The sequence below is a fragment of the Bos indicus x Bos taurus genome, chromosome 19, assembly GCF_003369695.1.
Source record: "Bos indicus x Bos taurus breed Angus x Brahman F1 hybrid chromosome 19, Bos_hybrid_MaternalHap_v2.0, whole genome shotgun sequence".
NCBI classification, from domain to species: Eukaryota; Metazoa; Chordata; class Mammalia; order Artiodactyla; family Bovidae; genus Bos; species Bos indicus x Bos taurus.
The window spans coordinates 36,162,283-36,230,374 of NC_040094.1; the positions used below are offsets into that span (position 1 = coordinate 36,162,283).

The following is a 68,092-nucleotide window of genomic DNA, read 5'->3' on the forward strand; positions in this document are numbered from 1 at the left end:
ATTTCTCTGCTCACTGCCCAGGGGAGGGGAAACAAAGCTCGAGCCATTTTCTCCCCTCTTGGAGTGTTGGGCAGGTGGAAGGGGCCATGTGGAGGGAAAGGTTTGGGGCTGGAGGCAGCACTTACCAGTTCTGTGACCTTAGGCAGGTGGGTGCACCTCTCTGACCCTCTGTGTCCTCTTCAGCAAAACAGAATAATAAATACAAGCATTTCCAAGTGGATCAAATAAGGTCTGACTAGGTGAAGTGCCTGATGCATGGTGAGCCAGTCATGGGTGGCAAGTGCTATTATTAATAGAAAAGTGAGAGCCTTAGGAGCTGATAATAATAAGGATAATAAGCACACTACCTCCACAGGCCCACCTAACGGTGGCTCCAAGGGCTCCCCTGGTCACTAACACAGCATCTGCTCTGGCCTCAGGGGCCCAGGTGCACTCCCCAGGCCCCCTCCTTCCCCCTGAGTGACCACAGGCCTTGTCTCAATGGCCACTGAGCATGTGTGCATAGCCTCACCGGCAGTCGGGAAATTAAAGCCACAACATACACTTCTCACATGTGAGGTTGCCAAAAAATCTAAACAACCCTGTCCTGCACAGAAAGAGACACAGAGGAATGAGGAAGGTTGCCCATCACCACAGGGAGTGAGTAGGATGGTGATAGTCACCGAAATCGGCGTGTGCAGACCTCAAGGTCTGAGGTCCTGCTGGACAACACCCACCCCCCAGAGAGATGCTTGTGTGTTGGCACAAAGAGACTACACAGGTATCCCTGGGATACCGCTGCTCGTAACACCAAGGGATGAGAGACACCTAGGTGTTCCTCCTCTGGGGACGGACGGGGAGTGGGTGTGGGGTGGTGAAAATGACCACAGGAGGTCCACACCAGCAACACACCAGGTCCACACCAGGAACACACCAGCAATACACCAAGACTACACCAGGAACACACCAGCAACACACCGGGAACACAACAGGACCACACCAGGAACACACCAGGACCATACCAGGAACACAACAGGACCACACCAGGACCACACCAGGCACACATCAGGACCACAGCAGGAACACACCAGGTCCACACCAAGAATACACCAGGAACACATCAGGTCCACACCAGGACCATACCAGGAACACAGCAGGACCACACCAGGAACACACCAGCAACACACCAGGAACACATCAGGACCACACCAGGCACACATCAGGACCACACCAGGAACACACCAGGTCCACACCAAGAATACACCAGGAACACATCAGGTCCACACCAGGACCACACCAGGAACACACCAGGACCATACCAAGAACATACCAGGATCACACCAGGCACACATCAGGACCACACCAGGCACACACCAGGACAACACCAGGAACACACCAGGTCCACACCAGGAACACACCAGGCATGCATCAGGCACATACCAGGCCCACACCAGGAACACTCTAGGTCCACACCAGGAACACATCAGGAAAACACCAAGAATGCACCAACCATGTGTGCACTAATTCGAGTTGATTGCAATAATGGGTAAAAACATGATGATATATACAGAGTTCTATTTATACAAAACATTTAAAAACGACATGCAAATAGTGTTCTGTACTGTTCGTTCAGAGATAAACACCTTCTTTTGAAGGTATAAAAATAAGCCTGGAGGACAGAGCCGTGTTGATGAGGGTGGTTCCTCCTGGTGAGGGGAGGAGTCAGGTGGGGGCAGGCAGCTTCAGAGCTTTCACTGTAATCTTTTCTTTTTTAAAAGAAAAACTTGAAGGCGAATATGCCAACCTCATAACATGATTCTGGGTGGTGAAAATACAGGTTTTGTCATATTATTCATTGTTATTTTCTGTATATTTTTTTCATCAAAGGAAACAAAAATAAAGCTCTCCTTCACAGAGAACACAGTCTAGGAAACGTGGGAGCAATGACAGCTTTGGAAAGGCATCAGTGAAAGCTGCAGCCATCACCCGCAGTGGCTGGGGACCAGGACGCACGGGGCGCCAAAGCATCAGCCACAGGTGACTGGTTGGGTGTGCCGGAGCCTTTACATGGGGACATCTGGTCCTGCCAGTGTCATGCGAGGCGGGTGAGCTGACACGGGGCTCCACTTGATGAGATGCAATAGGAAGGACACTCCTCACCTGGGGGTCTTCTCAAAACGTGTGGCCCGACCCAGGGGAGCCCACAGAGACACTGTTCAGTGTTCAGGACTCACAGAAGGAAGAGGAGGACAGAGTTACACCAGACAGGGCGGGGCAAGCAGAGAGGAGGCTGCAGGGCACTCCACAGGACATGCGACAGAAGACGGGAAAGGAAGAGAGCAAAGAAGGAGAAAGAGCAAAAGGGAGGGAATGATGCTAGAAGAAAAAGGACCTGAGACAAACCAACGGCAGGCGTGACCCTCGCTGGATCCTGAATCACAGGAAGCAGGCACGGGACTTCCCTGGTAGTCCAGCGGTTAGCAATCTATCTGCCAATGCAAGGGACATGGATTTGATCCCTGGTCTGGAAAGGTCCCACGTGCTGCAGGGCAACTAAGCCAGTGAGCCACGACTACTGAACCTGCGCTCTGCAACAAGAGTCGCCACTGGAGTGAGAAGCCAGCACACCACAGCTGGAGAGTAGCCCCCACTTGCTGCAACTAGAGAAAGCCCGCACAGCAACAAAGACCCAGAGCAGCCGAAAACACAATAAGCAAATAAAAATAAAAAAAAAAGGAAGCAGCCATGAAAACTTCTTAGGGCTGGGAACTGGGAACCTTAAATACGAACGAGGTATTAGATGATGCCTTTGAATTATCACTGATTTTCTTAGCTATGGACATGACCGTCTGTGTGCAAGAAGGTCCGCTTCTCTGGAGACACCTGCGAGGTGTCTAAAAGCGCCGTCCTAAGGTCAGCAGAAGGTACCAGTCGAGACCGACTGCGGATGGCAGACCCTGCCCTGAACAGGGCTCAGCCCCTGCAGGTCCCAGGGGTATTCATCTCAGCCCACGTTTAACCTTTCTCTGACGTTTGAAGTTCTCATATTAAAAAAGTTTTGAGGGGAAATTTTTTTTAATGGAAAATAAGTATTTACCACAAAAAGCTGGAATTCACTATAAAGAAACCACTATTTGCTTCTTCGAAGTGGGTTTTGCTAAAATGCCGGCCTCCGACATTTCTGAGAAATTAGCACAAACTGTAGCAAAGAGGAAATTCAGCACCTCTGAGTCGGGTATGTAAATCGAATCATGAAAATCAGGGCTTTCGCTGCATTTCTAAGAAATGTCCTTTTTTGGATACTCTTGCTTTTGTCTTGCCCCTGGGACTCTCTTAGAGCGGGTTGGGCCTCCAGGCGTGGGGCGGGGGGCAGCGTGGGGACAGCAGACAGTGCTGGGGAAGTGGTAGCCACCAGGCCCCAGGGGGCTGACACCACTCTAGGGGCTGGGACCTCAGGGCCCAAACCTCACACGCACATGCGGACAGTGGAACCATCTCGCTGGAACATTCCGTCTGGCTGAGTAATTCCACCTAAGGAACTCAAGCCTTAGCATGAGACACAGAAAAGGTAAAACACGCGTGCAATGAAGGCGGGGACATTTAGAACAGAGCCTGCAGAGCTGTTTTATTTTTCCGGATGAGCACAGAAGAGCTTATCTAAAAAGACAAGGACTTGACTGATAAGATGTATTAGGTGGGGAAAGGACCCTGTTAACAGTGTTTAACCTGCAAGAAAAAAATGTGTGGGGGGTGATGAGGCAAAATCCATCAGCAGGTGAAACGTGCATCCAGGTTCTGCCGGAGGCCAAGGGGCCGGATCAGCTCACTGGCTGTGGCAGAGCCTCCTGTCCTGCCTGGCAGGAGAGGCCCCTCCTGCACAGGTTTGTTTCTCTTTACCATGTCCTGTTTAACTGTTTAAGGACACAGTGGAGTGGAACCAGCTCCAAACCCTGAGGTTACCCTGTCTTTGCTCTAGTTTTAGAACTCTCACATCCCCTTGATGATGGAGCTTAAAATTAGAATCCAGAGTCTCCTCTGAGACACTGAGAAAGGGCTGCTTTGAGAATGAGGAGCAGAAATCAGCACCTGCTCTGAGGGCTCCTGGCACAGGGAGAGTCACACAGGGGTGCAGTTCCTGCTTGGGGGGTGACAGTCCCTGCTGGGGGGAGCCACTCAGGGGGGCAGTTCCTGGTGGGGGGAAGTCACACAGCAGGGCAGTTCCTGCTGGGGGTATAGTTCCTACTGAGGGGAAGTCACACAAGGGGCAGTACCTGCTGGGGGTGTAGTTCCTACTGAGGGGAAGTCACACAAGGGGCAGTTCCTACTGGGGGGAATCACACAGGGGGCAGTTCCTACTGGGGGGAATCACACAGGGGGCAGTTCCTACTGGGGGGAATCACACAGGGGGCAGTTCCTGCTGGGGGAGCAGTTCTTGCTGGGGGGAGTCACACAGGGGGCAGTTCCTGCTGGGGAGGAGTCACACAGGGGGCAGTTCCTGCTGTGGGGGGCAGTTCCTGCAGCGGGGAGTCACACAGAGGACAGTTCCTGCTGAGGGGGCAGTTCCTGCTTGGGGGGAGTCACACAGGGGGCAGTTCCTCCTGGGGGGGTACTTTCTGCTGGGGAGGAGTCACACAGGGGGCAGTTCCTGCTGGGGGTTAGTTCCTACTGAGGGGAAGTCACACACGGGGCAGTTCCTGCTGGGGGGGGGGCAGTTCCTGCTGGAGGGGCAGTTTCTGCTGGGGAGGAGTCACACAGGGGGCAGTTCCTGCTGAGGGGGCAGTTCCTGCTGGGGGGGAGTCACACAGGGGGCAATTCCTGCTGGGGGGGTAGTTCCTGCTGGGGAGGAGTCACACAGGGGGCAGTTCCTGCTGGGGGGGTAGTTTCTGCTGAGGAGGAGTCACACAGGGGGTAGTTCCTGCTGCGGGGGAGTCACACAGGGGGCAGTTCCTGCTGGGGGGGTAGTTTCTGCTGGGGAGGAGTCACACAGGGGGTAGTTCCTGCTGCGGGGGAGTCACACAGGGGGCAGTTCCTGCTGGGGGGAATCACACCAAGGGCAGTTCCTGCTGGGGGTTAGTTCCTACTGAAGGGAAGTCACACAAAGGGCAGTTCCTGCTGGGGGTGGAGTCACACAGGGGGCAGTTCCTGCTGGGGAGGAGTCACACAGGGGGCAGTTCCTGCTGGGGGGGGTAGTTTCTGCTGGGGAGGAGTCACACAAGGGGCAGTTCCTCCTGGGGGGTTAGTTTCTGCTGGGGGAATCACACCAAGGGCAGTTCCTGCTGGGGGTTAGTTCCTACTGAGGGCAAGTCACACAAGGGGCAGTTCCTGCTGGGGGTGGAGTCACACAGGGGGCAGTTCCTGCTGAGGGGGCAGTTCCTGCTCGGGGGGAGTCACACAGGGGGCAATTCCTGCTGGGGGGGTAGTTCCTGCTGGGGAGGAGTCACACAGGGGGCAGTTCCTGCTGGGGGGGTAGTTTCTGCTGGGGAGGAGTCACACAGGGGGTAGTTCCTGCTAGCGGGGAGTCACACAGGGGGCAGTTCCTGCTAGGGGGGAGTCACACAGGGGGCAGTTCCTGCTGGGGGGGGGTAGTTTCTGCTGGGGAGGAGTCACACAAGGGGCAGTTCCTCCTGGGGGAGTAGTTTCTGCTGGGGGAATCACACCGAGGGCAGTTCCTGCTGGGGGTTAGTTCCTACTGAGGGGAAGTCACACAAGGGGCAGTTCCTGCTGGGGGTGGAGTCACACAGGGGGCAGTTCCTGCTGGAGGGGCAGTTTCTGCTGGGGTGGAGTCACACAGGGGGCTAATCCCTGCTAGGGGGTGACAGTCTCTCCTGGGGGCAGAGTCACACAGTGGGGTAGTTTCTGCTGCAGGGGGCTGTGGCGGGGGAGGGGTCCCACGGGCTGCCGTCCTATATGAGCTTCATGTTCACTGTTTGGACAGAAGGAAATGAGGCTCCCTGAGATTCCCAAAGGCCCGCAGCTTGTTCTGTCTGGTGTAATAAAATCTAACCTTGAGCAAAGAGGCTGGAAGAAAGAAGTGGCGATCCTATTTGTAGGTTCCCTGCCCAGGAGCAGACATGATTAGTCTGTGGTAGCATCAGAATGCTGGCTATTCTGGGTGAGGGGGGTGCTGCCTGTGAGGGGGAGGGAGGCCTTCTGGGGGCTGCAAATGTTTCAGGTCTGGATCTGGGGAGCATTCCCTGGGTTTGCCCCTCATAAGTAGTTGCTGGCCTGCCTGCTGAGAATACTGTATTTTACTGCATGTAAATGACACCTCCAATTAAAGAAAAGAGAGTCAACAAAACCCATTGCTTGTAAACAGTGTTTGAACAAAAGCATTAACAAGCTGTGATCAGTAGTGATACTGGTGGTTGGGGACCTGAGACTTCAGCTCTCATTGCCCAGAACCAGGGTGGATCTTGTTTTTCATTTCATGCATAACTTTGCTGATGTTAGAACTCCAAAGGATGAGACCGTGTGTGGCCATAGAGACAGCAGTCGGTGCAATGGGTCTGTTCCTGGAGACACCATCTGCTCACTCCTGGGAGCCAGTTTCTCTGTGAGGTGGTGAGAGCCCCAGCCCTGGGGGTGTGCAAGTGGGTGAGGAGGCCTGCTTGTCTTTGTTTCACTGCAAGGTCTCTTACTGCAAGAATCATGCTGCAAACTACTTTTTTTTTATTCGACCATCAGTCTTAACAATCTCTCCACATCCCCGGGTACAGACTTGTCTCACTGTTCATGATGGCTGTCTTGTGTTCCAGGCTGTGCCTGTGAGCCTTGTGTGCTTGGCCATTGCTGCCTCATGGGTACTGGCACCGTTTCCACAACAACCGTGCTCTGCTGGGCATGCTCCGTGGGTGCCTGTGGCCCCTGGAGAAGAGCTCCTGGCTCATGGGTCAGGCGTAGGTTCTCCATGTTACCTGATGTGGACATCCACATCAGAGGTACCAACTGAGTTGCCATCCACACAGAGGTACCAACACACTCTCTCCCACGGGCCAGGGCTCGTGCCTCCCCAGATTTCCTCCACTCTCCAGGTCAGCACATTTAAGACTTTGTCATCCGGGGGGATGAAAAGTGACGCTGACAGGGGCCGCAGTGCTCGTCCCAGACGTTGAGCCCTGAGAACCACCCTGAGGCCTGACGGTGCACTCAGCCCCTTCTCATCACCACCTGTGACCTGTGAACCAGAGGCTGCCTTTACACACACTTCACAGAAGGGGAAATGGAGGCACAGATAAGTTAAGTACTAAATTGCCACCAAGGCTTCCTGCTGGGATGTGGCTGAGCCAAGACCCCAGCCCAGTCTGTCCACCTCTAGTTCAGCCTCACGACTGCTCTGCTGGGAGTCAGGTCAGGGGTCGGGAAGCACAGAGAATCATAATTCACCTGGCCTGGGGGCAGTCAGGGATGACTTCCTGAAGGAGGTGGGCCTGAAGAAGGAAGAGGAGGAGATGACTGAGCAATGAAAGAGAACAAGGTTGCTGAGAAAGAGGGCTGGGCCACCTGCTGCAGCCTGGCATGTGCAGTGCACCCAGGGGCTCGGTAGAGAGCACTCAGGGCTCCTGGAGCGTCAGGCAAGTCCACCCCCTTGGCCTAGACAGACGGCGCAGGTGCGGCAGGAGGGAGCCGCTGATTTACATCCTATAGGTGGGGGGAAAACCCAGGAAGTGCAGCCGGGCACTAACCAAATCTGGGCTAAGAATAAACGTCCTGAGTAATGAGTGGCCTGGGCCGGAGAGGGCAAGGTGGCCGCGGCCTGGCGGGCCAGGAGGAGCCGAGTAAGTAGCCGGGAAGGCGGTGCGGGGAGGGGAGGGGCACGAGGGGGTTTGGCTGGGGGCTCCGTGTGGCCTTGGGGGTGCAGAGGGAATGGCACCTATGGAAGATGGATGAGCTCGGGGCCCCCTGGGGCTTCCTACACCCCTGCACGTGGAGTGCCCAGAGACTGGGGGCCCAGGGTGGGGGCTGGTCTTGCTTTCCAGGGGAGCAGCCACGAGGCCGGAGGGTCAGCCACATGGGCAGGAAGTCCCTCTACTGCCCAGGACCCAGAGCCGGGTGGGCCAGGACATTTTTAAGATATTCTATTGACATAGAATTCTATTCTGTTGAAGTCGACACATGCAAAAGTAGGAGAGCTTAAGGAGCCTCCCACAGACATGGCCCAGCATGTGCTTTCCAGGACCGCTGGGCCCTGCCGGGGCCTTCAAAGATCATCACAGTTTTGATCTGTAAATACCTCCGGATCTCTCTCTTAAAAACAAAACCCCAAAGGCCCTCATGCCAGGACGACTTCTGCAAAGAATGGTTCCTCAGTGTCACCGAGTGCCTGCGTTCACACTTCCTGGCTGTCTTGTGTCTTTTCCAGCTGGTTTGTTCAAGTCAGGACCCAGTCGCCATCCTTTTGGTTACATGTTATAATCTAGAACATTCCCATCATGCCTCATGTTTTCCCTTGCTGCTTTTCTTTAATCGAAGAAACCAGATCATTTATCCTGTAGAATTTTTATCAGGGGAGGTTTTGAAGCTTTGTTCAAAGGCCAAAGCAGAAGGCAGCACCCAGGTCCCTCGCTGTGCAGGGCCAGGCTGTTCCATCCTCACATGCCAGGCAAGGAGCACAGCCCTTCTGTGATTCTCTTTGTGGGGGGCAGCCACATCCCAAGACGTGTCCCCAGCTACAGGCTCGAATATACGAGACTTCTGAGAGAGCTGGACCAGGCGGGGACCAGGGGTCGCTTCGACACAGGGTGGACCCCTCAGGTCCACAAGTCAGGAGCCTGCCAGACCTGGGCCTGGCACTGCCAGAGCCCGCAGGAGCAGCAGAGTCGGGCCTGGCTTCTGTAGTGCACTGACTCGCTGTGTTGCTAATTATGACTCCTTAGGAAAGCCTGTGTATTTGCCTGGGAAAAAAACATTTTAAATGATCTAACCCACCTGTTTAAGAAGTGGTAAAACCCCAAAGGACATTAAAGAAAGTAGAGATATTCTACAAGAGTAAGGGGTGGGACTTCCCAGGTGGTCCGGTGGTTAAGTCTTCCCCTCCCAATGCAGGGGATCGGGTTTGATGCCTGGCCGGGGGTTAAGATTCTCACCCTGGAGGAGCCCCTTCAGCTCTCTGGGCTCCTCTCCCTCGGTTGTAAAACAAAGGTCTGCCTCTGCCCTACCAGATATCCCTGAGAAAACGCAGCCAGGCCCTGAACCCGCCAGAGCCCCATCTGAAGGGCCATAGGCGAAGGCTCTGAGAAGGACTGCAGTTGGAAACAACAAAACTAAACTCTGACTTTCCTTAGCCCAGCATTTTTCAAACTAACTTGACCACAGGGGCCTTTCTCCGTCCAATGCCTACAAGGCCAGGCGAGTGAGGGAGACGGCAGACGGCTGGGGCGCAGGGGAGCCCAGGCCTGCAAGAGCCCTCCCTCTTTCCCTATCCCGCCGGCCAGGATCAATCTCGGGTGTCTCCTGCCCTTCTTTGGGGCTGAGGATGGTTCTGGAACCTTACGTAGGTCCCGGGGGTGGAGGAGGGGTGGGCAGGGACAACGCCCTTTGGTCAGCCGGGCGGCTGTCATCTGGCCCAGTGGCTCAGTGCCTCTCGACCATGAGTGGGTCTAGGTGGCTCCCATCTACCTCTGTCCACCAGCCATCACCTCCCAGAGGGCTGGGGGGTGGCTGGTGTCCCCTCCCTTCTCCCCAAACGAAGGAAGGACCATCAGGAGTCTGCCTTCAATTCTGTTTGGCCCTTTGGCTTTTTTTTTTTTTTAACTAATGTATAATTGATTTACAATGTTTGTGTTAATTACTGCTGTATAGCAAAACGACCATGGATATTACAGGATACTGAATATAGTTCCCTGTGCTATAGAGTAGGATCTTGTTGTTTATCTATTTTATACATAGTAGTGTGTATCTTGGGTTTTTTGCTGTCTCATTAGTTGTATCTGAAGTAGTGTTTTGGAGAAGGAAATGGAAACCCACTCCGGTGTTCTTGCCTGGAGAATCCTAGGGACGGGGGAGCCTGGTGGGCTGCCGTCTATGGGGTCGCACAGAGTCGGACACGACTGAAGTGACTTAGCAGCAGCAGCAGCAGTGTGTATCTTGGGTTTTTTTGCTGTCTCGTTAGTTGTATCTGAAGTAGTGTGTTGGAGAAGGAAATGGAAACCCACTCCAGTGTTCTTGCCTGGAGAATCCCAGGGACGGGGAGCCTGGTGGGCTGCCGTCTATGGGGTCGCACAGAGTCGGACACGACTGAGGTGACTTAGCAGCAGCAGCAGCAGTGTGTATCTGCTAACCCCAAACCCCTAATTTAGGTCCTTTGCTTCATGAATAGATGCCAGTCCCAGGTTGGGAGCCCAGAAAGTATAAAAGGTACAGAACACAGCCTTCCTCTCCTTCAGGTCCTCCATCTGCCCAGTTTTCCTGTCTCTTCTGCAATATATAGCTTTGTTAAGAGAATTTACGTGACATAAAGTTCACCAGTTTAAAATCTACAACTCAGTGTTTTCAGTATATTTACAGAGTTGTGCAACATCTCTGCAATCTAACTTTAGAGCATTTTCATCGCGCCTGAGTCCTCCCCACCCCCAGCCCCAGGCTGCCACTGTCTCTAGATTCGCCTATTTTGGACATTTTCTAAAAATGGAATGTGCTGTTTGATGACTGGCTTCTTCCACAAGCACAATGACTTTGAGGTTCATCCATGTGGCAGGGTGTCAGTACTTCACACCTTTTCATGGCCAAGTCACATCCCGTTGTATGGATGGAGCGCATCTCTTATGGCTCCTGGTGGCACTAGTGGTAAAGAATCTGCCTGCAACGCAGGAGATGCAATGGACACAGGGTCGATCCCTGGGTCAGGAAGATCCCCTGGAGGAGGAATGGCAACCCACGTCAGTATTCTTGCCTGGAAAACTCCATGGACAGAGGAGCCCCGTGGGCTACAGTCCATGGGGTCGTAAAGTGTCTGACACGACAGAGCACACACTCCTACATTACTATGGACGTTCTGTGTTTAACATTCTGAGGAACTGCCAGACTGTCTTCCAAAGTGGCTGTACTGTTTTCGAGATCCTGATGAACACACAAGGGTTCCATTCTTCCCTACCTTCCCTAACACTTGTCCGTGCATTCATTTCTGCCGTCCCCGCAGGTGGCTCAGTTCGGTTTTGATTGTTTCCCTGACGACAAATGCTGTTCAGCATCTTCCCATGTGCTTATTAGTCATTCACACAGCTTTTTGGAAAAGTCTCGTTAACTCCCAAACCCATTTTCAAACTGGGTTATTTGTCTTTTCATTATTCAGTTGCAAAAGTTTTTGCCTATCATCTGGATACAAATCCCTTATCAGATACTCAATTTGCAAATATTTCCTCCAAGTCCATGAACTATTTTTTATTTTCTTGATGGTGTTCTGTGAAACACAAAAGTTTAAAATTTTTATTAAGCCCTATCTCTCAATCTTCTCTTTAATCATTTGTGCATCTGGTCTCACTGCCTAGCCCCAAAGCATGAAGACTTACTCCTGTTTTCTTCTAAAAGTTGTCTAGTTACATTTAGGTCTATGAGCCACTGTGAGTTACTTTCTGCTGTGAGCCAGAGGTCCACATTCACTCTTATGAAAGTGGCTATCCAGCTGTCTCAGCACTGTTGAAAACTACTTTTTCCTGTTGAATCTTCTTGGTACCCTTGTTGAAAACCAACTGACTGTAAATGCTAGGCTTTAGTTTTGGACTCTAAATTCTATTTAATTGACCCACATCTGTCCTTATGCCAGCACCACATCGTGTGAGTTTGTAGTACATTTTGAAATTGGGAAGTGTGAGTCCTCCCAATTTGCTCTCTTTGAAGAGTGTTTCAGCTCTTCTGAGTCTCCTGCATTTCCATATGATTTTAGGGGATCAGCTTGTCATGTTTTGCAGAAAAGCTATCTGGGAATTCGATTGGGATTGCATTGAATCTGTAGAATAATTTCAAGAATATTGCTATCTTACCACTATTAAGTCTTTCCATCTATGAATGTGGGATATCTTTCCATTTATCTAGGTCTTCAGGAATGTTTTGTAGTTTTTCAATGTACAAATTTTGTACTTCTTTCATTCAATGTATTCTTAAGTATTTTATTTAAAACACTGTTTTTGGTTTTCTATGTTTCCTTACAGTGTTTCTTTATGTATGTACCCGTAAGTGTAGATTAGAACTTTCTCCCTTTTTGCAAAAAGAGAGAGAAGAAGGGACTCTATAAGCCATGCTGTTATGGAACTTGGTTTTTGTTTGTTTTTCCGCTTAATATATCTTAGAATTCTTTCCAGAGCAATAGAGGGAGAGCATCCTCACTCCTCTTCTTCAGCAGCATCACAATCAGTGTATCAGTGGACGCACAGTGCAGGAACGAGGACTGCTTCCCACTCCACCCGTCCTCCCTGAGGATGGCTCTGTGAGCACTTGCTCAGGACCTGCTTGGGCCCGGTACTATGGATGCCCACTAGAGTGGGCTCAGAGACAGATGAGAAGGTGTAAGGAGGCAGATGGCCACACCCCCAAATATCCAATTCAAAATAAGAAACATCAGCAGGTTGAGACATCCCTGGTGGTCCAGTGGCTAAGACTCTGCACTCCCAGTGCAGGGGGCCCAGGCTCCATCCCTCCTTAGGGAACTTGATCCCACACTCCACAACTAACAGTCTGCAGATTCCAAGTGCCACAATGACCGGGCGCAGCCAAATAAATAAATATTAAAAAGAAAGAAATGCCACCAGGTAGAGGGTGCTCAGACTACATGGCCATCCAGGAAGGCATACCTGAGACATCTCAGAGGCCTCAGGCGACATGGCAGCTGCAGGGACAAATGTCTTTGGGAAATTACAGTGTTTCGGCCACAAGTTGAGGTTCTGGGGGCAGTTCTCAGGTCCGGAGCACGAGTTTGGTGATTATGAAATGATTATAATTAATCCATTATGTTTTTAAAGCACTTTATCCAAATAATAACTACTACCTGGCAGCTGTGTCTTGGGTCAACTCTATGCATGTCACATGCATGTCCTTAAGGAAACCTCCTCTGCAAAGGAGCGCACACAGTCCAATTTACAGAGTAGGAGAACCAGGGCGATGCTGACCAGCTTTCCCAGGCTGACTGTGGTGACTCAGCTGCATTGCCCCCAAGCCCCCACACACATTCTGTCGCTGAAACGCGGCAAATCAGGTTTCAGAATGAGCCAACAGGAGGCCAAAACTAACAACAGGAGGAACAGGGAGGAACAGTCATCCTCACCTTTCTCTCTTCCTTCTTATCCTCCCCCTCTCCTCTTCCTCCTTCTTCCTGATTCATAAAAGAGAGACTATAAACACTGCCATTCTCCCACGTGTCGCCCCAAATGATGAAACTGCTCAAATTCTCTCGGACCCCCCAGCCCACCAGATGCTCAGGGATAGACTGCCCACTTTGCTGCCAGCTAAGCCATTTGCCCAAGATGCAAAACCCTCTGCAGTTTTTCTCCCTCCTTCCTTCCTGTCACTTAAGTCCTGTCATTGCCCTGTTTACAACAGTGGTCAAAGGGTGTCCCCGGTCACGGGTGAGTGACTGTTCTACAGTAGACACAATTCAAAGTCTGAGTTATTCCCTGACTGGTGTTCAATCGTTATGATGATGTAAACTGTGTTCATAGCTAAGCCATGTGCAGCTCACCCCAGTAACTCACCCCCAGATCCGTGGTAGATCCAGCCTCTCAACTGGGCAACCAGACTCCCTTATCTGCAGTTGAGTTTCCACTGGAGATGTTCCTCACGCTTCCCACCTATTTTAGCTGAGCTACAGCTCCCGCTCAGCCTCCTGCCAAGTCCCAGGACGTTCTCCACCACCACTCTCAGAATTTCTACCTGCACCTCTTGGCTGCAATGGACCTGCTTTCCCCTCTCATCCATTTGTTGAAAATCAATTGACTGTACGCAGACGGAGAGCTTACTTCCAGGTTCTGTTCTATTCACTGGGGTTCCCAGCTGGCACTAGTGGTAAAGAACCCGTCTACCAATGCAGGAGACATAAGATGGGTTCGATCCCTGGGTTGGGAAGATTCCCTGGAGGAGGACATGGCAACCCACTCCAGTATTCTTGCCTGGACAAACCTATGGACAGCGGAGAATGTCAGGCTACAGTTCATGGAGTTGCAAAGAGTCGGACATGACTGAAGCAACTTAGCATGCGTGCATGCATTCTATTCACAGGTCTGACCATCTGTCTTTATTTCATCAACACAGTGCTTAGTTTAGCTTTGTAGTAAGTTTTGAAATCAGGGCATATGAGTCCTCCAACTTTGTTCTCCTTCAAGGTGTTTTTTTAATTTTTTTTCTCTTTTTTGTATTGTGTTGGTTTTGCCATACATTGACATGAATCCGCCACGGGTGTACATATTGAAACATGTATATTATCATATGTGAAATGAATCGCCAGTCCAGGTTCAATGCATGAGATAGGGTGCTCGGGGCTGGTGCACTGGGATGACCCAGAGGGATGGAATGGGGAGGGAGGTGGGAGGGGGGTTCAGGATGGGGAACACATGTACACCCGTGGCGGAGTCAAAGTGGTTTTGACTATTCAGGGTCAAATGCAATTTTTAGGAGGAGAGTTTTTTAATTTGTGTAAAAAAGTCATTGGGATTTTCTTAGAGATTATATTGCATCTGTGATCACTTTGGGTGGTACTGACATTTTAACATTAACTCTTCTAACCCATGAACATGGGATGTCTTTTTTTGGATCGTCTCTAATTTCAGCAGTGTTTTCGGGTTCTCAGGGTATACTTCTTTTGTCACCTTGGTTAAATTCACTCCTAAGTATTTTTCACTTGTTTATTTATATATGTATTTGGCTGTGCCAGGTCTTAGCTGCAGCATCTGGGATCTAGTTCCCTGACCAAGGATCAAACCTGGGTCCCCTGCATTGGGAGCACGGAGTCTTAGCCACTGGACCACTAGGGAAGTCCTTCCTACTTCTAAGTATTTAACTCATTCTTATGCCTCTGTATATAGATTTGTTTTCTTAATTTCCTTTTAGGATCATTCACTGCAAATATATGTATATGCAACTGATTTTTGTGTGTTGATTTTGTATTTGCAACCTTGCTGAGCTTTCATCTTTAACAGTTTTCAGTGTTTGAAATTATTAGAGATTTTATATATAAGATCATGTCATCTATGAACAGATAATTTTACTTTCTCTTCTCCAATTTGAATACATTTATTTCTTTTTCTTGCCTAATTGCTCTAGCTGAAACTTCCAGTACTATGTTGAATTGATGTAATAAGAGTCGGCATTCTTATTTTGTTAACAGTCATAGGAGAGAAGCTTTCAATCTTTCATCATTGAGTGTGATGTCAACTATGGGTTTGTCATATATGGCTGTTATCATGTAGAGGAGGTTCTCATCTATTCACACTCTAATGAATGCTTTCATCATGAAAAGGTGCTGAATTTTGTTAAATGGTTTTTCTGCATTGAGATGTCCCTGTAGTTTTTTCCTTCATTCTTGTAATGTAGTAATATACATCAATTGATTTTCATATTTGAACATAGCACTGCATTCTGGGAAGGAATGAATCCTACTTGTTAATAATGTATAATTTTTTTAACATGCTGTTGGATTTGACTGGCTAATATTTTGTTGAGAATTTTTACATCTATATTCATAAGGCATATTGGTCTGCAATTTTCTTTTCTGACAATGTCTTTATTAGACTTTGTCATCAGTATAACGCTGGCCTATTCACTGGTCACTCATTCTCGGGAAGTGCTCTCTCTTCAACTTTTTTGCAACAGTACGGGAAGGATTAGTTTTAACTCTTCTTTAAACGTTTGGTAGAATTCTCCAGGGAAGCCGTTGAGTCCTGGGCTTTTTGCCAGAAGGTTTCTGATCACTGATTCACCCTGCTTACTTGTTTTAGGTCTATTCAGATCTATACATCTATACATTCAGATCTAAACATGCATGTTTCTAGGAATTGTCTACTTATTTAGATTACCCAATCGGTTGGTGCACAACAGTTAATGGTACTCTCTTAAAATCTAGAAAATGTATACCAATGTCCCACTTTCATTTCTGATTTTGGTAATTTGGGTTTCCTCTATTTCTTTCTTAGTCAATCCAGCTAAGGTTTCCTTAAATGTCTGACTCCTCGAATAAGGGAGGAGGAGTTAGTTTCTTTGCTGTTGTTTTCATAGTTCACAATTCTCTCCTTGTCTTTGGATCTCCACGATTTCATTACAGTGTGTCTAAATGGGTCTCTAAGTTTATCCTGTTTGGAGTCCACTGAGATTCTCAAACATGTATATACGTGTCTTTGCTAAGTTTTGGGAAGTCTCAAGCCATTATTTCTTCCCTCTGGGGTTTGGAATTCCAAATGATTCCATACAGTGGTGTATTTGATGGACCCCACTGGCGACCCACTCCAGTACTCTTGCCTGGAAACTCCCATGGACGGAGGAGCCTGGTAGGCTGCAGTCCATGGGGTCACTAAGAGTCGGACACGACTGAGCGACTTCCCTTTCACTTTCCACTTTCATGCATTGGAGAAGGACATGGCAACCCACTCCAGTGTTCTTGCCTGGAGAATCCCAGGGTCGGAGAAGGCTGGTGGGCTGCCGTCTATGGGGTCGCACAGAGTCAGACACGACCGAAGTGACTTAGCAGCAGCATCATGAGTCCCTCAGGTTCTGTTTACTTTTCATCATTCTTTGTTTCTGCTTCTCATTCTAAATAGTTCAATAGTCTTATCTCTAGGCTCACTGATCCTTTCTTTTGGCTACTGATCTGCTACTGAACCTCTCTGGGGAGTCTTTACATTTCAGGTATTGGACTTCCCAATTCCAGAATTCATTTCCATCTTTTAATGGAATGTTGAGAATGGTTTGGGGTTCACAGGAAAGTTGAGTGGAAATTACAGAGAAGTCCCATATACTCCTTACCCCCACACAAGCACAGCCTCCCTCACTACCAGCATCCTGCACTAAAGTGGCACATCGCTACATTAACACATCGTTTTCACCCAGACTCCACAGTTTACATCAGAGTTCACTCTCGGTACTGCTGACAAACGTATAAGGAAGGACTTGCACCCACCATGACAGTATCACCCAGAAGAGTCTCATGGCTCTGTATAGACCCTCTGCTCCAACTTTCTCCCTCCCTCAACCCCTGACAACCACTGATTTGTCTTCTGTTTCCAGGATGTAACATGGCTGAATCACAGTGTGTAGACTTTTTAGCTTGGCTTTTCTCACTTAGTCATATTCATTTAAGGTTCCTCCGTGTCTTTTCATAGCTTGAGAGCTCACTTCTTACTAGTGCTGAATAAATTCCATTGTTTGGATGAGCCACAGTTTATCTATCAGGTCATCTACTGAAGGGTATTTTGGTTCCTTTTTTACAATTGCTCTGTTTATTCATATCCTCATTTTGTTCATACATCCTTTTGCTGATTTCCTTAAGTTTTCTGTCCATGGTTTCCTTTAGCTCATGGAACACATTTAAGACAGTAGATCTAAGATCTTTGAATAGTATTTACAATGTCTAGGTTTCCCCAGGGATGGTTTCTGTCAAATTCTTTTTTTTTCTCTCCTCTGTGAATGTGCCATATTTTCCGGTTTCTTTGCATGTTCTGTACTTTTTTGGAGAACTGAATATTTTGAGCGTTATGTTGTGGTAACTCTGGAAATTTAATTCCCTCATTCCTCAGGGATTGCTGATTTTGCTGTTGTTGTTGAGAGCTGGAGTCTGTGACTTTTCCAAACTATTTTTGTAAAGTATGTATTCCTTGTGTGTGGTCACCAAAGTTTCTGTTCATCTCTGCAGTCAGCCAGTGACCCGACAAAGATTTTCCCCAAGTCTCTGTTGCTTCTGAATTTCACGATGATGGGTATCGGTTTGAGAGAACTTATTGTGCAGGAGACCTGATTGGTTCTTTGAATCTGGAGGCTAATGTCTTTCAAACATGTCTTTGAAACTGCCATTGGTCAACATTTATATCTCCTGAAATAATTCCATATTTTCATATCTTTTCTCTATTTTCTGGGATGTTTCTTTAATTACATCTTATAACCCTTCTATAGATGTTTTGATTCTAGCTATTATATTTTTAAACTTCTAGTCATTCTTATTTGTTCTATGCATATTATTCTTTAAAAGTAGCACATTATTGAGAACTCCTTGGCATCCGTAGTTAGGAGTCCGTGTTTTCACTCCCAAGGGCCTGGGTTTGATTCCTGGTTGGGGAACTAAGATCCTAACTAAAATAAAAGTAGCACATTATCTTTTTCATGGATGCATAAGTTCTCTTTCTGAGGATGTCTGCTGATTGTCTCTTAGTTTTCCTCTGTTCCCTGCATTGTCTCTGTTGGCTTGGGGTGGGTTTCCTGTGCTTGCTTTGTCCCAGGGTCAGTTTTTCCAGAGCCAAGTCTGCTGGTTTTCTGCCACTTGCAGAATGGGGAAGGATGCATTTTTACAGGCCTAGCCATGACACTTCTGAGGTATGGGCTAGGGGAACAGTGGACCTCAAAGCTACCCTCAGTTGTGTCTGAGGTGACCCCCAACCTCCTGCTTGGGTGGGTGAGGGGCCATCACCTGCCTGGGGTCAAGCCCTCTTTGTGTAAATTTCCCCCAACCCTATTCCATGGTTCTGCACTCCATCCCGGCTGTCAGAGGCACCAGAGCCTCCAGCTCTAGGAGTGTCCTAAGGTTCGGTGACCCAGTTCTGCTTCTTCCCCTGTGAACTTCAAAAGAGAGAGACATCACCTGAAGCCAGTCACCCCAGGCCACCTGCTTTCCGTCTTCCAAGATGTTGCTGTCATTTATCCCCTGCTGCAGCTACTTCTTCATTCTACTCTTGAGGATGACTATATTTTAAAAAAATTATTTATTTATTCTTTTATTTGGCTATGCTGGGTCTTCGTTGCTGTATAGGCTTTTCTCTAGTTGCGCTGAGCGGGGGCTACTTCCTAGTTGCGCTGCTTGGGATTCTCATCGTGGAGAATGAGCTCGAGTGGAGCACAGGCTCAAAGACACTCGGGCTTCGGCAGTTGTGGCTCCCGGACTCTACAGCGCAGGCTCAATAGTTGTGGTGCACGGGCTTAGCTACTCCGCAGCATGTAGGACCCTCCTGGATCAGGGATCGAACCTCTGTTGCGTTGGCAAGTGGATTCTTTACCAGAGTCACCAGGGAAGACCCCGAGAACAACTCTCTTTCCCTGTCCTTTCAGTTTGGTTTCAGGAGGGAAGGAAGATAAGCCCCCGTGCTTAAGCTGCCAAGTCAAGTGGGAGCCATTGGTCTTTTCTTGGTGGTTTTTCATGAAAGAATAAGCAAAAACCTCACGATATGTTTAAGAGAAGTTGTTGCGGATGCAAATGCCATGAAATCAGACAGAAATTTAGAAAAGACTCAGCAACACAGGACCAGCTGGGATAAGTCCCAGGCGCCTTGTGGAGCCAAAGAACCATACACAGAAGTTCAAGACTGGGCGGTGCCAGCATCCTGCGGGCCTGTAGTTCTCAAGCTCAGACCAGGAGTCACCACTGGGAGCAGGTGTTGGGTGGGGGGCCCACGAGAGTCACCAGGGGGCAAGAAACATTCACCACCTTGACACGGTGGCTGTGGCATAGGTGTGCACACATGGACAGGTTTGTCAGGCTGTGCTTTTGAGATGTGTCACCGTGTGTCTCAGCAGAAGGGACACAAAAGGACATTTATTGAGTGCCTGCTGTTTGCTAGGCACTGGCTCGGTCTGCTTTTCTTTCTAATTCATTCATTTAATGAGCACCTAGTGATGTCCGAGGCACCACTGAGATCCTGGGGACCCAGCAGCAAACAAGTAGCGCCTGTGCCTGCCAGGCACTGCTGGTTACCCGGAAGACATCAGGGAGGTGAGGTCAGTGACGGGAGTACATGCAGAGGTGGGGCGAGGACAGGGTGTCAGAAAGGCTTCCCCGTGGGAACGAAGTTGAAACAGATCCGACGGGTCAGGAGGAAGTGAGCAGCCGCGGAGCAGGAAGAGCATCTTACGCGGAGGGACCAGCGCACGCAAGGACCCCGTGAAGGCGCGCGCCCGCAAGGGCAGAGAACAGGGCCGAGCAAGGCGCGCTGTCTCGGGAGGGGCCTCCGAACCAGCGAGTCCTGGCTGGGAAACCGAGGCTCAGTGTGGCGGGTCCCGGCTGCCCAGCGAGCGTTGCTGGGGAGGAGGCCAGCTTTGTCTGTTCCCCTCCACTCACAGAGTGGGAGGCCGCCTGGGCTCCGGCCTCCAGCTGCCCTCACGCTTCCGCCTCTCAGCCCCACAGGGCCCGCGGCGGGGGGTGGCCATGGAGCCCTGCCCCGAAGAGCAGTACTGGGACTCGCTGCTGAACACCTGCGTCTCCTGCAAACCCATCTGCAGCAGCCAGATTCCGCGCACCTGTGCGGCCTTCTGCAGTGAGTTCTGGGGCCCAGGCCCTCGCTGCAGGCGAGCAGCCTCTACTCCTCACACATGGGGCCTGAGGGGGGTGGAGGAGGACAGACAGTGTGGGACCCTCTGCCTCTCGACCCTCCTGCCAGCTTGCAGCTTCCCCGGGGTGCCCTGTTCCTTCCTGCCTCAGGGCCTTTGCACAGGGATATTTAACCAGGGCTCCCTCCTGCCTGACCTTGAGGTCTCAGCACCAAGTCAGAGCTCTTCTCTGACTGCCGGATGGAGAGTGGGCCCTCCTTCTACGTTCTCTGCTTGCACTTCTTTCTGAGTCTTTTTACTATAGAAGTTATCAAACTGAGAGAGAACAGCGTGACAAACCCGTCTACCCATCAGCAGCTTTAGAAATACTGCTTTTTCGGTCCCCAATCATTGTTTTAACTTGTGTATTTTAAAGTAAATCCAAGAACTTTATCGTTTTACCTGTGAATAGTGGATCATGAATCCTTAATACATAGGCCTTCAAAATACAAACTCAACATTTTATCACTCCCAGAAGTAATTCTTTAACATCGTCTACACTCATGCCATATTCTGATTGTCTTGACAAATGTATTTTGCTTGCCTGATGGAACTCATCATGACTTGTATCATGTTCTTTCCTGTGGGTTTGTTTTACGTGTGTCTCAAGCACTAGACTGTGGGCTCAATTCCTTTCTTAAGCCTAGCACAGTGCCTGACACACAGGGCTTCATAAAATACTGGCAGAGTAGGGATCAGAGAGGCTAAGTGACTTGCCCAAGAACACACAGCGTAATAGTGGAAGAGATAGGATTTGAAAAATGACTCTCTGACACCAACACCATGACTCTGGGCCACTATCCTTTAGTGAGGTGGTCATTCATTATGTCGACCGACAAACCGTGGAAAGAGGAATGGAAATGACTACATTTCATGGTTAAAAGATGAACCATAAAGCACCGTGGCTGATGGGCTGAGGAGCGTGGAGGTTTCCTTGCAGGACGCACCACCTGAGATTGATCACTGAAGGCTGAGGATGTGGAGGCCGGATGAGGGGCAAGGGCGCCCCCTGAGAAGGGACCAGTGTGGACTAAGGCACGAGACCCGGAAAACACAGCAGAAACGCTGAGGCCCAGTGGGGAGTCTGTGAGGTCTGGCAGTGAGGGCGGTACCTGCGGAGCTGTCACCTACACAGGCATATGGGGGACCCGAGGAGGCTAGGAGGTCATGGCAACCCTGAGACAAGGCCACCACTAGGCTAACTCCCCCTGTGCTGGGGTTGGGGGGCCAGGGCCAGGGCAGGGCAAGGGGAGGTCCCAGATCTATGCCTCCCTGGTCTTGTTCTCTACTTTGAAAAGGACACAAGGGCTGGCATGTCTGCATTGCAAAGAGGCGTGGTGAATATTCTACTTAAACCTTTAGCATTATTCACTATGTGTCAGGGACTTCAGATCCTCATAGCAACTGTAAGAAATGACGATATTATATTGTGACTATCCCTCTCCTGGAAAACAGGAGACTGAGTCACAGAGAGGCCCAGGTGCCACGTGAAGTGGGGATGAGGGTGCCCCAAGCCTGAGTAGCTTCAAGGTCTGGCTTCTGGTACTGCCTGCAAACTTGCCTCCAGGTCACAGTTCCATAGGAACAGAATCCTCCTTAGAGACAAAGGAGACCCGCCCTGCAAAAAGGCAGGTCTGTAATGCACTCAGCACTGCTCTCTGAGCAAGTGTGGATGGCCTTCGTTTTGCTTCGCTTCTGCCCCTGGTAGTGATACATGTTTGAGCTCCTGTGACTCTCATTTATTATTAGGACAGGAAGAACACTGTCGTTCAAGCTTTCCCACCTCCTGTCCAGGCCCCTCCCCAACTCACCAAAGGGTATGCTGGCTTCCTTCTCCATTCCTTGTATTTATAAGAGATATGCTTCTCCTTTATGAGATTTGAAAAATCCAACCAAGAACTCCTGTGACAATGTAATAACTTAGATATCAATGGTAAAATATAACTAGAAAATCCTTATATGGTTAGTACTAGGAAATGTACTTTTAAATAATATGTAGAGCAAACAACAAATACTAATGAAAAATAACATTTTAAACTAGATATAGAAAAAAATACTACACATCAAAACACATGCAGTGCAGCTTAACAGTACACAGTGGACAAGGTACCATCTAGTGTTTGCATCATGGAAAAGGACTGGGATTACTCTGGAATTGCTTTTGGGGAAGTGGACTAGGATTTTTTTTCACTGGGATGCCCTTTGAGGCCAGACCGGCAGGTCCTGTGTGTGTCCGTCCCCCAGTAACATCACTGATCTCTGTCTCCCAGAGTCACTCAGTTGCCGCCAAGAGCAAGGCAGGTATTATGACCTGCTCCTGAGGGACTGCGTCAGCTGTGCCTCCATCTGCGGACGTCACCCCAAGCAGTGCACACACTACTGTGAGAAGACGCTGAGGAGCCAAGTGAGCCTCCTACCAGAGGTCAGGAGACAGCGGGCTGGAGAGGCCCCGACCCGAGCAGACACCCTGGGGAGGCACCAGGTGCCAGAGCACAGAGGCTTGGATGCAGGTCCAGGTAAGCTACCTGCTGTGTTTGGCCTGCGCTTTGTTCACAGTCCAAGTGGGTGGAAGGCAGGCACCAGGCCTCAATAAGGAGGGGCTGCGAAGCAGGAGTCCAGTCCATGCAAATAACCAGAAGCCAGACTGTGGGGTGGTCATCACAGGAAGAAAAACTAGGCAAAGTTTACAGAAGGCTGTGGGCAAGAAGAAAGAAGCAGAAGAAAAAAAGACCAGACAGTTGGGAGTCTCCTGACAACCCTGAATGAGCTCTCAGAACACAGGGCCACGAGTGACCAACACAGCCAGCTTGTGAGCAAGACCCCCAGTTCCATTCAGAGAAACGGAGACTCATCAGGGCCTACAGCCCATGTCTGCCCTACACCGTGTCCCTCTGGAGGTCTGGGACTTACATGTGTCCCACTGTGTCCCAACACGTGTGTGTGCAGGTGAGGCCAGAGCTGGGCTGCAAGGACTGTAAACAGAAGGTGCTGAGTCCAGGCCCTGGGTCCTGAGGGGGGGGTGGGGTGGGGCGTGGAGGATGGTCACACAGCAGAGCTGACCTCTTTCCATCCCCTCCTGCTCCCCACATCCTGCCCCCCAACTCACTCCGCACCCTGCCAACCCCCACCTCGGCCCACTCTACGTCTCTGGGAAAGGCCATTCCTTTGTTTGATGGCAACAGTGCAAGCTTAGCTGGGCTGGGGCTCCAGGCGTCCACACCTGTGGCCACTTCCCTCCTGTCTCTGTCTTCACGGGGCTTCTCTGTGGGTCTGTCTTCCTCTTTCTAAGGATACTTGTCACTGAATTCAGGGCCACCCTCATCCAAGGTGGCCTCACCTCCAGATCCTTACATTTTTTAAAAGAAGTTTTGTTTTGGTTGCATCGGATCTCCGTTGTGGCACACAGGATCTTCCCTGCCTCATGCAGGCTCTTTCAGGGCTCAGTAGCTGCAGCTCTCAGGCTTAACAGCTCTGTGGCACGTGGGATCTTAGTTCCTCAAACAGGGACTGAACCCCCGCCCCCTGCATTGTAAGATGGATTCTTTTTTCCCCAACTTTATTTATTTATTTTCAGCTGCACTAGGTCTCTGCTGCTGCCAGCAGGTTTTCTCTCGTGGTGACTTGTGGGCTGCTGTCTAGCTGTGGTGCACGGGCTTCAGTAGTTGTGGCACATGGGCTTAGGTGCTCCATGGCATGTGAGAACTTCCCGGCCCAGGGATTGAACCCCTGTCCCCTGCACTGCAAAGCAGATTCTTAACCACTGGACCAGCAGGGAAGTTCCCCAGACCCTTAACTTGGTCACATCCACAAAGGCTCCTTTCTCACAAATCAGGTCACGTGTGTGGGGGGTGCCCACCTAGGGGGCTCCTTAGGGGCACAGTGGCATGGTAGCCTGGTGGTCAGTCTCGTCCCTGGCTTTTTGCTTATCTTGGGGCATGGAGTGTTTTCTTTTCCCATCCCCGCCACTGCCACATGTGACGTCACCACTGCGAGGGCTGCCCCCAGGCCTGAAGCCAGGGAAGAGGTGCAGACAGCCTTGTGCACCTACCTCACTCCTCCCCAGCCTGCCCGCTTGCTGGGCCAGGGCTGCAGGGATGCTGGCCAAACATTCCACTGGGTCCGGCAGCAGCCAATAGCATGGAGGCGAAGTGTCTGCCCCATTCCCCCAGAAGGCAGACCTGATCATGAGCACCAGTGGCCGTGGGCCCAGGCTCAAATCCTGTCCTCCCTTGGCCACCAGCTGAACCAAAGCCACTAGGGCCCTCAGGATGGTCACAGCGCTGCCAGTCTAGCCGGCCAGAGTTCCAGCCCAGCAGCAGCAGTTTCCAGGCGAGACTGGTTCTGAAAAAAGTGTAAAGGGTTGAACAAATCAAATGAAAAGTTCAGTTGCTGAGTTGTGTTCGACTCTTGGCAGTCCCATGGACTGCGGCACGCCAGGCTTCCCTGTCCATCACCGACTCCTGGAACCTACAGAAACTCATGTCCATTGCGTCGGTGATGCCATCCAACCGTCTTATCCTCTGTCGTCCCCTTCTCCTCCTGGCTTCAGTCTTTCTCAGCATCAGGGTCTTTTCCAATGAGTCGGTTCTTTGCATCAGGTGGCCAAAGTATTGGAGTTTCAGCTTCAGCATCAGTCCTTCCAATGAATATCCAGGACTGATTTCCTTTACGACGGACTGGTTTGATCTCCTTGCAGTCCAAGGGACTCTCAAGAGTCTTCTCCAATACCACAGTTCAAAAGCATCAATTCTTTGCTCAGCTTTCCTTATAGTCCAAATCTCACATCTAAATATGACTACTGGAAAAACCATAGCTTTGACTAGATGGACCTTTGTTGGTAAAGTAATGTCTCTGCTTTTTAATATGCTGTCTAGGTTGGTCATAGCTTTTCTTCCAAGGAGCAAGCATCTTTTAATTCCATGGCTGCAGTCACCATCTGCAGTGATTTTAGAGCCCCAAAAATAAAGTCTCTCACGGTTTCCATTGTTTCCCCATCTATTTGCCATGAAGTGATGGGACTGGATGCCATGATCTTAGTTTCCTGAATGTTGAGTTTTAAGCCAACTTTTTCACCTCTTTCACTTTCATCAAGATGTTCTTTAGTTCTTCTTTGCTTTCTGCCATAAGAGTGGTGTCACCCGCATATCTGAGGTTATTGATATTTCTCCCAACAATCTTGATTCTAGCTTGTGCTTCATCCAACCTGGTAATTTGCATGAGGTACTCTGCATATAAGTTAAATAAGCAGGGTGACTATGCAGCCTTGATGTACTCCTTTCCCGATTTGGAACCAGTCCATTTCTATTTCTAACTGTTGCTTCTTGACTTGCATACATATTTCTCAGGAGATAGGTCAAGTGGTCTGGTATTCCCACCTCTTTAAGAATTTTCCACAGTTTGTTGTAATCCATACAGTGAAAGGCTTTGGCGTAGTCAATAAAGCAGATGTTTTTCTGAAATTCTCTTGCCTTTTCGATGATCTAACGGATGTTGGCAATTTTATCTCTGGTTCCTCTGCCTTTTCTAAATCCAGATTGAACATCTGAAATTTCTTGGTTCATGTGCTGTTGAAGCCTAGCTTGGAGCATTTTGAGCATTACTTTGCTACCGTGTGAGATGAGTGCAATTGTGTGGTAGTTTGAACATTCTTTGGCATTGCTTTTCTTTGGGATTGGAATGAAAACTGACCTATTCCAGTACTGTGGCGACTGCTGAGTTTTCCAAATTTGCTGGCATATTGAGTGCAGCACTTTCACAGCATCATATTTTAGGATCTGAAATTGCTCAGCTGGAATTTCATCACCTCCACTAACTTTGTTCATAGTGATGCTTCCTAAGGCCCACTTGACTTCACACTCCAGGATGTCTGGCTCTAGGTGAGTGATCACACCATCATGGTTATCTGGGTCATTAAGATTTTTTTGTATAGTTCTGTGTATTCTTGCCACCTCTTCTTAATATCTTTTGCTTCTGTTACGTCTATACTGTTTCTGTCCTTTATTGTGCCCATCTTTGTATGAAATATTCCTGTGGTATCTCTAATTTTCTTGAAGAGATCTCTAGTCTTTCCCATTTTATTGTTTTCCTCTATTTCTTTGCATTGATTCCTGGAAAACCTGCTTGGAAATGAACCCAGCACTGCCCCTGGTGGCAGTGCTCAGAACTGCGCCTGCCAGCCTGGTTCTCAGGCAAGCACGGAGGTCAAGTCCTTTTCAGACAGAAGTCCCTGGGCCTGGGGTCAGCAGACAGAGGCACCGGGCCAGACCGCTCCATCCCAGGGCCAGGTCACTAGGGCCGAGACAGGGCAGTAACCAAGCTGCAGACCTGAATGGCTTGGTGACTGAGCACAGGAAGCAGAGCAGAGGTGGGGACCCTGTCCTCCCATCTGCAGCCAGCAGGCTCCCCGCTCTTTCCTGTCTGGAAGGGGTGACATGCATGAGTTGTGATGGGAGAGAAAAGGCATTAAGACCGAGGTTTGGGGCACTCTCCCCAGAAGCAACGCCTGCTGGAGGCGGGGTTGTCAATTCCCAGGTGTTCCCATCGAAGCACATCTCATCCCAGGCTGTACCCCAAGTGCCCGCCTTCCCCTCCCTCCTCACTGCCTGCCCCTGAGGTCCGGCCCATCTCAGTATCCATCATGCAGCTGGTCCTCAGTCAAGGACTGCATCCACGTCACCGGAAGTGATAGTGCAGAGTCTGGGAGACTCTGAAAGCATGCCCGCGTCTCCAGCCTGGGTGCAGCTGGAAGGTGACATGTTCTGTGGTTTTAACTGCACTTCTTCTTCGGGCCAGGGCCTCTGTGAGGCATGGGCAGGGGCCAGGGGGGTCAGGCAGGAACTAGTTCCATTTCCCTGGGAAGCCCCAGATCTCGGTCTGGGCCAAGGGACAGAAAGAAGGCAGAACCTGCCCTTCAGAAGCAGGGTCCCTGCTCAGGTTGTCTAGTGTGGCATCTGAAAGCAGCTGAACTCTCAGATAGCAGGAGACCACCCCTGTTCTCACTTCTGGTTCTGGGGGTCTGGGCAGGGAGAGGAAGGGGCTCGGGGGGCTTGGAGGGCAGGTCCCTGCTGATGGCGCCGAGGGTCACCATGGCAAGTGGATGGTGCTGTGGATGGAGTCACCTAGAGGCTTGGCCCTGATGCTGCGGTGACTGAACCATGCTTCTCCTCGTTCTAGTTCAAGGGGGACACCCTCTATGGGGCTTCTTCAGCCGGCTTCTCACATGGAGGCTCAGGGCACACAAGAAAGCAGAGCAGCAGCTGACAGGCCTCCTCGGGGCACAAGCCAGGCCCTGTGTCACCCTGGCTACGTTCTGCTGGGCACAACGGGGGGCCCAGCCCAGCCTGACCTGAGGGCGGAAATCAGGAACCATCTCCGAATGCCAGCAGCCAGTCTCCAGTCAGTCTGAGCGTTGGAATTCACGCTGAAAACACCTGAAATATGCAGACGTGTGGTTGTGAATTGACCTGGCGGTCCTGTGTACTGAGCAGCGTCAGAGAATAGACGCTGGTGGCTGGTAATTCTGCCTCTGACGGGAAGGCTTGTCCAGCCAGCCTGATGGTTTCCCTTTATCCTGGGGTGTGTAGGAGCAGACGGGGACACCTGGGAGCTGGGAAACATGGTGTCACCTGGTTCTGCACACCCTGTGACCTCTCCCTAGATCCTCTCACCTCTCAGGATCTCGGCCTCCAGATCTGTAGCCTCACTCAGGGTCTTTGCTTTCCCTCCCCCACCCACGGCCTCTCTGAGCTCTGGTCAGCACTGCTGCCCTGAGGTGGTGACACCAGCCCACTCAGAGCTCTGTAAACATCAAGGCAGCACAGGCCAGCAGTCATTTTATACAGCTCTCTCTCGGGAGTGTGTGTAAGGAAGAGGACCAGTGTCCACGCTCATCATGTATGTGTGTGGCTGGCCCGGCCCTGGCCTGGCGTCCATCAGGCCTGCCACTGATTGCAGCTCTGCAATTGGGATTCTGAGGCTCAGTTTTGTTTCCTGCAAGATGGACCATAAGACGGTGCAACCACTGTCGAAAACCGTCAGGCTCGTCAAACAGCTCAACACAGAGCTGCCATCTGCCCCGCACTCCACCCCCGGGATGCGTCCATGAGAGTGAACACAAGGTCCACGTGGAAACCTGCAAGCTTGACACCACATCAGTGTTCCCTGTGGACAGACAAATGACACACGTGACCACAGGCCTGAGCTTCGGAAACACACTAAGGGGCTGACACAAAGGCCCCGTGCTGCAAGGGTCTGTCGGTGGCCAGAACTGGTGCAGAGACAGCCTAGTGGAGCCTGGGAGAGGGGGCTCACCACGATGGGTGCGGCGCTGGGCCCGCCCCCAGGCACACAGGCAGCGGCTGCACAACCCTGCGAACACACTGAACCCCTGCCTCCTCCGCTTTACAGCTATGTAGCCATGGACTACCCCTGAGTCTCCCGGCTCAGGGAGGGCCCCTGGCTTTACCCCTGCCCCCCGAACTCAGAAGCAATTGCACTGTCTCTCTCTCGAAGCTTGTGCCCCCAGGTCAGACAGACACACACCCTCCCTGGATAGCTATCTCCCTGTTCACCCAGCCACCTCTGGTACTGCCGCAAGTCACACGCCAAAGGAGACGAGACAACAAAAACGGTGTCCAGCTCCACCATCTCAGAGGCTGCTCCAGGCCGGGGTGGGAGCAGGCTGAGCCTGACCCTCCAAGGGGGTGAAGGGTAACCACAGAGCTTGCGTTGGGCTGACAGGGCAAGAGCGAGCATGGAGGAGGAGGGGCTGCTCCCTGAGGAGAGCTGCCTCAGGGAGGCCCTTCTCATTCTCACCCCGGCCTTGTCCGGCAGCGCCTGCAGGGCTGAAGCTGAGCGCTGACCAGCTGGCCCTGGTCTACAGCACGCTGGGCCTATGTCTCTGTGCCATCGTCTGTTGCTTCCTACTGGCCGTGGCCTGCTTCCTCAAGAGGAGGGGGGTCCAGGTCTCCTTCCCGACCCGCCCACGGCCGTGTCCCACGCAGGCCAAGACTTCCAAGGGTGAGTGTTCACTGGGGTCCCAGGCATCTCTCTGTTCTGGCCCTGCCCCGTTTCTAAGTGGACAGCGCCAGGCAGCTCCTCCTGGGGAGGCCTGGGGCTGGTAGGTGCAGCACCCACTCAGACTAGATGAACCAGGTCAAACATCAAGGCGAGAAGAGCAGGGGCTTGAGGAAGGGTGGGTGGACGTATGGGGTGGGGTGGGGGTGCGGGGCCCACAGCGCTAAAACTGGAGGTGGTGGGTCCCCTGGCGCTTTGGGACTATAAGGCCCGCACCTGCACATCCGCCCCTGCAAAAGGGGAGGGCGTGGCCGGGCTGCCTGGGGGAGAGGGTGAAGGAGGAGGGGTCCGCGCCGAGGCCAACGCCCTCTCCTCCCTGCACAGATCACTGGATGGAAGCCGGCTGCGTGGCAGGGACGCCGCCTGAGCCGGTGGAGACATGTAGCTTCTGCTTCCCGGAGTGCAGGGCGCCCACCCAGGAGAGCGCAGGCGCGCCCCCGACACCTGGGTCCGAGCGCACAGGGAGGAGGGCTCGCCAGGGCCAGAGCACAGCCGGGCAACCCTGCGTGCGCGCTGCGAACGGCGGGATCGAGGTGGTGTACACACCAGCGCAGGAAGGAGGCCTGGCCACGTGAACCTGGGGGAATGGTGAGGGAGGAGAGGGAGAGAAGTGGGGGACGGGGGTGGGCAGAAGGGGAGGAAGAGGTGATGGGGGCGGAGGGGAGAAGAGCTGGGGAAAAGGGCCAGGGACCCCGTTCTTGACCCCAGGTCTCCACTGTAGGTCACCGTCACCTCAACGCACCTTCGGTAAAGGCACCGCCCCTGCTGGACTCAGCCCCGGGGCCCCTTCGCGGAAATAAAACCTCCCACACTGCCCGTTCCTCACTGTCCTGGTTTGGGTCGTGTCTCCCTGTGGTGACCACCCAGTTTCACGGCTCCTGCTGCCCCTGGGTTCCAAGCCTGGTCTCCGCGGATCTGAGATCACATGTGGACAGAGGTGGCGGGCTCTGCATGTGGCCAACACATGGGGCACTAGGGCTGTGCCAGCTTGCATCAATCTCACAAAACCCATTCCCTTCCGTGTCTCCTCGGGAAGGCATGAAGCAGTGTGCCTGTGTGTGCCCTGTACGTGTCTATGTGCAGCGCTGCCTCCACCAGTCAGGGGCGTGGGGTGGACAGAAGCTTCAGCCCAGGCATCAAGCTGCTTGGAGAGCCTGGGACCATGCCATGAGTTCACAGGCAGGAGTGTGCTCATTTAGACACCAACCTGCACTACTGTTCAGCATTTTTCTTTACATCAACTTTTCTTTCAGACCTACTTGGTAAATTTTATGGATTTTGACTGGTAACACTGTATCTGAGCATTCACAAATTTTTGATGTTACATATATTTTACGTGTGTGCGTAGTCGCTCAGTCATGTCCGACTCTGTGAGTCCGTGGACTGTAGCCCACCAGGCTCCTCTGTCCATGGGGATTCTCCAGGCAAGAATACTGGGGTGGGTAGCCTTTCCTTTCTCCAGGAGATCATTCCAACCCAGGGATCGAACCCAGGTCTCCTGCACTGCAGGCTGATTCTTTACCCTCTGAACCACTGGGGAAGCCCATATGTTTATACCAATATCTATATGATATATATATTCTCTGTATATTTATATATATTATACATATATTTTATATCAATATGAGCAACGAAACCTATATTTTAGTAGCATTTAAACCTGAGAATACAAAACTATTCTATGCAGCTACATAGATAAACACAAGATTATGCAAACCATTCATCCTGTATCTCCCCAAACTGCCTGGCACACTTACATGCACCAAAGGTTCACACACACATTCCTGGAGGTGCAGACAGGCAAGACACTCCCTCTTTCCCCATCCCGTTAACAAGCCCTGTCTGCTTCCCAGACTGGGCAGTTTCAGCTCTGGACCCTCCTGCCTCCCCACCTAGGTGTTGCAGGGCTGTTCCTGCCACAGCAGTGACGGGAAGGGCTGCCCCGCCCTCATCCTGGGGTGCAAACAGCCAATGTGTGTCTCTGTCCAAAGTTCCCTTTATAAGGCCACCAGGGCCCTCATGACCTCACTTGAACTTGATCATGTCTGTCAGCCTGCAAACAGTGTCGCGCTTAGAGGTTCTCAGGGTTGGACCTCAACCCTTGAGAATGGGGGATCGATACATCCTGCCCAAAACATGGTTCTTCCAGAGCCTGGCTCTGCTTCAGCTGTCTGAAGGCAGAGCTCTGACCTGCTGTTCAGGGGGCCCCCTGTGGCAATGGGGACGGCCTGGTGCAGCGTCTCCGGGCAGCCCTGCTGGATGCCGGCAGAGTCCTGGCACAGCTCTGAGCTGCACCAATGTGCTTGTGACATGAAAGTAGGCTTGTTCCAAAGGTGTGCAGACTCTCCTTCCCTCTGCAGCTCTCTGAACCCCGTCTGAAGCGGGGGGTAGGGGGGGAGTGGGAGCTGCTGAAAACACAGGGAAATGCATGCCTGACCTGACTATATAGCTTTCCACAGACAAAAATAATCTTTTGGTCATTTTTTCCACTGGTCTTTTGTGTAAGTTTACGTGGGGTTTTTTGGCATCCTCTCCCCCTTGCCTTTTTAAGACCGAGTTTCCTTGCTGGAAAGAAAATCTGAAACTTTAAGTACCATTTTATCCATGTTTTCTGTTTGATGGATCTGATTCCTGCTGCTTGCTGCAGCTCCAGCCCAGTTCCCGGGATACCAGTCCCCACTGGCCTCCCTGAGGCCACCCTGTCTCCCAGGCCCAGAGCTCAGCAAGCTCTTCTGAAAAGGTAGGGATGACAGAGTCCGCAGCGACTACTCAGCACTCACCCACTGTGGCCATACTTACTGTGGCTATAACCAGCAGGCCAGGATGAGGCAGTGGGTCAGCCTGGGCTCCAGGGATCCAGCTCTGACTGCCTGCCCCATTTCACTGTCTTTAGGTCCACCGTCTTTTTACTGAGATGTAACTGACAGGTAACACTGTGCAAGTTGATACATGACACATTTATACATTGGGATATGCTCTACATGGCGTCAGGAACACCTGGACCCCCGACCACAACCCTCCCAACCCCTGAGATAATCTCTCATGTGATACAGCGTCACAGCGTGTCAGTCTCACCCGAGAGTTCATGCCTTTAGCCAGCATCTCCCCCTTCCCCAATTCCAGCCCCAGGTGACCACCACTCTGCACTTTCTCTAAACACTGGTCTCTATGCTTACCCCTCTCTACATTTTTGAAAGAGCTATTTGCAGCACACACCTTTACTTGATGTCAGTTAACCCACAAACAGACTCACTTCATTTGGCTGCCCCGTCTTCGTGTTGCTGTCCTGAAGCCCATGATACATCAGTATTATTTTTGCTTTAGAAACTCAGTACCTTAACAGTGATTAAAAATAAGAAAAACGACACCATGTATATTTACCTTCAAGTCTAGAAATCATTTTGTGTGTGCAGACCCAGGTCTGTCAGAAGAGCTTCCTTCAGCACTTCTTGTGCGAGTCTGCAGGTGATGAGTTTATTCAGTTTGAAAGTCTCTTTCATTTCTGAGATTTCTTCTGGGTAGATTCTGGGAAGCCAGTTTCTTCCTTTGAGCACCTCAGAGACATTGCTCCACTCTCTCTGGTTCCGTTTCTGATGAGACAGCTGCTAGAATTCCCACTTTTGTTTCTTTGCAATGTGTGCCTATAAATTCTTCTGTTTTTTTAGCAGTTTGAAAATGTGTTCTGGAGTTTTCTGCTGTGGGCAGGTTTGTTACTTACCCTGCTTGGGGTTCTCTGAGAAAGCTTGCATCTGCATTTTTTTTGTTTTTCATTATACTGTCATCCCTTCAAACTGCTGGGTGCTGCCCCACACCGCAGGTACCCTGTTCTTTGGGGTTTTGCCCCATTCCTCTCTTTGGGTGGTCCCAGCGCCGCCTCCCTCGGCTGAGGCCCTTGTCACGCAGTGCCGTCATGTTTGTCAAGAGTGTCCTTCTTGTCACCATGATTGGGTCTCCTAGACGGTCCTTCCAAGCAGCTCCCCCCACTCCACTGAGGGCCCATCTGTTCCACACGGTTTCCGAGGGCCTTCAACAAATTAACCCTAATGACTCAGAATCTCCGCCTGACAGTTTCAACATTCAGGTCATCGGACTCTGGCTCTGCTGCTCTGTCTCTTGGCAGGAAGCTGTTTTTACTTGCTCTTTTGTGAGTCCTGTGCTTTTCTTACCGAACACCAGGTCTGTATACAACGCCAGAGACTGAGATATGAAGTTTCCATGCCTGGAACTGGCCAGCCTTTCTCTGCCCGGCCCTCAGTGAGGGGCCGAGTCGCTGCGTCACTGGCTGAGTTGGCTGGGTGGTTGTTCCTGTGTTCACCCTGGGGCCCCTGGCTTCACCCGCCCTCGGGGTCATGCTCTCGGGGGGAGCGGCTCCCCAGGTGCTGTGTGCCTTCCTGCCTCCCTCAACAGCGCACACTGTGTCACTCAGCGCTTCCTCCCATGGGGTCCTGTCTCAGCTGCTCACCACCCCACACCCGCCAGAGCAGGAGCCCTCCGCGTCCCGCCTGCTGGAGCCTCAGGGCCACACTGACCCCCAAGCTGACAACGTTCTGCAGACTGGTTTTGACTAGTTGCTACTTTAGTAACAGTGAACTAAATAAAGCGCGATGTTGGAAAAAATGTACAAGTGAACTTATTTACAAAACAGAAATAAGAGTCACGGATGTAGAAAAAAGGATAAACTAGGAGATTGGGACGGACATATACACACTCCTAGACAACTGATAACGACCTACTGTGAAGCACAGGGAACTCTACTCAATACTCTGCAGTGGCCTACATGGAAAGGTAATCTAAGGAGAGTGGGTATGTTTATGTATAACTGATTCACTTTGCTGTGCAGCAGAAACCAGCATGACACTGTAAATCAGCCATACTCCAATAAAACAGCGAATAAGAATTTAAACAACTATAAACACATGAGAAACCCCCATACTCATGGGCCCCCAATTTGGTGGCATTTCCAGGGTGTCCACGGTCTGAAGCAGAAGACAAGGTGCCACACCCCCACACCTCCTGTGTGAACCGGCAGCCCTGCTGACACGTTCGGGCGTTAAGTCCACCTGTCCACACTGGCAGCACATGGCTCCCAGTGAAAGCAGGACCTGCAGAAGCACAAGCGTGAGGCACCACCACTGAGCCTGAGGACGCATCAGGAGTCCAGCAGGAACCCCGGGGCACCAGGACAGGTGCCGCGAGCACACTGACCTCATCCCCCCGAGGGTCCATCCTCCGCCACAGGAAGAGCCGCTGCTTGGGCCAAGCACCTGACGTGGACACAGAACCTCCGTCCCGGGAGGGATGAGTGCCCTGCACACACAAGGGTGAGTGTGCGGCAGTGGACACGCACGGGCAGCGGGCATGGCGGCTCCAGCATCCACACACACCCTGTGACCAGGGACCGAGGGGCATCCCGAAAGACCGCAACAAAGGGAAGTCCTCCCTCCAAGCAGAACTCTGAGTACTGTACCTGGTTACCCACCTTGTCAGGAACCAGACTGGCCCCAAGTACTGACCTATGTGGACTCCTGGGGCAGCGCCAACAGCTCGCTGGACAGTTAAAGACTCAGAAGGAACAGGATTAGAAGGCCAGCGACAGAAGATGTGAGTGGGGACAGACCTCAGGTCAGGAACAGATTGTGCTCACCAAGAAGCCTGACCAAGGACGCTCACCAGGTGGACAAAGCCACCTGTTCTGGGTGCCGATGGCTCACTGCCCCCACGCCATTGCTCCAAGGGCCCACAGACAAAGGGGCCATCAAAATGGGGTAGCGGGGGCATACTGGAACAGGCTCCACGGCAGGCCCCGGGCCCAGCTCACCAGTCACTCCTGTGGGATGCCTGCCCAGCCCAGCCCCTAAACCAGCTCTGAAGCCTGGAGGTCACTTCCCGTATCACAGCAGCAGGTGGCCACCTGCTGGCTGGGCGACTACACGGGGGGGTCAGCATCTGTCTTTGTGGGATGGACCCATCTTCTGGACTCAGCTCCGCTTGCCCTGCCTGTCCACACTCCGCAGGTCACGATGCTCCACGAGTCCGACTGCTGAAGGCACAACTTCCAGGACAACTTAACACTTTTAACCAGACCATGGTCAGAGCACACAGGTCCCGGGATGGAGGGCAACAGCTGGGCAGGACTGGAACACTACAGCTTTGTACCAACAACCCCACTGTAGGTCTTCATTCCCGGCCTGGACGACGCTGGATTGAAGGTCTAAGACCCTGGGGGCAGTTTGGGGTCGGGGGGGCCTTTCTGCAGGGATACAGCAGTGGTCCTGGTTAACGTGGAGAGACTGTGGGTAAGGCACGGACGGCTACTCTGGAGGCCCAGGGACTTGCTGGCGCTTCCTGCTATTTCCATGTGAGGGAACTCAAGAAGACTGCACCTCAGGCATCTTGAAAGGGATGCTTCGGAAATGAAGGGTCCACGGGCTGGAGGGGCCAGAGCCCATGACAAGCGCAGAGTCAAACAGCACTCACCAGGCCAGGGACCTTCTCTGCTGACTCACACCTGCCACCTGCTCAACCGCAGGGTGGCCTTCCCCACATCCCAGGTCCTGTGCTCAAAGTCTCCAAGGATTCCTGCATTTAAAGCCCCTCAGGTGACATTAAATTCAAAATCTGATGGACCACAAGGCCCTGAGCCCCAGGCTCCTCAAGTCGCCATCATGGCCAGGATGAGGAGATGCAAACATGGGCTTCCTGGCCCAAAGCAGGTTGGGGCTGAACAAATAAAGGGGCTCAGGAGGGCCTCGGCCGCAGAAATGGGAGACCACCAGCTTTCAGAATAAAATGTAGCTTTATTACGACACATGAAAGACTACAAGCCATTAGGGAGGAGAGGAGCCTAACAGTCCCTCAGAACGGCAAGGAAAGGGACATGGAGACATCCCCATGATAAAATCCACAGCACAATCACTGGCATCTTGTTCTTATGATTTTGTTGTCAAAGTTATAGTAAATCAGTTACCTGAACTGTCAAAAGAATGGCAATTTGATACAATGGGAGCATCTACACTGAGCAAGCTACGACAGCACGAGTGTACACACTGCAGAAGGGCGAGTCCCAGGCGCGCTGGTGCAGGCAGGAGGGCCCCACTCCCCACCTCAGGACACCCCAGAGAGCGAGCCGCCGCCTCCCCGCGACGTGTCGACACAGCAGCCGACGTCTCAGAGACACAGTCACTTTGATACACGAGTGCAGGGGGAGGGGTCGCCCAGGAGTCCTCCGTGGTCCAGACGTCAATGCAAGTGGTTTTAAGAAACGGGAAACTGTTTCCAGCAGCTGCATTGGGAGCTGAGAGAAAGGACTCCCAAACGCAGCCTCTGTTCCTGACATCACGGCAGGACCTCGGCACAGCCGAAGCGTCACGCCCACCCCGCCTCCACCCCACGTGGCTCTAACAGTCAGGGGGCGATCTCGTCAGCAGACACAGAGCTAAGTGCTCAGAACAGCAGGCCCGAGGGAGTAAAGAGCATTAATCCGGATATAAAAATTCAAAAATAACATTTAGAAAAGAGAAACCTGGCTTCACTGTCTCCCCATCCAGGAGCTATGGACGTGAATGCAGGGCCCAGAAGGGGTGCAGGGAGGGACAGAGTGAGCCAACAGAAACCCAAAGCAGAACATCCACTCTGCCCCGACTTAACATGGAGGCCCCGGGCCCAGAGCTCCACAGTCACCTCCAGCCCAGGGCCTGGCCCGCGAGGCCTCTGTCCAGAGCCCTCAGAGCAGGCATAGTGCACGGGCCACGCAGGGTAGTTTCTGAGAACGGGCGCCCACCTGCATGTCTGATGATGCTCACGGCTGTTTCAAAATAAGCTTAACAACTTGTGTTCCTGAAATACAGAAACACAACTGAGTGACCCTGGCAGGCACTTGGGCCGTATCCGCCGGGTATGATGACCCGGCCTAGGAACCCCAGCCAGCACCTTCCACCCTGCACAGCAACCACGCCGCTCCTGGACCTAAGCAGCTGATGAGCTGGACCCAGTCCACTGCCCGTTGGCTGAGAACTATGTGCACACCTTTACAGAGTGAAAAAACTTAACACCCTGTAACATGGGAAAAGTATGTGATACTCATATTTCCACGCTCCTATAAAGTTCTCCAGAACACAGCTACATCTGTCTATGTGTCAGCTATGAAAGAAACCACAGGGCCCACAAGCCGGGAGCACCCACCACCTGGCCCTCTGCAGAAAGCCCGCGGACCTAGCTGCAGGGGGATGTGTTCCTCTCCAGGAAGTAGCCCTCACAGTTCAGGACAGATGGGCTTGTCCCCGTCTCCAGGTTGGACCCTCTCAGAATGGACAATCTAAGTCAGGGTGTGGATAGACGGGTGCATCTGCTCCTTCAGCCCGTCCCACTGGCTCTGTGCCGGCAGTCTTTCCTGCTGCAACAGAAACAAGCAGAATGGAAAGCAGAGACCCCCAGCGTAGAACGCAGCAACACCCCCCCAACCCTGCAAGGCCCCCCGACGCCATCCAACATGTCCACTGCCCAGCAGCGACTGGGAGAGCTCGTGGGCCAGGTGGCCAGGAAGGAGACACGGGAGAGAAGCAGTGAAACCACTAGACACACTTGAGTTAAAGACAGAGACTGTACCCTGCCCAGCCCGCTCCTCACCCGCGGCTCTGACACAGACATGGAGGTCCCTGGGGATGAGGGGTGGGGGCAACCAAAGCAGCACCAGTGAAGAAGCAAGACCCACTCTCCAGAATCAAGGGAAAACGATCTAAGGTTCAGTCTGAACTCGGTAATTCATTCACATCACTATCACTGCATTCATGAAATTCACGATCATGGAGAAGAGAGAAAGAGAGAGAATAAGAAAACACCTATTTCTAGAAAACGGGGAGGTCCTTCCGCATGCAGGACAACGCTGGCATCTGCAGGACAGACAAGCTGGAGGCCGCGCAGGGCTGTCAGCTCCGCAGGCTCCGGGCCCTGGATCCACGCTACGCACACTCAAGACCCCAAATTCACCAAGAAAGAGATCGCGAGGGCGCGATCTCGACCCGCTCTGGAGCCTCCAGCCTGAAGCCGCTGGAACTCCAAGGGGCATGGGAGACATGCAGGCACTGTCTCCTTTGCCCCCAAGCCCTGGGCCAACCTCCTGCCAAGCGTCTGCACAGCGTGGCCCCGGGCGTGCGGGGGCTCCCGCGGGGCTACTCGTACTCCAGGAACTGCTTGTGGTAGAACAGCAAGTACCTGTGGAGGAGAAGGCAAGCTCACCTCCCACCCGGGGTGGCCATGGGGCACCTGTCCCTGCAGAGCTGAGGCCCCCAGCCCATGCCCCAGCCTGAGACCGCTCTCCCTTGGCTGGGGGTCCCTCTCTGAAGGATGCCTGCCCCAGGTTCCACCCACCCAGCCCTCTCAGGGCCACCACAGAATCTCAAGGCTGCCCTGCTGCCTGGAACTCCAAGCCCAAATGCTGTCAGGGTCACAGCAGGTCATCTGGGGCAAGAGCCTCCCAGATGGGCACAGGGGGAGCTGCCGTCAGGGGACCTTGGCCCTACAGGACGCACCCCTCGCTGTCCAGCACGTCCGCGATGCTGGCCTTGGTGATGATGGCGTCATCACATTTGAACCACTGGTCCTTGTGCTGTCGGATGAAGCTGGTGTAGTGGCCGCTCTCCAGGGTCCCCTGGTGGTTGACCACCGCAAACAACGAGTACCTGAGGGGATGGCAGCAGGGACACGGAGATCACTCAACCCTGTCACCACCCGGGACCACAGTCCCCACAGCAGCAGCCCAAGAATGAACGCTGACAGGGAAGGGTAAGGGGACAGGCCGCCTGGGAGACACTGGAGCGGCTGCAGCCTCCCTTCGGCCACCAGTAGGAAGGACGGGAAAGGAGGACAGGGCCTAGTCAAGGTGCCGGGAAGGTCAGGCTCTTGCAAAAGGAGGCCAGCTTAGATGCAGGTGGGGGGAGGCCCTGCCCTGACAGAGGAGTGCAGCACTATAGGAAGCCAGCCAGTGACCAGAAGACACACAGCCTGGCCACCCCCTCCCCATGGCCACACACACACACACACACACACACACACACACACTCCCCCCCCCCCCCCCGCCCCGGGCAATGCAGGTGGGGCCTCCCTAAGGCCCAGGGCCAACTCTCACTCAAGACGCTGGCCCGCCCGCCAGGTGGAGCCACTCACTTGTTGTCATTGTTGAGACTGTCTGTCGGCTGCTGGTACTGTCCGTTCATCCTGCTCTCTTTGCTGTAAGGACAGCAGGCACTCAGCCTTGATCAAAATGTTAACTGATCACCCTCACCAGGGACTTGCGAGGCATGACTGTGTGGCTTCCACGTGTCTGGTTCTCCCAAAAACTCTGCCTCAGGCAGAGACGGCCCCAACTTACAGTGAGGAAACTGAGGCCCAGGCTGGCCAAGTGGACCATCCACACCAAGGCACAGAGCTGGAGTCAGCCAGGACCCACGGTTCCCCCAACCCATCCTGTCTCCCCACTCCACCCCTGGCCAGGGGGTCAGCCTCACTGGACCCTCCTGCGGCCTACATGGGCTCAGGTCTCTGCTGCTTCGACACCCCCCGGAGTCCTCCACCACAGCAGCCCTCGTCTGACACACTAGTAAGTGTCTGGGCATTTTGTGAAGGTAAATTTTAAGTGGTCCAGAAAACACAGACTTGAAAACAAAGCAAGTGACATCTGCAGCTGCAGAACCACCCTGCTGATTTGTATTCCACCCCAATGCCTGCGGCTGAAATGCTGCCTACGGGCAGATAGCCCAAGTCTGAGCCAGTGCTACGACAGCTAGTCGGGGGCCAGCCTCCCTCACACGGGGAGGGGTCAGGGGCTTCCATGACGTCAGGGCTCACTGGGGCCTCATCAGGGACCTGGCACCACCCCCGCCCGCCCGTGGACAGAGAACAAACCTGGAGGCCATGAAGGGGGTCATGTCCAGCTCCAGGGGGAAGGACACGTAGGTGGTGATCTTACGCCGGAGTTTGGCTGAGTGTTCAAACCGCTGCAGGAACGGAGGGATGGGGGAGATGGGTTAGGGCTCCTCCCACCGTGTCTCCGGGGCTTCTAACATGCCTTCCTGTGTTTTCTTAAGTGCCCTGCTTCTGCCCAGAGCCAGAGCTCAGAATCCACAGCACAAACCCCATGGGGCTTAGCCCCCCACCCCTGAAACAATGGGCCTGATGGCAGGTGTGGACGTGACACAGTGTCTGGCAGGAAAAACAGGGCCCACACCCCATGCCCTGTGCCCCCTGCCAGATAGGACGCTTCCCCACAAAACGGGACACTGGACCAGCAGCAAGGCAGGGCTGGGGTTCTGGGTTGTCTTACACCTTTAAAGGGTCACAAAGCGGAAGAGTAAGCAACAGAGACCATTAAGGAATGCCCAAGAAGAGCAAACACAGCAGCCCTGCTGCTATTCTTTCTCAGCTCGTCACTCAGGACTCACGCTTGTTACTAGCCCTTCACAGAAGGCATGCTGACCCCAGGATTAGACCTCAGTGCAAAGGGTCTTTGCTTTTAAGTAAATCAGAAAACTTGGGGTGAGGATGGAAGAATTTGGAGGGGAGGAGGAGTAAACTCCTACCCACCCCTACCCAGAGTAACTTGCCCTGTTTCAGTTAAAGTAACTCCTTTCTGATTCACAGCAAACCTCCTGACAGCAGACAGAACAGTCACTTACAGGAGGCACTGGCCTATGTGCTCCAGAGGCAAGGTGGGCACTGCACAGCCACCTCAGGCCCGGGGCGCGCTCAGGGGACTCACTTTGAGGTGGAAGCAGGCCACAATGGGCAGCTTCTTCATGGTGAGCTGCTTGGTGGACTCCTGGTAGCTATGGCAACCGCTGCATTTGATCTTGGCACTGCTTCCTAAGTGCTCTGGTCTGGTAAATCTGCAACATGTCAAAAACGTGTACTTTTAGTTAAAAAAGAAAATGAGAACACTAAGAAAAAAAAGAGAGAAAAGTTTTTTTTTATCACTTTCAGTGGGTTCATTTTGTTCCTAAACACATGCACAATTAAGGACGCTTTTTAAGGACGCTTATAACGTTACAATGAAAAACAAAAAAGCTACTTCTTCCTCTTCTCTATCATAAAGAATTCTCATCCTAAGTAATGATTTTCTAACTACTGTAAGACACAGCAGTCAAATTACTCCCTGAAAAGTGAAAACCAGCATTCACACAAAACTGTATGTGAGTGGTTACTAACTGCAGCTTTATTTGTAAGGGCCAAGAAAAACCTGGAAACAACACAGATGTCCTTCAGCAAATGAGTGGTTAATGCATGCACGCTGCAGAATACTACTGAGCACTTAAAAGGAAGCAACTGGTGATACACGCAACCTGGATAAACCTCCAGAGAATTAGGGTGAGTGGAAAAGTCAACCCTGAGAGATTACAATTCCACTGATACAACATTCTTAAAATGTGCCCCCTCAGCTCCTATGTGGGAACGTGGGGCCCGGGGAGGTCTGGCTTTCTCAGGATGCTCCCCAAGCAGCCACAAGAAGGGCCCCCCTGCCCATGAGGCGTGGCCACCTCACCTCCGCAGGCAGTCGGTGAGGGTCGTGGTTCCTGACACGTGGCTCTCCCCATTTACCACACTGCTCTCGCTTCCAGGGCTCAGCGGCCAGAAGGGTGTGGAAGAGCCAGGGAGGTCCAGGCTGATGTCCCAGAAGGGGTCGATGGTGGTGGAAACCCCACTAGGAGCAAGCAGGGGCACATGTGAGCAAGGATGGCTCTGTGAGCAGCAGAGCGACAAGGCCCCAGAATCCCTGGACGGGGGGGAGCACTTACTGGCACACCTGGCAGGTGACGTCAGACTGCAGCCCTCCTGTGAAAATCTGGTCTATGATACAGTTGCAGTGGTTGGGGTTGTTGGCCTTCTTTCCGTTATCGTCACCTGGGGAGACCACGGCTCTGTGACCCTGGGCCCCAAGGCAGCTTGCCATCAAGCCGCTGAGCCCAGGGACAGGGCTGGTCCCCTAGGGAAGGTTGCTGCAGGAGGACCTCGGTGGACCCGCAGTATGTTCCGTTTTCTCCCCTTGTTTCTCCCTAAGACCTTCCTGCCGTCTATCTGACACTAAATGTATCTCATGTCCAGTAACTGGTCCAGGAGCAGCCCTGTCCTCACCCCTGCTGGGCCCTCACTTTTGCAGCCCACACCCCTGCAGAGCCCACCCTGGAAGGTGCACCCCTGCAGAGCCCCTGGAAGGTGCACCCCCGCAGCCCCACCCTGGAAAGTGCACCCCAGCAGCCCACCCCTGCAGCCCCACCCTGGAAGGTGGACCCCCACAGCCCCACCCTGGAAGGTGCACCCCGCAGCCCCACCTTTGCAGTGCCGGTGCAGGACATCCAGGGCTGCGATGAGGAACTCGTGTGCGTCCTGCTGCTCGTAGCCTGCCAGGTGCCGGGCGTGAGTCCACACGAGGTGCAGCAGTTTGTATGGGATGTGGGGGGAACGGTGCCCCGAGTAGAACTGTGCAGAGAGAAGGAGCGGCAGCCTCGTCAGGAGCAACACAGAGCCCCTACGTGCACACCCGACAATGAGTGGGCAGGTGGCCATCTCCTCTCCTTCTTGTGCAAACTGTGTTTTTACTTGGAGTCTGCACATAAGTTTTCTCCATTCCCACCATCCGTTTTCTAGAAATACATCAAAGTGATGAACTGTGGCAAACTTTCATCGAAACAGAGGAGGGCATGGCAACCCACTCCAATACTCTCGCCTGGGAATTCCACTGGCACAGGAGCCTGGTGGGCTACAGTCCATGGGTCCGCAAAAAGTTGGACACAATGAAGCCAGTAACACTTTTACTTTGGTCAAATGTGAATAAAAAGGTTTTTTGAAACACAGGATCATACATATACACTAAAAGGTGACTTTTGTTGTGTGTAAATTGTACCCCCATAAACCGGAGCCTAAAGACCAACGTGACAAGATGAACTGACCACCACCAGTGCCTGAATGAGACCCCCACCAGACTGCTCCGGCCCAACGATACCACTCAGCTTGTTCACTCCTGTAACGCCAGCCACTGCTGGCAGGCTGCAGGAACATGGGCACTGGATGGGCCAGGGATCGGGAGACTTCTGAAAAGGGCCAGACGGTGAATAACTCCAGCACCGAAGTCAGGCAGGCTCCAGGCAGCCGGGGTGCACCAGGGAAATGAGAGGATGCAATCAAAGGCCTAGGGCCATCACCTGAAGACACCTGGGTCCTTGCAGGACCCTGTCCTGCATTCGGGCCCTGAGCCTGGAGGGTCAGCTTGCGAGCCCATCAGGGACAGAGACCTCTGGTGACACAGTCAGCAAGGCTGGCAACGAGACCCACCACCCTGTGGACAAATCGGCAGGTGACGGATGGGGGCTGAGGGGGGCAAGGGGGCCAGCGTCCGCTGCTCACACCCCGTCTATGGCAGCAGTGAGCCTGAAAATGACACCAAGTCTCTCGGCTGGAGACCCCCTTGGGAAGAACACGTGGTTTCACAACAGGGGCGTATACGAGATGTCCACCGCAGGGGAGGTGACAGAACCCCCCTCCGCCCCCTCCCAGCCCCGCACCTCCTGGAACAGGGAGGACATCTCGCAGACCAGGCAGGAGCTGGGGCTCTGCATCTCACAGCGGTGCCGGTCGGACAGGAAGAAGTCGCGCAGCAGGGGCGTGTGCGTGAGCGCCTGCACGATGCAGTTCATGAAGCACGTGTTCCCCAGGTTGATGAGGCCGCGCAGACCTGGCAGCGGAGGGCTGGGTCAGCCAGCATTAGGACCCCACCAGCCCACGGCCCCACTCATGTGAGAACGGAGCTTCTGTCCAAGGCTTGTGCTCCTCTTACAAGAAAAGGCCCCGAGGGGTGCTGATCCCCAGCATTTGGCCCCTAACTTCAGCATCAACCATTCTGGCAGAATTGCCTGAAGGCCTCCGGTAGCGAGGGAACAGGTCAGAGAGCAGTCTCCCCGACAAGCTGGCAGCCACACCGCGTCCCCTGCAGTCTCAGCAGGGCCAGGGAGACTGCTCACACTCACACCTGCTTCCTGAAGAGCCCCACCCGCGGGCTCTGCCCTGCTGGGCACACCCCTAAGGCCCCACCGGGCATGTGCCCACCCACCAATAGTGCAGTTGGACGTGATCTTCCGCCGCTTGGGGTTGTGTTTCAGCAACTCGAGCTCCCGTTTGGTCGGCTCCCATGTTGAAAACTTCTCCCCGACACCTAAGCAGGAGGGTGCCGTTAGCTACACTGTGTGTGTGAACCAGTGTGGTGGTGGCAGTTTATTAGGCTGTGTTTCAAAGATGGGGCAATGTGGGGTTCTTCTAAGACCCTGTTCCAGACACTTAAAGGAGTTTCCTTCAGGGAATGTGCCGTGAGTAAGCCACGTTCCCGGAGGAGAGGAGAACAGAACCTGTTCAGAGCGGTGTCAGCAGTCCAGAGACCAGCATCTCCTCAGCCTTAATCCCTGAGTAGAGGGACCAGGGCTGAACCCCTTGTGGCAGTCGCAGGCCCGTGAGGACCCAGGCAAAAGCACAGGTCCAGGAAACTGTGGGCTCCGCACCTGCCTCCCTGGGCGCCCCCCCGAACTTGCAGGAGGTAGCAGGCAGGTATGGGGGCTCCTCCCCCCTCCCCCTGACAGATGAGGGGCAGGGAATGTAGGCGAAGACACAACCAGGCTCACAGAGCTCCGGAAAACCAAACCTTGCATCTTCCAAGCTTTCCGCTGCTCCTCTTTGGCAATGATTTCTATGTCTTTGTCATAAATGTAGTCCTGACACAAAAAGCAGTAGATACCTCCGTACATGAGCTCGATGGCTGAAAGAGAAGAAACAAAACTAATTAAAGATGGAAAGGTAATGCTTCAAGACACAAACACACATGTAAGCTTTCTAGGTAGCATTTCTCTAACCAGAAAATCCCACTATTACCAAAGGCTGTGCCCCCACTTCAGACGTGTGTCCAAAGCAGGTGAGGCACGTGAATTCTCCCTGGAAGCTCCCTCAAGGGTTGAGCAATCTGAGGGAGAAAGAGGTGCCACGTCTGTACTCTACAAAGGACCCAACCCCTCGGTACCAGGACCCTCTGCCTTTCCTGTGAAACAAGGGAAACCTGCATTCTTATCAACCCACAGAGACTCCCAGGACCAGAGCTCTGTGACCCGGGCGCCCAGCAGCCCTCACTGTGCCAGGATGCAGGCAGCACAGCCGCCAAGCAAACAACCTGGACCTGTGCCCAGGGCTTCCCAACACACACACACACACACACACACACACACACACACACACACACTCTTCCGTAAAAATGTAAACCTGGCACATGCACACACACACACTCACTCTCTCCTGTGAACATGTAAACCTGGAGCACCTTAAGTGGACACACACACACACACACACACACACACACACTCTCTCTCTCTCTCTCTCTCCCCCATAAACATGTAAACCTGGAGCACCTGAGGCGCGTGCACGCGCACACACACTCTCACTCTCTCCCTCTTCCGTAAACGTGTAAACCTGAAGCACCTAAAGAGCACACACACACACACTCTTCAGTAAACCACGTTCTAACCCAGCAATGGCCAGAATCTTGCTCCTGTTCTGTGCTTTTGTCTCTTGAAGCAAACTTCCTAAAACTGGCTCATTCTGGCAAAAGTAGAGGCAGAGCTTATCAAGCAGGCTGATAACATGAACAAATACCACGTTTCTAAAGTGACTTTTGTAGACAACACTGGATTTCAGTAAGATTCTTCATAAAGTCTTTTAAGTGTAAAAGTGTTCCCACTTCTGCACAGCCCTCCTAACCACACAGACTCCCAGCCCACATGTGAGAGCCCTACATGGGTCTGGTCTGAGAGTCAGATTACACGACCCCTGTAACCACAGAGACTTGCAGCCCACATGTGAGACCCTACATGGTCTCATCTGAGAGTCAGATGGAATGAAGCACGAAGTTCTCTACCACACACCAGAGGATCCCACCCCCACCGTGACCATCAGCCCTTCTCTCCGGTCCCTCTGGGTGAGATCCTACTGCTGACTGCTGGCCCCACTGGGCGGCCACCCACCCACAGCCTGTGAAGCACCATCAGTGTCATCAGCTCTCTTTCGAAAAGGCCAGTTAACGCCTCGTCCTGGGCTGACCCCTCCCCTGCCTGGTTCAGGCTCTCAGCTAGAGATGAAGCATGACCTCTGGAAACGACTGAGTTCGGACGCCATCTCCACACAGGAAGACTGGGTCACAGGAAGCTGTGTTGTAGGAAAGGGTCTGTGGCCTGGACCTTGTGAAAGCGAGTTCCTTACAGGAATCCTCACCATTGTTTGACAGAAAACATAATCCTCAAGGAGAGAAAAACTTATTGACAGCAGTCAGAAAGTAAAGACTAGAGCAAAACTCAGCTTCATGTAACCCCACCTTGATGCCAGCACCTCCAGCCTCTCCGTGAACAAACAACAAGCCAACCCCTCACAGACAGTGCTGAACTCACCCGGTGCCCCCAACCCCATAATGATACCAATAACCTAAAGCTGCATGGAAGGCCTTTGCAGATTTCTGCCTAATCTAACACCTAACCATGCTTTTCAGAGGGAAAGACAAGTCTCCGATGTTCCATTGCAGGAAATGCACTCTTCAGAGAAAGTCGTCCTTTAGGGTCACACTCTACATGACCTCAGGCAAGCGGGGCAGTAACACTTGTGGGCTCAGTTTCTCTCCCCTCCCCACAGGAGTTCCAAGGAGAGCACAGACCACTTCAGATAAGGGCAGACTCCTGGGAGAGCGGAAGGTCAAAGTCAAAGAAGCGAGTTGGGAAGATGACCCCAAAGCCCCGGAGGTGTACATCAGGAGGGTCTTACCCAGGTTGTGCCTCTTGGACTTGGCGTGCTCATGAATGTGCTTCTTTGTGAAACAGCCGAAGAAGACACAGTGGAGGCAGGAGTGCAGCCGATTCAGGTGGAGGCCACACACATGACATACGCACGACTTCGCCTACAAGTCAGAAAAGAGAATTGGGAACCTGGGGTTCTCAGAGTCACGGGAGCAAGGTAATTCCAACAGGTACAGCTAGAGAGGAAGTGGAAGCCTAGGTTTTCTCTCAAGGTCTCCCCACCTAAAAGATCTTTTCCTTAATTTTGTCAATTGACCCAAAAGGCACATAGGTCACTTAGCTCAGACTGGCTCCTCGAAAGAGGACTGAGGCCAGTATCAACCACCAACCCGAAGCCACTCAGACCAAGCGTGTGAAACTTCAGGAGCAGAAAAGGTCCTTCTGCATCCGAGGGCCCCTCCACCCCCAGGGCACCGGTAACCAGCACGCCATTTCAAGTTTGATATTCCAGGTTCCGAGACCACAGCAAATCTATAACCAATCAAGATGGATATGAATCAAAGCAATACACAGAAACAAGAAAAAGAATGGTTTGTGGGTGAGAACTATACCACAGAAACCCAAAGTTTTATAACCTCAGCAATCACGAGCACCGTGGTAAACAATTCTCTTCCACCCAAGCCTCCCAAGTGCCTCTCCCCCCCCAGCAGGAAGCCCTGCTCCAGGGCAATTCCACAGGAGTGGGAGACTCAAGGGAAAGACTTCTGAAATGTTGCAATACAAGAAGTAGTAATTGTACCACCTATTTATTCTGCCAATGATCAATCTAAGGAATTAACTAATTCTAATTGTTCTCAGTAACACAAGGGAAGTTTTAAGTTATATAATGGTTACTTGGATGTGTAACAGTGAATGGTTCCCAGTAGCCTGGAAGTTTTCTTTTTATAAAAATACCCTTAGGAACAGACTCCTGGAATCTGTTTACTGCTACCTATGGCTACAGATGTAAAGAAAAGATTAAAAGGTGTTCCTTGTTTTTATCACTCTGGATACATTAAATGCATGACCATGGTTTTATTAAAAAAAAAAAAAAAAAACTCTTCTACGACCTTAATAAACAAAAAATCCAAGAAAAAACTCAAGAGCAGACTCAAAAAATTCAAGAAAAAACTCAAAACCAGCATGACTCTTAAAATATATCAGGTTAAGTACATAACTTTAACTCATTATTTCCCCTTAAAACACACAAAAGTTTTAAAAACAGATAAAAATTTAACTCCTGAATTTTAAATCCAAATCTGTGCCACCTGTTCTTTTGCAGCACCTCCCCAAAGAAAAATCTGCTGAAAGAAAAAAGGCATCAAGAATTTTAGCTACACAAACAGGGAACCACAAGAATTAAACACAGGCAGATGGGCTACAACAAGAAAGAAAGTGGTCACATCCTTAAACTATCAAGATCAGGGAAAGAAAGCCTGAGGTAACACAAACACAATTGACTAAGTCTTTTTCACACAAAAAAAGCCCATGCTCAGGACTCATTTTAAGGCCCTGATTCAGATTTTACAACTAGGGCTCCACTGGCAGGCAGTCCCAAGCACGAATCCAGTTTCCGTAAACACCAAGGATTTGCCATATACCCCAGAGTAAACTACTCTTGGATTAACTGGTGCTCTGCAAATAAAAACAAACACAAACCGCACCTCTTACAAGCCACTGACTCCAGCCAACGCTGATGGGCCTGAGAAGGAATGGGAGCTGCTTTTGGAATTACCCGAGGAAATTCTGGCCCGATTTGAGCATAAAAATGAGTAACAAAAGGAATGGATTATACACCCAACAACAAAAAATACCCAAGTCCACTCTGAAATTATACCAATACACACACTGCACAGTCTTTTCATTGTGTTACATAAATGTAACAATGTTTCTAACACCAGGATCCCAACAGGACTGCAACAGCTGTGGGCCATCAACATTTCACAATGGTTCATTCATTAGTGCACAGGTACCCACTCCCCTACCTCAGTACTGACCACCTCAATCAGTCCTTAATTCACATTTCGATCACCTTCCCCACTGTCAATTCGGAGAAGGCAATGGCACCCCACTCCAGTACTCTTGCCTGGAAAATCCCATGGATGGAGGAGCCTGGTAGGCTGCAGTCCATGGGGTCTCGAAGAGTTGGACATGACTGAGCGACTTCACTTTCACTTTTCACTTTCATGCATTGGAGAAGGAAATTGGCAACCCACTCCAGTGTTCTTGCCTGGAAAATCCCATGGACAGAGGAGCCTGGTGGGGTGCCGTCTATGGGGTCGCACAGAGTCCGACACGACTGAAGCAACTTAGTAGCAGCAGCAGCTAGGGACCATCGGGTTCTCCTAGGACCTCATGCAACCTGCCCGTCCCACTTCATTCCCTAGAACTTGGAACAGGTGATGAAAGTGACTGACAGGCCCACTGCCGCAGGAGCTGCCAAGGTTAAGATGAGGCAGGTCAGCTCAGTCCCTAGAAACCAAGTTCCCTTATGTGTACCTCACCTCTCAACATCTGCTGGACACCTGCCCCCTTAAGTATGGGTGCTCAAGACAGTAGAACCTTCGGGAAAGACACAGCACCACTCCAGATCTTGCCAGAGGACCAAACTCAGGTCTGATGGAGCCTCTGATTTGGCTGCCAACTTACAGGAAATAGAACAAAACATGAAACCTAAGCCTGCAGCCAGCAAATCCAGACCCAGGAATGATCCTGGCAAAGCCTGGAGCTCTTCAGCAGGTCCCTGTGGGAATGAGAGGGGCGAGGAGACCGAGACACAACACCCACACCGGGACAGCACCCAGGGAGGATGGGCTGGCTGGGGCGGCGCTCTGACCCTGCATCGGCCGCACAAAGCACGGACCTTCACAAACAGGGCTCAGGATTCCCCCCAAACCTGGAACCACAGCTGTGAACTCTGAGAACACATCAGACAAATCCAAGTTGAGACACATCCTACAAAATACCTGATTAATACTCCAATACTCCTCAAAGCCACTGCGGTCATTAAAAGCAAACAAAAGGCAAACCTGAAAAACCATCACAATCCAGAGGAGCTGAGGGCGGAAAACAGGGGAGAGGAAAAGACAAAAGGACTTCCCTGGCAGCCCAGCGATTAGGACTCCACTGCAGGAGGTGCTTGTGGGAACTACGATCCCACAGGCAGAGGCGACAGAGGAGCCTGAGGAGACATGGACTAAGTATCTCCTGAGACAGGACGAGAGAAAAACTAATCAGATCTGAATAAAGTATGATCTTTAGTTAATAATGATATATCAAGCTTGTGCATTAGTTGTAACACAATGTACCACAGAAATGTAAAAACTTCACCATCAGCAAGATGTTAGGGATTGATTCAGGACCTCTCTGTATTATCATTTTTTAAAAAATATTCGCCTACATTTTGGTTTTCCTAAATAGATAATCATATCTGTAAACAACAGGATGTTTGTTTCAGCCCCAACTCCCAATTCTTTGTTCTGATATATCGTCTAGAACTTCCATTGTCACTACTGTTATTTAGCTGCTAAGTCGTGTCCAACTCTGCAACCCCCTGGACTGGGGCCCACCAGGCTCCTCTGTCCATGGGATTTCCCAGGCAAGAATGAATACTGGAGTTGCCATTTCCTTCTCCATCTGTATTATTTCTGGTAACTTTTCTGTAAATCTAAAATCTGAATCTAAAACTACTGTTATTAATCTGCATAGAACTAAACACACACACACACAAATGAGCAAAAGTGGAAAACAGGAAAATCAGGAATAAAGCTGTGGTTGTAGCCACGTGGGCAAGTGATTTTAACAATGAGTTAGTCTTGCTAGATGTTACCATATGGATAAACCGCAAAGGTTCTCTATTTTTCACAACAGCAGGTTAATCTACATTACTTCACAAGGAACAATGTTTTCATTTTAGATCTTTTATTTGGAACCGTCTGTCTCCTCAGAGAAGGCACTGGCACCTCCCTCCAGTACTCTTGCCTGGAAACTCCCATGGCCGGAGGAGCCCGGTAGGCTGCAGTCCATGGGGTCGAGAAGAGTCGGACACAACTGAGCGACTTCACTTTCCCTTTTCACTTTCATGCATTGGAGAAGGAAATGGCAACCCACTCCAGTGTTCTTGCCTGGAGAATCCCAGGGACGGGGGAGCCTGGTGGGCTGCCTTCTATGGAGTCACACAGAGTCGGACACGACTGAATCGACTTAGCAGCAGCAGCCTGTCTCCTGCTCCCTGTGAGTGCTGCAATGCTCAGGTGTATTAACCTGAAAGAACTAATTCACCAATAAATAAAGCACAAGTTAATTCCTCAAAGCAAGAAGTTCTGAAAAAGAAAACCTTATACCTAAAAGAATGGACATATCCAAAAAATGAACTAAAAAAACTGAAGGGACAGGAGACAGCTGTCTGCAGCATTCTCACCATCATCCAAGTGCCTGGTCGAAAAAGACTAGTCACTGCAGTCAGTAACACTGGACGTTTAACAGCTAAGTCTACCATCTATCTACCAGACGCTGTAAGCTGTAAGCTCCAGGTATTCTGTCTAAGCCAGTGACAGCACAACTGTTACTTTCCAAAGATGATTTCTACTAAAAAGTTCAAACATAAGAGATTCATTCAGATCTCAGACTCTAGAATTGAAGCAACACTGATTAAAAGAGGTGACCAGTAAGAACCCTAGAGTAAACCTTTTTCTAAAATACACGGTAAAGTAACACTGACTCAAGATAAATAAGACCATTTTCCATCTGAAATGCCTCCCTCAACCAAAGGCTTGAACCATGCTTCTAAAATACTGACTACCCAGAAACAAAAAGACAATGTCTCCAGCCCCTTTTCTCAAAAAACCTCTCAGATATTTCCAACCCAAATGATTAGGAATCCTGTCAGCAAACGTTGTACTGAGAAGACTTCAAAAGCGGTTTGTCATCCTCCAGATTACTGCCCAAACTACACCAGAATCAGCAATGGCCCAAGAGTGCTGATGCTTCCTCACCTGTGGTGAAGTATTTCAGTAAAAACACTTACTATGACTACAAAAAGGTCTGTGTTTTTTTGAGGACAAGTTTCTGGAAAACTTCAGAATCACAGAAACAGTTCAAAAAGAGAGAAATGATTGCTTAAAAAACATTACCTGTCCCCCCCACCCCCAATGTCTATATGTTTAAATATAAAACAGACTGGGCTAACTCATAACCACCAGGGGAACTGAAAATCCCTGCTGTCCTCATTGCTGGCTTCCGTCTTCACATACAATTCCTCAAGCAGCAAGAACCACGCCAGAAAAGCAAAGCAGCACGGAGTCCTCAATTCTCAAATCTGATCGAGCCCACCAGGAGAAGCAGCAGAGTTTGGATACAGAAGTCATAACCCACCTCTACTTAAAGGATGGTTTGAACTCCTGTAGTTACACTATAGCTGAGACTTCACTGTAGCTTCTTTGAGCAACTTCAATGAAGTTTAACTTAGGTTGAAGTATTTTATAGGCAACTTTTCAGCGTTAAAACCAAACTACTAAGCCTGCACCTCTTCTGAGAAACCTTTGCAAATTACCAAACGTACATTACTGTTTCTCAAACCAAACTCCGCCTTGGCTGGGCCACCAGGATTCTAGAAGTGCACGGAGTCCCCAACATTCAGGGAATAATGGATGGAGGACACAAGGATTCACTGGCGGGATATGACCATAATGCAAGGCAGCACAACAGACTCGAGTTCTCAAAGAGGCTAATACCTCACTTCTTGTCTCTCTGCAGCTCAAGTTCTCACTATCGAGTAATACAGACGTGTGTCAACAATTTTCAAACTAAGCAATTAATATTAGAAGATTAATCCAAGTCACATGTAACAATAACAAAAAAAGTGAATCTTTCCTCAGGAAATTCGGCAAAGTTAACGAGGGGTTAAACGTGACTCCTTGAAGCGGTATTTAAAAATTACATATCTTAACCAACAACATAGAGCAGTAAGTAACAAGATTATCGCCTTTAGAACAGAATCAACCAAGTGATTTATTTTAAGGGCACACAACTCCATAAGCAAGAACCTCCTAGCACTCCCATCCTAGTAGAAGCCTGTTTTATCTCCGATTTCGGTTCATCCAAAGACCCAGTTCTTCCCAACACCCACACTGATAAAAAGAAAGAAAACTGGTGCTTAACATTCCCTACGTGCTCAGCAGATGTTAGTTTTACCATAAAAATATGTTATTCAAGGTGGACATTGCCTAACAGCGCCTGCCCTCGGGCTGCGAACTGCAAAATCGCCGTACACGAAACAACATACTTTCTTCAGGTAGGAAGAGGGAATAACGCCATTTTCTAATTTCCAAATAGCTAACAAGCCCAAAGGCAGGACACTGAGTACAGCTCCCTCGGGGAGGCGCCCGCGTCAGATAGGAAGCACGTCGGCCCCCTGTGCCGTCGGACAGGCCCCCTTTACACCGCTCCTGCGCAGCGACAGGTGAACCGCAAATCCCCTCATGCCAAGAGCGACGCGACTCGAAGCGCAGAGCCGGCGGCGCTCTGCATCCGCGCACACCTGGAGGGAGGGGCCGCATCCTGGAACGTCCCTACGGATCTGGGCCGGGGGCGCCCCGCGCTGAAATGGGGGGGGGGCGTGTTGTGGACCCTGCGTCCCGAGGGCGCCCGGCGTTGAAATGGGGGGGGAGGGCGGGCGTCCTTGTGGACTCTGAGCCCCGCGCTGAAATTGGGGGGTGGGGGGAGGGTGCGTCTTGTGGACCCTGCGTCCCGAGGGCGCCCGGCGTTGAAATGGGAGGGGGGGTGGGCCGGGCGTCCTTGTGGACTCTCAGCCCCGCGCTGAAATGGGGGGAGGGCGTCCTTGTGGACTCTGCGCCCAGAGCTGAAATGAGTAGCGCGCGTCTCTGCACACGCCAGGCGCGTGGCGGCTGTACTCGAGTCCCCGGGACCCTGCCCGACCGCCAGTCCCCGGCCCAGCGACCCCCCAAGTACCCGCCAGGACCGCGGAGAATTAGCACAGCGTAGGCGGCACAGGCCGCACCCTCCGCAGCTGCGTCCCCGCCCCGCCCCCACCGGAGGGTCCCCAGGACACGCCCCGAGCGGCGACGTCTGAGACCCTCCCCCTCCCACCCGGCAGCCCCGGGAAAGACCGCCCCCGACGCCCGCCCGCGCCCACCCCGCCCCCGCCGGGCGCAGGCGGCGGGGGAGGGGACGGCGGAGGCGCGACCCCCGCCTCGGAACCGCGCCGCCGGGGCGCACCTTCCGCTTGCGGGCCTCGGCTGAGCCGCTCCACACGAAGCACTGGTAGATGGCGCGCAGGTTCTGCTTCCAGTTGTCCACCTTGAAGCTGCCCAGGTGAGCGCAGCCCGGCGGCGTCACCACGAGCTCCGCGTCCATGGCCTCGCCGTCCGGCTCGGGCCGGGGCGCCGGCGGGGACGAGGACGACGCCAGCGCGGCGCGAGGCTGCAGGCGGCCCGGCTGACGGACGGGCCCGGGACAAAGCAGAGCAGAGCGACTGAGTGGCGGGCACCGCCCGCGAGGCGTTTGCGGGTCGCCGAGGCCGGGGCGGCGCTACGTCATCGCGGCCGGCGCGCGTGCGCTAGGCGCGCCCCTCCCCCACGGGCTGGCCCGGCGGGGTGGGGCTGCGGAGGCCCCGCCCCGTCCCCCAGCCATTGGTCGGCGGAGGAGACTTCTGACGGGAATTGGTGACTTCCCGCCGTCCGAGGAGGGGCGCGGGCGCAGGGGAGACGGGGCTGGTTTGCGCCAGCTGGACTGCCGCAGGGACTGGCGGGCAGGGGAGGGCGGGTGTTGGGCGGGGCCCGGTAGCGGTCCGCTGAGCCGGATCCGGGGAGTTCGTACTGGAGCGCCATATAGTCAGGGCTTCCGGTTAGGAAGCAGAGCATCACACACAAGCGGACTCGGTCCGGTACGGCCCACGCGTCGCCATCCCGCCGGGCAGCACGTTCGCAGCCCGGGGATCGCGAGTCCCGCGACCTCCGAGCGATCCTGTCCACCTGCGGGCCGGCCCCGCTGGTATGGGAGTTCCGTGAGGGCAGGTGCGGGTTTCTTGGGGCCGGTCAAATGGCGCTCCGCGCCGGCCCGCATCCCGAGAGAAAAGACAGAAATAAAAGATGCTGTCTGGCAGCTAGAACTCGGGGCCCGGCGGCATGGGCCACCTGCCCGCCTCCTGCTCGGCGTCCTTTCTTCCAGCCTGTTGGACATTACGACACGCCCCCCCCCCCCCCCGACCTCCGACGCCGCAATCCTTCATCTCCTTTTACCCAAAGAACTTACTTTTTAAAAAAATTAACTATTTTCCTCAGTAGCACGAAAACTCCATGATGGTATTTTTCTGTTTTATTAAAGTCTGTATCCAGCAGTGCCCACTGGTTATATCAGGTCTTCAAAAATAAATGTTTAATTGGCTAATTAACCCAAAGAAACTTTCATAGGAGAATCTAATGCAGTCATCCTCAGACTAAAACACGAGTGAAGGCACATTACGGATATGTTAAAGGAGTGTCAGTCTAAAAAAGGTGAACTCTGAAATTTTAAGTTAAGAATTACAAATTCTATGGGATCTATCTCTATTGATGTTATGTATGATGAGTATTCCAGTATTGTTGTTCTTACAAATATGACTCGGTTTCAAGAATGTGCCCTTAGAATTCAGGCCCCCAGTATCAAGCACATTTTTTATGAATTTGGTCATCCAAACATGAGAGAATTTCTATGCTCTCTACTTGAATTGTAAGTAATGATTTCAAATGCCCTGTAATCAGAACAGCCTTATACATAAATAAAAGTAAAGCACAATAAATATCCTTGGAAAGCAGTTCCCAACTGAGTCACGGTTGACATTGTTTTAACACTTTTTTTTTTTTCTAATGGGAAAAAAGCTGAGAACATGCTGCTACTACTGCTAAGTCGCTTCAGTCATGTCCGATTCTGTGCGACACCATAGACGGCAGCGCACCAGGCTCTGCCGTCCCTGGGATTCTCCAGGTAAGAACGCTGGAGTGGGTTGCCGTTTCTTTCTCCAATGCAGGAAAGTGAAAAGTGAAAGTGAAGTCGCTCAGTCGTGCCCGACTCTCAGCGACCCCATGGACTTCAGCCTACCAGGCTCCTCCGCCGATGGGATTTTCCAGGCAAGAGTACTGGAGTAGGGTGCCATGCTAACTGACCATTAACAGGCAAATGAATGATTCAGTAAACTGTTGACTTTGTAGGGAACGCTATGCAGCTGTTAAAATGGATGACGTAGGTCTCTAAGTGCCTAGTATCAAAGCTGTGCTGTGCTCGGTCTGTCAGACGCCTCTGGCTCTGCGACCCCAAGGACTGCAGTGCGCCAGGCTTCTCTGGCCATGGGAGTTCCCAGGCAAGAATACTGAAGGGGATTGCCATTTCCTTCTCCAGAGGATCTTCACCCCTTAGATGGAACCTGCGTCTGCTGCACTGGCAGGCAGGTTCTTTACCACTGAGCCATCTGGGAAGCTGATAATAACACTAATACGGAAATTATATAAGATATATGAATAAAGCAAGCTGCAGAAAAATACTAGTAGTATGGTAATATTTATTGAAAAATAAGACTATGTAGGTGTATATTAAAGGGCTGGAAGAAACAAACAAACCCATCAGTCATAGTTAATATCTGGTGAGGGAGAACTTCACCTGTGATATTTGAGTTATTTTATAATAAGAATTGGAGAAGGCAATGGCACCCCGCCCCAGTACTCTTGCCTGGAAAATCCCATGGATGGAGGAGCCTGGTAGGCTGCAGTCCATGGGGTCGCTAAGAGTCGAACACAAATGAGTGACTTCACTTTCACTTTTCACTTTCATGCATTGGAGAAGGAAATGGCAACCCACTCCAGTGTTCTTGCCTGGAGAATCCCAGGGATGGGGGAGCCTGATGGGCTGTCTATGGGGTCGCACAGAGTCGGACACGACTGAAGTGACTCAGCATAATTAGAATTAATTATATATTATTTCATACTTAAAAATCACTAATGGGGCTTCCCTGATGGTCCAGTGGCTGACTCTGCTTCCAATGCAGAGGACTGAGGTCCATCTGTTTTTAGGGAACTAGATCTCACATGCCTGCAACTGAAAGATCCTGCCAAATAAATATTTTTTAATAATTTAAGGCATTTATTTTTAAAATGTAAACTAATAAATATGCATGTTTATTTTTTATCACATTTGTGTATATTAAATCAATTTTGGTTTTCTTGGTTGCTCTTTTCCTCAGCTATTTTAGATAGAAAAAGTGGTGGTGATTAATATCTTGAAATGTTAAAATTTCTCCAAATTATGTTATGAGTTTCTAACCATAATTGTGTTAATAAAGTCATTCCAAAAGTATTATTTGGTTTTCAGTTTGAAATTAGTACTGCCCACTATATTCAAACACTAAAACTGTGGTGTCAGGGGAAAAGTTTTTCTAGATGCTACTGTCAGCTTCTGTCCTGAGCAGTTTGAACGATCACAATTTCTTAATCAGCAGAGTTCATACTCTTCATCTAAACTCTCAAACCCATTGTTAAATAATAATCCTAGGAGAGTTGGACATTTCCTGTCATGCATGTGGGAAAAGGGAAGTGGCCAATGATCCTTGTGGTCAGATATAACAGATAAATCCTATTAAGAATACACAGATTTCAATTACAAGACTCCCCCAGAGCCACAAACTAGCAACTAATATAACCCTGTAGAAATAACATCCTTACTATAGGTTTTTTTTTGTTTGTTTGTTTTTGCAGAATGTGGCAACAATTTCTAAAGATTCTGTGTTCAAATAACACTTGCAAGAAAAATTTATTTTAATCACAAACAAGTCATAGTCACTCCAGTCCCAATTTTGCATCAGAGGATGGGATCTTATGACCACTCTCAACTCACCATCCTATCAAACTAATTATTTTAAATTGTGATTATAACAAACTGTTTAAAGACTACATTATTTAAGATTGGTTATTTTAAATAGATTATTTTTAAAATATTTTATTATTTATTTGGCTGTGCCAGGTCTCGGTTGCAGCATGCAGGATCTTTGAACACCATTGTGGCTTGCAAGATCTTTAATTGCAGCGTGAGAACACTTACAGGCAGCATGTGGGATCTAGTTCCCTGACCAAGGCCACCTGCATTGGAAGCATGGAGTTCTAGTCATAGGATCACCAGGGAAGTCCCTAAATAGATTAATTTAAATACTTTATGGTGCAGTACATTCTCTTTAACACTTACATCTTCAATTCTTTCTGAAGCTCCCTTTGTTAACACGTAAGACTTCCAGTTTTTAAGGCCTGGCTCTGAAATAGTCTCCTACTCAACATCACATGCAAAGAACATATCTATAAAGTGCCTTTTTGCTGGCAGAAATGGAGCAAAGACTGAATATGGATCTTACTTAATACTGACATGAAACTGAGGAGTGTATTGAATTTTTCTTCTTTGAAATTAAGCTATCCTGCATTTAACTTTCTTTAGGAAAACATACACGATAGTAATAACCTCTTATATTTCTTGATACAACCACTTTACCATCCACACTTTTGTGTAATTGTCACAACAGCCCTGTGAAATAGGCATTAATTTCCCGTGAGGGGCCCTGTTTAGGCTCAGAGCTTTTGAGGCAGAACGAGGATTGGCAGTCTGGTTTTGTCAGCCTTTGAGGACTCGGTGATACAAATAGTAATGGCAACAACTAATGTTTATTGCATACTTACTCTGTACCTGTGCTTCCCAGGTGGGTCTAGTGGTAAAGAACCCGCCTGCCAGTGCAGGAGACACAAGAGACACAGGTTCAATCCCTGGGTAGGGAAGATCCCCTGGAGTAGGGAATGGCAACCCACTCTGGTATTCTTGCCTGGAGAATCCCATGGACAGAGGAGCCTGCCAAGGTACAGTCCATAGGGTCGCAAAGAGTTGGACACAACTGAAGCAACTTAGCACACACTCTGTACCAAGCAGTGTTCCATTAATATAAACACCCTCCTGACAGATCAATGAAGTGATTACGGAAACTAGCTCTATCTTAATCCTGATGGCACCACTCTTAAGCCTGCCACACCAAAATATGTTTATACTACAAAAAGTAAAAAGGTTTACATTTCTAAAATGCTTGGATTCTGAGACAGGCCAAGATAAAGAAGCCTCCCCAAATCCTTGAAGCACAAACACCAAAAACCTGGCATCTCAGACAAACCATGTCCTGATTTTAATAAGACAGGAATATCTGGTTTTCATAAAAAAGACTACACTACCCCATCAGATTTGATTGTATATAATAATCTGAACTCTATACAATATCCCTGTTCATCCAGTTTTTCTGGAAACCAGACTTTGTATGCATTACGTGAAAGTAATATATGCATTACTTTCACTCAGTGCTCAAATTTGTACACAAGGAGACTTCCCTGGTGATCCAGTGGTTGACTCCTCACTTCCTTTGCAGGGGGCAGCGCAGATTTGATTCCTGTTCAGGGAACTAAGATCTTGCATTTCCCACATCGGCCAAAAAAACTACCTCGTACACAGGGTTTTTTCCTTCAACCATTATCATAGTCCCAGAAACTGAACACAGAACAGCTAGGTAACTTACCTGGGGTTGCCCAGCTAGAACAGGGAACTAGGCAATCTTTTCTCTAAGCCCACTCAGACCCTCTCTGCCACATTCCAGCCATTGCTTGACTGGTAAGCCCCTGCTTTTATTTTTTGGTTGCTCCATGAGGCTTGGAGAATCTTAGTTCCCCAACCAGGGATGGAACCCATGCAGTGGAAGCACAGAGTCCTAACCACTAGGAAGCCAGGGAAGTCCCTAGCTCCTACTTTTTTTTTCTAGCTCTGTCCTAGCCACTGGGAACGCAGAGGATAAAAAATGCAGTCACTGTCCATAGAAGTTTAGTTTTAAGTGGGGGCATCCGACAATTTGACAGGGGTTATCAGGCCTGGTGGAGACATGACAGAGGGGTGCACAGAGGCCAAACAGGTCCAGGTGATGGGCAGCTCACCCAGTCACAGAGGTCAGGGTGGGTCCCTGGGACCAAGTCTTCAAAAACAAATAGGATTATCCAGATAGGGAAAGACAGGGTGGGAGGAGCATCCATGAAAGCCATTCCAGTTATCTGTTTCTGTAGGACAAATTCTCATGGTTAGCGGGGCTGGCCAGCATGTCCTCTCTCAGGATCTCTCATGGTTTCACAGAGGTGGCTGGCACTGGGTTCATCCTTGAAACATCAGATAGTTGACACCAAATAGGTGTCAAATAGGGTTACCAGGAACTTTCATGCAGCCTGGACGTCCTCAGCTGGATTCCAAGAGTAAGCATCCTGAATGAACCAGGACAAAGCTATTCCACCTTCACCTGGAAGTGAATGGCCTCATTTTGCCAGTCACATGTCCTCCCAGGTTTGAGGGAAGAGTCTGCTTCTCTCTCTCTTTTTTTAATTGAAGGATAATTGCTTTACAGAATTTTGTTGTTTTCTGTCAAACATGAATCAACATGAATCCGCCAAGGTGAAGAGTCTGCTTCTCAGTGGTGGTTATATCGATGTCAGTTCATCAGAGGATGTAGGATGGGCAATATCTTTGTGGCCATTTTGGAAAATACAATCTGCTCAGAAGGTCTGTAAGAGGCCCAAGTACTGGAGAGACTATGCTGTGTCTCCTCCCACCACTGAAATGTAACCCAAATACAACTCTAGGCCACAATACAGGTGCATTGCGGTTCAGTAAAGTATTGGCTTTCCCATAATAACTCCTACTCCATCCTGGGGGTTGGGGGGATGGATATCAACCATCAAACACCTTATGTATTTTTTCCCTCACTTTCTTTTTTTTGGGGGGATCCCTGCTTTGCTGGTGTTCAAACTACATGTTAAGTGCTCCAGTGTGGGGGAACAGTATTCCAGGTAGAAGGAGGGGCACAGGAAAAGACAAGAAGTAAAAGAGCATGGGTAAGTTCACTTGAGCGAGTGGAGACTGGAAGGTGAAGGGGGAGAGGTGATGGTGGGAGGCTGAGAAGGGGCAGATGATGAGGGCCTGGAGCACCAATGACAGCAGCATGCACTCCTCTGTTCTTGACATCCTGAGCACTTTTCATACAGTAACTCATTTAAGTCAACATTCCTGTGAGGTATGTTATATGAGTATTTCATCTTACAAATGAAGAAACTGGTTAAACAATTTCTTCAGGCCTATTCCACTAGTAGGAGGCAGAAATATGATTTAAGCCTAGGAAGTCGGGCCCCAGAACCTGTGCCTTTTAATACGATATATTTATTTATTTGGCTGCACAAGGTCTTACTTGTAGTTGGATCTTCGGTCTTCATTGTGGCATACAGGATCTTTTAGCTGCAGCACGTAGGATCTTTGACTGTGTGGATCACAATAAACTGGAAAATTCTGAAAGAGATGTGAATACCAGACCACCTGACCTGCCTCCTGAGAAACCTGTATGCAGGTCAGGAAGCAACAGTTAGAACTGGACATGGAACAACAGACTGGTTCCAAATAGGAAAAGGAGTACGTCAAGGCTGTATATTGTCACCCTGCTTATTTAACTTATATGTAGAGTACATCATGAGAAACACTGGGCTGGAAGAAGCACAAGCTGGAATCAAGATTGCCAGGAGAAATATCAATAACCTCAGATATGCAGATGACACACCCTTATGGCAGAAAGTGAAAAGCTAAAGAGCCTCTTGATGAAAGTGAAAAAGGAGAGTGAAAAAATTGGCTTAAAGCTCAAGATTCAGAAAACTAAGATCATGGCATCCAGTCCCATCACTTCATGGCAAATAGATGGGGAAACAGTGGCTCACTTTATTTTTGGGGCTCCAAAATCACTGCAGATGGTGACTGCAGCCATGAAATTAAAAGATGCTTACTCCTTTGAAGGAAAGTTATAACCAACCTAAACAGCATACTAAAAAGCAGAGACATTATTCTGCCAACAAAGGTCCATCTAGTCAAAGCTATGGTTTTTCCAGTAGTCATATATGGATGTGAGAGCTAGACTATAAAGAAAGATGAGCGCAGAAGAATTGAAGCTTTTGAACTGTGGTATTGGAGAAGACTCTTGAGAGTCCCTTGGACTGCAAGGAGATCCAACCAGTCCATCCTAAAGGAGATTAGTCCTGAGTGTTCATTGGAAGGACTGATGTTGAAGCTGAAACTCTAACACTTTGGCCACCTGATGTGAAGAGCTGACTCATTTGAAAAGACCCTGATGCTGGGAAAGATTGAAGGCAGGAGGAGAAGGGGACAACAGAGGATGAGATGGTTGGATGGCATCACTGACTCAATGGACATGAGTTTGGGTAAACTCTGGGAGTTTGTGATGGACAGGGAGGCCTGGCATGCTGTGGTTCATGGGGTCGAAAAGAGCCGGACACAACTGAGTGACTGAACTGAACTGAACTGTAGGATCTTTAGTTGTGGCATGTGGGATCTAGTTCCCTGACCAGGGATTCCCAGCCTCCTGCACTGGGAGCACAGAGTCTTAGCCACTGGACCACCAGGGAAGTCCCAGAACCTGCTCCTTTAACCACAATATTATATCACTAACCAACGGAATTTGCACTTCAGACTGAAAATGATAGGGAGTAATTTATTGAAAAATGAGACTTGATTATAACAAAAGCAGAAAATTTACACTGAAACCTCCTGGCCTAGTTTTGGAGGATATGGGAAGACTGACTCAAAGAAGAAATGTTCCATCTTTCACTTTTTTGGGGTGTACTGTACACAGTTGTAATACACAAACAATGAAGTGCACTAAACTTAAAGTACAGCTCGAAGGACTTTTCCATGTGTTCACTTGTACAACCAGCCCCGCATCAAGCTGGAAAGGAACTCCCACTCACAAGGCTCTCTCAAGACCCTCCCCACTTCTCTGGCCCTTGCTGCCTCCATCACATGCTCTTGGACTTCATGAAGTGACGCCCTGTGTGTCTGTGAAAGACCCCTGTCACCAGGTCGGCTGTTCACCCATGACCTGTGTTGTGCCTGTCACTGAACCCTGAGTAGGTAAGGAGTGAGCTGGGGAGATTGAAGATTTCTGACGTGCTTTATTTGTGGGTGGCTGGGGCAGCAGCCAGAGACTTCCGCACGACCTTGTACAGCTCTGCAAACAAAAGTGGCAGCTCTCTGAAGAGTTATATGGTGGTGCACAGGTGCCATACTCTCTACGAGTTCATCTGATACAATAGCATGCTAAGTCATTCTCTACAGGAAATGAGGTGGGAACCTGCCACCTACCGCCGCAATCTTGGTGTAGTGACACTTTACATTCCACCCCTTCAGGGTCTCTTGCCTCACAATCCACCTGCAGTCCGTCTTCCACGATACCCCCTTGGTGAGTCACACCAGCCCCTGGGCTTGCACCCCACAACAACAGGAGAGGCTCAGCAGCCCACTACCAGGATGCCGGCTCTTCCACCAACGCACACTAAAGTCAACGCCAGGTGCTGGATGATCCGGTGCACAGCTCCTGCAGGGCGCCTCCAGGGAGCTGCTGTACTTTCTCCATTTCCTGCGTCATACCTTGCAGGCCCATTTTCACGTTCTTACAGTTACCTGGCATATACACACAACACTCAGCACCAACAGTGCACATATGCTGCCTTGAGCGACTGTTAGAAAATCTAGGGCCATTTAGTTCTGTAAAACCATTTTCCTCATTTGATATACTTCTTCATCTGACAGTGTTAGTGCTTGATGCATGTAATTCAAAGCACAGGCAATGTGCAATATACTATGGCCACTCCTTGGTGTACAAATAAGGCCAGTGGGTAATATCACCATGGTGTCCATTTCACCCTAAATCATGTATAGACCATGTCCCAGTTGGTGGTGTGGTGTGGAAAGGTTGTATATACCAAGGAAGGCAGGTACAGCCGGCCTCATGTACATCACCCTGTTTAGTTCCTAGGCAAGTATGGTCATCCTTATGGCTCACATATCCACAAGGTCCCATGGGGAACAGGAACAACACTATTATCCGAATGATGCCCTTGGACGATGCTGATGTTAACACAGAGGGTTAGGGGAGGTCCAACCTGCTGGGCCAACCTGTCTCTCTTTTCCACACAAAGGAGACTATGGTTGGTACTTCAACACTTACAGCAGGTAGCCAGGAGAACCCGCCCCACGTCACATGATCCCCCGGGGTGGGATATATTCTGCCGCTTCTTCACATCCTGCAGGGAAGAGCTCCTTGTGCCATTCCACTCAGCTGTCATTGAGTCTGGTCGAAAGAAGGTTAACTTCCAAGCCCAATTTGCCAGTGTCATGGGTTGGATCTGCCTGGAAAATCCCATGGTGGCCCCAACAAGCTGACAGATTTTGTACTTCTGCCTAAGTGTGGGTCCAATCTATGACTGGATTGCCATGACACACCTTTGGACAAGGGACAAAGACATTAAGAGTACCAACACAGGTAACTCGATTATTTAGTCAGACACAGGCAAGTTTCTTATCCTGGGAGAGAACAGTTCCTGGCATCAGGGACATATACACAGTATATACCCTTGCAGGAATTTCCCCAATTTCCAAAGGTAAGGACACAGCCTTAACCTCAACTGTCTGGTCGCCATATCCATCAGGTCCTGCACTAGGGCCTGGAAACTGTCCAGATTTACCATAGATGAGGCTACATTCAGCACTGGTTTCAACCAAGGCCATTACTCTCTCTGTATGTTGGTCTAAGACCAGTGAACTGCAAGTTCTACATGGTGCCTCCAGTCCCCGCTTACTCCTTTTGGGCAAGAACCTTGGCCTAAGCCCTATTCAAATTGGAAACGGGCATCCAAAGAGGCGTCCTTGGGTGCCATGTAATCTAACTGTACTGCCCGTGTCTCTTGCATGGCCATGTCCCACACTTGGTGAACTGTTGTTCTGGTCTCAGTTGCCTCCATAATTCTAAGAGCACAGCATTGGGCTGCTTATCAATTTTATTTCTGTCAACTCCCACTGCAAACAAATAGGCCCACATTTGCATCCGTATGACCCAGATGGGGCCGCTTTAGGGGTCTTCACATCACTGGTACCTTTTGCCTGACACTCTCCCTCTCCCCTCTACCTTTCCTAGACTTGCTATAATTGAGGCCACTTCACAGAGAGGGCACTCCACAGAGGGCACAAGAACTGAAGTCAGGGATCCAAAAGAGGTGGACAGGGCATTGTTCAAAATGGCATTTTGCATGCCGCTTGTAAATTGTTCATCATCCGAGCTCTTTGTGTTCAGGTTAAACACTCAGGTTCAGGTTAGACTGTTTCATGCCTAATTCCCTTATGACCTGAGTCAATTTGGCAAATGTATGCCATTTACTTAAACAGTATCTGGGAATCCCCACATTAGTCCGAACTGTTTGGATGGTTGGTCCATTCCATCAGGGAGCGTGTTTGGTTGAGATGCCCCTGCATATGCTGCCTCGTGTTATTCAATCTCTGCTGCAATAAGGGGTCAAAATGCCAAACGCTCTATTTCATCCCCTGTGCAGATAATACTGTCTACCCCAGTGTCCCAGAATTATAGGAGCCATGACACTAGATGTCCCCCCTGCGTCTGTTGAATGCTCCACCCAAATAGAACAACTCTGCTTGAGTAATGGCTGATAGGTCATAAATTCAGTCATATTAGGGGCCCCCTGGGATGATTCCCCTTGAGCCAAAGGTTGTTTATGTTTCATCTTCTGCTGTACCTTGCTGTCTGAGGTGCTGGGTTCATCAAGGCCACACATCTTTTGCTCCAGCAAAAGTTCGTATACACTGTTCTAGCTCTTCCGCCTGTCTCTGCAACTCAAAACCTGTGCAGCATCATGTAGGGCATTGTCCATATTCACCTTCAAGGCAGTCAAGAATATCCAGCCCAAGGTGCCAGTGGCAGTACCTGCCGCTGTATCAAGTAGATGGGAACTCACGGCCTGCAACACTTTTTCAAGGGTAGTAGGCGCCCCATCCTCTGGCTCCCAGCCTTCTAATGGGGCCCACGCCAGGAGGACCATGGCCACCTGGTACCACATGCTGAGTGGTGGCCACTGGCTTCCTCCATCCACTGAAGCCTCTGGCTCTCCTACCTGCTGGGAATCCTGCCAACTACACCAACTGTCATGCTGATCACTGAACCTCAGGTAGGTAAAGTGTGGGTTGGGAGGCTGGAAGAAGACTTCAGATATGCTTTATTTGTGGATGGCTGGTACAGCAGCCAGGGACTTCCTGTATACGAGAAGATAATGGCACCCCACTCCAGTACTCTTGCCTGGAAAATGCCATGGACGGAGGAGCCTGGTCTTATATAGCTCTGAGAACAAAAGTGGTGGCTCTCCAAAGGGTGATATAATGGTGTGCATGAGTTGTATCTGCACGAGCTCATTTGTTACTTAAGTGTGTTGAGTCATTGCCTACAGGAAATGAATTTTGCAGTAAGGAATTCATGATCTGAGCCATAGTCAGCTCCCAGTCTTGTTTTGGCTGACTGTATAGACCTTCTCCATCTTGGGCTGCAAAGAATATAATCAATCTGATTTCGGTATTGACTATCTGGTAATGTCCATGTGTAGAGTCGTCTCTTGTGTTGTTGGAAGAGGGTGTTTGCTATGACCCATGCATTCTCTTGGCAAAACTCTGTTAGCCTTTGTACTGCTTCATTTTGTACTCTAAGACCAAACTTGCCTGTTACTCCAGATATCTCTTGACTTCCTACTTCTGTGTTCCAGTCCCTTATGATGAAAAGGACATCTTTTTTTGGTGTTATTTCTAGAAGGTCTTGTAGGTCATCACAGAACCATTCAACATCAGCTTCTTCAGCATTAGTGGTTGGGGCATAGGCTTGGATTACTGTGATGTTGAATGGTTTGCCTTGGAAATGAACAGAGATCATTGTGTCATTTTTGAGACTGCACACAAGTACTGCATTTCAGACTTTTTGTTAACTATGAGGGATTTCTTCTAAGGGGTTTTTGCAAACAGTAGTAAATATAATGGTCATCTGAATTTAATTTGCCCATTCCGGTCCACTTTAGTTCACTAATTTCTAAAATATTGATGTTCACTCTTACCATCTCCTGTTTGACCACGTCCAATTTACCTTGATTCATGGACCTAACATTCCAGGTTCCTATGCAATATTGTTCTTTACAGTACTGGACTTTACTTTCACCACCAGACACATCCACAACTGGGCATTATTTCCACCTTGGCTCAGCTTCTTCATTCCTTCTGAAGCTATTTCTCCACTCTTTTCCAGTAGCATATTGGAAACCTACCAACCTGGGGAGGTCATCTTTCAGTGTCAGATATTTTTGCCTTTTCATACTGTTCACAGGGTTCTCTCGGAGAAGATAATGGCACCCCACTCCAGTACTCTTGCTTGGAAAATCCCATGGACGGAGGAGCCTGGTAGGCTGCAGTCCATGGGGTCGCTAGGAGTCGGAAATGACTGAGCGACTTCACTTTCACTTTTCACTTTCATGCACTGGAGAAGGAAATGGCAAGCCACTCCAGTGTTCTTGCCTGGAGAATCCCAGGGACGGGGAAGCCTGGTGGGCTGCCGTTTCTGGGGTCGCACAGAGTCGGACACGACTGAAGAGACTTAGCAGCAGCAGCACAGGGTTCTCAAGGCAAGGTTGCTAAAGTGGTTTGTCATTCCCTTCTCCAGTGGACCACATTTTGTCAGAACTCCCCACCATGACCCACCTGTCTTGGGTGGCCCTACAAGGCATGGCTCATAGTTT

At 50.7% G+C, this 68,092-nt stretch overlaps 2 protein-coding genes across 2 annotated transcripts; one reads left to right on the plus strand and one right to left on the minus strand.

The window, feature by feature from the left end:
- Positions 1 to 7,546: 7,546 nt before the first annotated feature.
- On the plus strand, positions 7,547 to 37,342 carry TNFRSF13B (TNF receptor superfamily member 13B). Its single transcript, XM_027519811.1, has 6 exons — positions 7,547 to 7,754; positions 20,271 to 20,408; positions 22,731 to 22,976; positions 29,293 to 29,478; positions 29,860 to 30,123; positions 30,257 to 37,342. The coding sequence occupies exons 1-5, from the start codon at positions 7,694 to 7,696 to the stop codon at positions 30,108 to 30,110; spliced, it is 882 nt and encodes a 293-aa protein (XP_027375612.1). The 5' UTR covers positions 7,547 to 7,693; the 3' UTR covers positions 30,111 to 30,123; positions 30,257 to 37,342.
- USP22 (ubiquitin specific peptidase 22) lies at positions 36,313 to 54,943 on the minus strand. The gene is made up of 13 exons (XM_027519810.1): positions 54,612 to 54,943; positions 47,365 to 47,497; positions 45,212 to 45,325; positions 44,630 to 44,731; positions 44,085 to 44,254; positions 42,855 to 43,002; positions 42,321 to 42,426; positions 42,068 to 42,226; positions 41,288 to 41,414; positions 40,435 to 40,526; positions 39,697 to 39,759; positions 39,063 to 39,212; positions 36,313 to 38,745 (listed from the first exon to the last, which is right to left on the minus strand). Exons 1-13 carry the CDS (start codon positions 54,747 to 54,749, stop codon positions 38,703 to 38,705), a joined length of 1,545 nt encoding a protein of 514 aa, XP_027375611.1. The 5' UTR covers positions 54,750 to 54,943; the 3' UTR covers positions 36,313 to 38,702.
- Between the last annotated feature and the right edge of the window lie 13,149 nt (positions 54,944 to 68,092).

Bases quoted from the DNA above. Each gene is read 5' to 3' on its own strand.
- TNFRSF13B (XM_027519811.1), top strand. From the start codon at position 7,694: ATGAGTGGCCTGGGCCGGAGAGGGCAAGGTGGCCGCGGCCTGGCGGGC. The intron at 20,409-22,730 runs GTGAGTTCTGGG...TCTGTCTCCCAG, and splicing joins CACCTGTGCGGCCTTCTGCA to AGTCACTCAGTTGCCGCCAA. The intron at 22,977-29,292 runs GTAAGCTACCTG...CTTGTCCGGCAG, and splicing joins AGGCTTGGATGCAGGTCCAG to CGCCTGCAGGGCTGAAGCTG.
- USP22 (XM_027519810.1), bottom strand. From the start codon at position 54,749: ATGGACGCGGAGCTCGTGGTGACGCCGCCGGGCTGCGCTCACCTGGGC. The intron at 42,227-42,320 runs GTAAGTGCTCCC...GCTTGCTCCTAG, and splicing joins GTCACCTGCCAGGTGTGCCA to TGGGGTTTCCACCACCATCG. The intron at 41,415-42,067 runs GTGAGGTGGCCA...GACATGTTGCAG, and splicing joins CTCACCGACTGCCTGCGGAG to ATTTACCAGACCAGAGCACT.